The 72,089-nt window shown below is 35.1% G+C and overlaps 4 protein-coding genes and 1 long non-coding RNA gene across 6 annotated transcripts in view; 2 read left to right on the forward strand and 3 right to left on the reverse strand.

The window, feature by feature from the left end:
* Positions 1 to 8,409: 8,409 nt before the first annotated feature.
* Positions 8,410 to 44,563, reverse strand: LOC134234278 (lysosomal acid phosphatase-like). The gene is made up of 8 exons (XM_062716331.1): positions 44,498 to 44,563; positions 42,455 to 42,553; positions 39,693 to 39,779; positions 31,950 to 32,082; positions 31,777 to 31,859; positions 30,430 to 30,628; positions 29,450 to 29,569; positions 8,410 to 8,697 (listed from the first exon to the last, which is right to left on the reverse strand). The coding sequence occupies exons 1-8, from the start codon at positions 44,561 to 44,563 to the stop codon at positions 8,558 to 8,560; spliced, it is 927 nt and encodes a 308-aa protein (XP_062572315.1). The 3' UTR covers positions 8,410 to 8,557.
* Positions 44,564 to 47,949: 3,386 nt separating this feature from the next.
* Positions 47,950 to 53,279, forward strand: LOC134234279 (mucin-17-like). The gene is made up of 15 exons (XM_062716332.1): positions 47,950 to 48,156; positions 48,321 to 48,410; positions 48,765 to 48,938; positions 49,037 to 49,300; positions 49,399 to 49,485; positions 49,571 to 49,663; positions 49,762 to 49,848; positions 49,935 to 50,027; positions 50,126 to 50,212; positions 50,298 to 50,390; positions 50,484 to 50,522; positions 50,902 to 50,927; positions 51,341 to 51,406; positions 52,893 to 53,064; positions 53,176 to 53,279. The coding sequence occupies exons 2-15, from the start codon at positions 48,365 to 48,367 to the stop codon at positions 53,277 to 53,279; spliced, it is 1,431 nt and encodes a 476-aa protein (XP_062572316.1). The 5' UTR covers positions 47,950 to 48,156; positions 48,321 to 48,364.
* Positions 53,280 to 57,425: 4,146 nt separating this feature from the next.
* LOC134234281 (uncharacterized) lies at positions 57,426 to 60,595 on the reverse strand. The gene is made up of 5 exons (XM_062716333.1): positions 60,010 to 60,595; positions 59,637 to 59,888; positions 58,920 to 59,471; positions 58,518 to 58,736; positions 57,426 to 58,301 (listed from the first exon to the last, which is right to left on the reverse strand). The coding sequence occupies exons 1-5, from the start codon at positions 60,553 to 60,555 to the stop codon at positions 57,927 to 57,929; spliced, it is 1,944 nt and encodes a 647-aa protein (XP_062572317.1). The 5' UTR covers positions 60,556 to 60,595; the 3' UTR covers positions 57,426 to 57,926.
* Positions 60,596 to 64,988: 4,393 nt separating this feature from the next.
* LOC134234276 (uncharacterized) lies at positions 64,989 to 69,229 on the reverse strand. Its single transcript, XR_009985147.1, has 3 exons — positions 68,957 to 69,229; positions 65,574 to 65,669; positions 64,989 to 65,086 (listed from the first exon to the last, which is right to left on the reverse strand). It is a non-coding gene; the product is annotated as an uncharacterized LOC134234276 (long non-coding RNA).
* Positions 69,230 to 69,485: 256 nt separating this feature from the next.
* LOC134234274 (esterase OVCA2-like) overlaps positions 69,486 to 72,089 on the forward strand; it is a 44,820-nt gene continuing 42,216 nt past the window's right edge. For both annotated transcript variants that reach the window (XM_062716323.1, XM_062716324.1), the window contains exon 1: positions 69,486 to 69,551. In XM_062716323.1, the coding sequence (XP_062572307.1) occupies positions 69,540 to 69,551 (12 nt within the window). In that variant the 5' untranslated portion in view covers positions 69,486 to 69,539. The remainder of the gene's footprint in view (positions 69,552 to 72,089) is intronic.

Consider the following 72,089-nt stretch of genomic DNA (forward strand, 5'->3'; position numbering starts at 1 on the left):
CATGACCCCCGGGGGTAAGGTGGACTCAAAATGGCAGATCAAAGTTTTACATAGAAATATACAGGAAATCCTTTAAAAATCTTCTTCTCAAGAATAGCAGAGGCATGAATGAACAAATTTATATGGAAGCATCCTCTGGTAGTGTAGATTCAAGTTTGTTTAAATCATTACCCCTAAAAAGCCATTTTCACAATGGCCGACCCAAAGTTTTACATAGAAATATATAGGAAAATTCTTTAAAAATCTTCTTCTCAAGAATAGCATAGTCATAATTGATCATATTTAAATGGAAGCATCCTCAGGTAGTGTAGATTCAAGTTTGTTCAAATCATGACCCCAAGGGGTAGGGCGGGGTCACAATGGCCGACCAAAGTTTTACATAGAAATATATAGGAAAATTCTTTAAAAATCTTCTCAAGAATATATAGATGTATAGATCCTCATGCACATTGATTATAGAACGTGAGTAGCATATATTTAGAAGTTGTATACGTTGTAAACATTGACAGTACGTGAGCACACCTCAGAGTTGATTGTTTTTAGACCAAGGAATAGTCACGTGAAAATGACTTTTCACTGATAGTACAGCGTGGAGAAAGATGTAAACAAACGAAATTGTACAATGGAGTGGAGAAAACCCTTATTTTTATCATTGTTAATCATTTGTATATAAATGTGAGCATGGAATTAGTAGATAATGATGTTCATACTGTATTAAGTGTGTAAAATGCTTGGAAAAATGCATCATGTTTTTCCGAGAGCATTTAAAAAAATTGGCCTTTTAGAAATACATGTGTAGTATTTTTGTAGTAAACCATAATGCAACTCATTGAGCTGATTGTTCGATTTGTCAGTCACGTTGGTTCCTCAATTAACATGTAAATTTATTCCGACGTCACAGAAAATAGTTTCTTCGACCTGTTTAAGTTTTATGTCCCCCGTGTGGCACAGGGTTTAGAGAGCCTGCTCTAGAGTAGTCAAGTAAGGAGTCGATTATTACGTCGCGCCACTCAGGGGTTTGAATCCCACTGTGGGACGTGGAGACCAGTCCTTCGGATGAGACTGCTTAAACCGAGGTGCTGGCATGAAAAAGATCCCTCACTGCTCAATGGCCCTAAGTATAGGACAGAATTTGTATCTCTCGACTGGCAAGAGGTGGCGTCTCTGTATGAGTAAAAAATTCTCGAGAAGAACGTTAAATAACATATATTTACATTTCCAATGTCTTTGTCCGAGATAAAATTACAAATAGTTTATGTACTTTATTATACCCCCCGCAAACGAAGTTTGCGGGGTATATAGGAATCGCCTTGTCCGTCTGTCCGTCCGTCTAGCTTTCCATCTGTCTGTGCAAAAGTGCCCGGTCCATATCTTTCTTACGGAGGAACATTAGAATCTACTACTCCACACACACAAAGACCTTGACCAAGGTCATGACCTAAGGGTGTGTCATGATAAACTTTGATTTCACACAAAGAGATCTAAGGGTGACCTTGACCCTAGGTCAGAAAGTTCAAGGTCACTGGAAGAAAAAAAATTATATTCCCTGTCCTGTCCATATCTTTCTTATGAATAAACTTGGTAGGTTCTAATTTCACACAAAGATTGCCCATGACCCAAGGGTGTGTCATGACCTTGACCCAAGGTCATTTGGGGAAGTTCAAGGTCACTGGAAGAAAATTTTCATAATTCCTGTCCGGTCCATATGTTTCTTATGGATAAACCTGGTAGGTTCTAATTTCACACAAAGATTCCACCTGACCTTAGGGTGTGTCATGACCTTGACCCAAGGTCATTTGAGGAAGTTCAAGGTCACTGGAAGAAAAAAATCATAATTTGTGTCCAGTCCATATCTTTCTTATGGATAAACTTGGTAGGTTCTAATTTCACACAAAGATTGCTTATGGAAGAAAAATCATAATTAGTGTCTGGTCGATTTCTTTCTTATGGATAAAGTACATTCTCATTTCACACAAAGATTGTCCATGACCCCAGAGTGTGTCATGACCTTGACTCAAGGTCATTTGGAGAATTTCAAGGTCACTGGTAGAAAAATTTAATAATTTGTGTCCGGTCGTCGTCATCGGCGTAAACTTTTCACATTTTCATCTTCTTCTCAAGGATAAACTTGGCACAAAGTATCCTTGGGTGAAGGGGATACAAGTTTGTTCAAATGAAGGGCCACGCCCCCTTCCAAGGGGAGATAATTATGATTTTGTGAAAAATTTATGGCATTTTTAAAAAATCTTCTTCTCCAGAACCGCTGGGCCAGGAAAGATGAAACTCACAGGTAGTGTAGAGTTTGTTCAAATCATGACCCCCAGGGCAAGAGTGGGGCCAAAATGGCCGACCCAAGTTTTACATAGGAATATATAGGAAAAATCTTTAAAAATCTTCTTCTCCAGTACCACTGGGCATGACCTTGGAATCACTCAAGGTTATTTGTGGAAGTTTAAGGTCACTGGAAGAAAAATTTCAGGTAGAGCAGATAAGTTTGTGTGTCCAAAATGGTCGATATCAAGTTTTACATAGGAATATATGGAAAAATCTTTAAAAATCTTCTTCTCCAGAACCGCTGGACCAGAAAAGATGAAACTCATTGGAATCATTCAGGTATTTCACACAAAGATTGCTCATAGAAATATATGACCTCAAGAACCAAGGATGTGTCATGTGTAGATTCAAGTTTGTCATTTGGGGAAGTTCAAGGATATATCACTGGAAGATATTTAAAAATTTTATAATTTGTGTGCCGGTAAGCCTGATGTGCTCATCTGTGGCCCCTGGGCCTCTTGTTTTATTATGGAAAAACTACTCCTTCATACAAACATTGCTTATGACCTGAGGTTGTGTCATGACTTTGAATCAAGGTCATTTATGCAAGTTCAAGGTCACTGACAGAAAAAGTTTATAATTCATGTCTGGCCCATATATTTAGTCTACTTTTTAGCTCACCGCGATGAAGTCGAGATGAGCTTATGCTATACCCCCGGAGTCGGCGTCGGAGTCCCAGGTTAAAGTTTTAGGAGCAAGTCCATTCCCAAGTATCTATAAGCCCTACCCGGACCAAACTTGTATGGATGATGCATCTAGGGATGGACACTACCAGACTTGCTTCGAATGCTGGATCTGACCTACATTTTCCAGATGAGTAACCAGGTTAAAGTTTTTGGAGCAGGTCCATTCCCAAGTAACTATAAGCCCTACCTGGACCAAACTTGCATGGATGATGCATCTAGGGATGGACACTACCAAACTTGCTTCGGATGCTAGATCTGACCTACATTTTCCAGATGAGTGACGAGGTTAAAATTTTTGGAGCAGGTCCATTCCCAAGGAACTATAAGCCCTACCCAGACCAAACTTGAATGGATGATGCATCTAGGAATGGACACTACCAGATTTGTTTCGGATGCTGGTTCTGACATACATTTTCATTCTCGAGTAAAGACCTACCTGAACCAAATTTGCATGGATGATGCATCTAGGGATGAACACTACCAGACTTGCTTTGGATGCTGGGTCTGACCTACATTTTCATTCCCAAATAACTATAAGCCCTACCTGAACCAAACCTGCATGGATGATGCATCTAAGGATGGACACTACCAGACTTGCTTCGGATGCTGGATCTGAACTATTTTTTCCAAACAAGAGACCAGGTTAAAGTTTTTAGAACAGATCAATCCCAATTAACTTCTTAGTCTTAGATAATGCAGTATTAACAAAGTTATGAATATTTGTTTAGACTATATGTATGTGTTTTTCATGCTAGACGTGTAGAAATGTGTATAAGCCATATAAGGGGTTAAACAGAACTTGCAAGAATATTGTTATCGGGATAAATACTAACTATTAAGAAAATATGATGCAAGATTTGCATTACTTACACTGATAACATTCGTCGAGGTGAGCTTCGTAATCTTTGATTACCTATGTTTTTATTAGGCTGCACCTTCGTTTCATTTATAAAAAATATAATGAGCAATTACATTTGCACTAAAAATGTTTTAGCATTTCTCTCTTCTCTTAGATCCATAAAATATTCATGATTCAGCACTTCTGAAAAACCCAGCGGGGTACTTTGTCCCGTTTGGACAGTTCTAGTTTCTAAATAAATGTACTGGTTCATCAATAGGCGCGGTTAAAAAAAATCACGTGCAGGGCGGAACAAATAGCTAGACAGAAGCAGGGCTTGTAACACGTGGATTGGTTGAATGAAGAGCATGTAATTATAAGGAATAACCGTCAGATTTTTCAATTTCATGATGATGATCATTGATCACATCATGAAATCGAAAAATAAGACAGTTATTCCTTAAATACAATCAATTTTTGAAAAGTAAAGTATACAAGTCATTTACCCTTTACTTAATGGAACCTGTCATAAGGACACAAGGGAGCGTAAAATCATATAAAATCCACATGTATCATTGAATCCAAACTCTTATATCGATTTTTTAAATCACACCAATCAGTCCAACTAATTCCTAAGTTGACTTAAATAAGAATGATTTTGAAAACTCTGGTACAAGTCATTTACCCCATATAATACTGTTGATTATGTGCAGATACCCGATGGGCGTGATCATAATGACAGCTCGGGAGCTACGCTCCCTCGTGTCATTATGACCACGCCCATCGGGTATCTGCACAGCTCGGGAACTACGCTCCCTCGTGTCATTATGACCACGCCCATCGGGTATCTGCACATAACCAACAGTATTATGTGAGGTAACTACTACGTATATTCCAAAAATAAACATGGAGACCAGTGGTATTGACGTCCAGGCATGATAAGCGTGTACCACTTAAAATGTCAGCATGTTTCAAGTTTCGTGTTCTCTGATCTGAAAGACACGTATATAGCTGCAATATCGATATAGCAGTAGAATCCCTGCGTATATGACAACATGATCGTATTCTCGTACAGAAAGACAATATATTATTACAAGTACTAAGAAGAAATTAATTTTAAGCTCAATGCAAATGAGATTCTTACAATACAGTCACATTGATAGGTACTGTTCTTTGATATAAGACTGTCAAAGCGAGAGAAGGGAGGTGTGGTATAGGGTGTTGTTGTACATGAATAAGTGAATATAAATAAAACGCTACGGCATTTTTTTGCTTTAAAGTCGTTTGCACTAACTCGCATAATATCACCAATAAACTAGAGGGAGGTGTGAAGTGTTGTTGTTGAATTGAATATAAATAAAACGCTGTCAAATAACTAGAATTGAATTGATTGAATAAAACATTAACACAATACATATTTAATGTTTGACTTCATATTTTTGTTTTTAAAATTAAGCCATAAAAGCCATAGGCTAGGCCCTACCTATCCTATAAGTAGCGCATTCACTAGGTCTATATTGTCAAGGAAAATTGAACCATTGACCAAGTTGGACTCTTGATAATAAAAACAATGTTGTAAATAAATGCCCTGCATATAAAAGTGAATTCATTCACACTCTCCCATCTTTCTCTCTTTCGATTGCTTAAATTGTCCTTTCTCTCCATCGATCGAAGTGTCAAACGATGAAAATAATCACTGACTGGTAAAACATGGCAAAAATCTTGCAACTATGCGATGAAATTTATAAAAAAGAAATACTAGCCTGTTTGAAGATCGTATGATTACACAAGGTTTCAGTCATGATTATGATATTTCTTAAAATTAAGCTGCAAAATGACATGACAGTTTGTAAACATTGCATAGCTTTGAACAGGGACTGGGCCTTTCTGACATCATAGGCTATGGGAGATAAGCAACGTAAGTCAAGGCTCATTTTCCCGATTGAGTAATTTTGATCACCTGTGTTGTCGCTATCTTGCATTAAAAAGCTAAATAACATTTTCAATCTTGTATTATCAGCTGAGATAAAGTTATTCCCGTATGTAACTCAATATGTCCAGGTATTTGTTTCTTATGACCTTTAAAACGACTTTCAATTATTTTACGTCAATGATGGATATCAAAATAATCGTTTCATTATGCACAATCTTAATTCTTCAATTGAATTTTTGATACTTTTACTTTGTTTTGATTTAAAAAATCGGTTTTCAAAACCCTAACAAGTTCTGAAAGAACTTCAAAGCCATTGATAATTTACCAGTGACTCGGGGTACAAAGTCATGACACCTATTGTCTTTTTCACTGACCGCTATACCTTGTTTATTTAAATCAATCAAAATGGTTATTAGATACATTCATTTCTGCATTTTTAACTTAAAAAAAAAAAAAATTCCATACAATATCATGTTACATCTGTGCAAAATACTTTAGGTCATAAGCAATCTTTGTGTAAAATGGGAACTCGCCACATTTATCCATAAAAAAGATATGGACCAGACACAAATTATTAACTTTTTCTGTCTATGACATTGAACTTGCATTAATGGCCTTGGTCCAAAGTCAATATATGACACACCCTCAGGTCATAAGCAATCTTTGTAAAACAGGAACCCTCCAAGTTTATCTCTAAGAAAGATATGGACAAGGTACAAATTATGAACCTTTTTCTTTCAGGGACCTTAACTTGCACAAATTACCTTGGGTCAAGGTCATGACACACTCTCAAGACATAAGCAATCTTTGTGTAAAACAGGAACTTACCAAGTTTATCCATAAGAAAGATATGTACCAAACATGAGTTATGAAATTTTTCTTTCAGTGACCATGAACTTGCACAAATGACCTTTGGTCAAGGTCATGACAGTTCATTTGTTGACCCCAGATTCCTTAAACACATAAAAAAGTGTCAAGAATGGACATCTTTGCTTTGTCAGAACCAAGTGAAGCATATCTCATGGTTGTAAAATGTTGGCAAATCAAACACAACTCATAATTGTGCCAGTACATGAAAAACCACAAAAAAATGCAAGTGGAGAATATTTCTTATTGTGTGTTTGATTAGAGAGCTAATGGCTAAGTGAAGAAGCTAGTGTACAATATCTTAGTGTGTACTGCCCTTACATCAAATTTTATGCCTGATCCCACCTCTGATTTTCTAGAGGTCCATGTTTGATCTGCTCCTGATTGGTATTGTTTATTGGACTTTTAAGATTAAATGCTGTTCCTTATCTCCATATCTTTCATGTAATAAGAAAGTTCAACCAATTTCACAAATATTTTTATTGATCAAAACACCATTTATTAAAAAAATAAACAAAATTATCATAATTAATCAGAAATACAGTCTACTTTTTAAACTGAAACAAAACAAAAAGTGTAGAATTGCACAAAGTTTTTTTTTTTTTAGTTGCCATTTCTAAAATGAACAAGAGGCCCACGGGCCTTATAGGTCACCTGAGTATCATGCCCTATCATTTAACCCTGCCCTAGCACTAGAACCCCTGACCCTGGGGCCATGAATTTCACAATTTTGGTAGAGGACTCAAAACTCATTACATTCATACTTACAGTTTGACTGCTTGATATCTAGGAGTAAAGAAGATTTTTAAAGATTTCATTAATTTTAGTGGTTTTGGCCCCACCCCTCAGGCCCCAGGGGGGCGGGGACCATGAAATTCACAATTTTTGTTCCCCTTCACCCATAGATGCTGTATACCAAATTTCGTTGAAATTGGTTCAGTGGTTTCAGAGAAGAAGTTAAAAATTTTCAAATAACACATGTAACACACGACACACGATGCCGGATGAAAACGGATAGCAATAGGTCACCTGAGTGACTCAGGTGACCTAAAAACCGCCTTGTGTTAAGTTTCACTCAATTCAGATCATAACTATTGGAAGATTAGTTTTTGAAAATTGCAATGAAATTTTAATATTCTGTATAATCATGGCAACATGATGCATTGAATCCTAGATCTTCTGTAGTATGTCCAAGGCCTAAAATAAAAAATGGTTTGTTTGCAGTTGCCGACCGACCCACTAAAAATGCACCCGACCCAAACTTTTTCTCAGCCGTTATTTGAGAAATTTTTTTGGAAGTTTCAAATTTTAAGGATGTTGAAACTTGTTGAATTTTTAATTTGTTAAATTTTAGTTTCTGTCAATAAGTGGCATAAAATAACTAGACCTTTATTTACATAAAATAACCCTTTGAAAATCTATGGCTTGTAATCCAACAAAAACTTTATAACTAAAATCTGTTAAAAAAAAAAAAAATCATACCTACCTACTGACCCACTCTAAAAATTATAGGTCGGCAACTGCAAACAAAGAATTTTTTAAGCTTGGCCCAATAAAGCTCTAAATATTGCTTAATATCTAGTAGTCTGGGGTAAGCATTATACTACAGTTTGATCTCTGTCATGTCCACAAACCTTGTGACATAATAACCAATGAGGTCTTCAGCTCCCCAGTAGTCCCCACAGTATCAAACTGTAAAAGGTTCACACGATATTAGTTAGACAATATTTTCAGTAAATCACTTTTTATCAAACTGTGAAAGGTTCACATGATTTTAGTTAGACAATATTTTCTTATGTCCCGAGTAGTTAAAACCTTTGCAATTTGTAAACAATAAATTTGCTGGTCAACGATGGATCCATGAACACTTCCTCAATATTCTTAGTAGTTTGTCCTTCTTCAGGGCTCCTCCGTCAGTGGTATAAGCTGGTATGTAGTATTATTTTTTTGTTTACAGTAAATCCAGTAGGCTCCAACCAAAATAACCAGGAAGAGTCCTGTCAGTGCTCCCAAAACAGCAACCCCCGTAAAGGAGTCCCCTAAAAGTAAGGAAAGTTCCTCTGGATTAACCATAAATAGCTAATATCTTTTTAAAATATTGTTGTAAACAAACAATAGTATCAACTACAGTACCGACCGGACACAACCTAACAGAAAGCGATTTGAGCGCACGGGTTGGCTCTCTGGCTCCGCTTCGGGTTCACTTGGGGTCTGCTAGGGCTGACCCCGAGCGAACCTGGAGCGCACCCAAAGCAAACCCGTAGCGGACCCCGAGCAAACCCAGAGAGCGAACCCCAAACTCAATAGCGGTCTCAGAGAGGGAACAGGCGTTCGGTATTTCTTTACAGAGTTGTCAATCAGGATTAGCGATTAACCAATCAGCGCGTCAACCTATCAAAATAGCATATTGATCCGTCGATTGGGATAAAAGATCGAACGTGTTGATTTAATTCGATATAAATCCAAACACTGTACATACAAGCAAAACGTGTGAATGTGCAGTATAGATCTATTATGATAATTAAACTATTATTTTAAATTTATTTTAATTCTCCGGGTTGTATTTTATATTTATATATATATTGTCTTTTTTTATTCAAGCAATTAATATATAAATTATATATTTTAATTTCCACGTAGAATGATACATGAATATTTACGTATTTATTTTCTTCAGATTTTTTTTATACCATTATTTAAAGTCCATGGGTAAATAAATTGGGTAAATTCATCAGTCAATGCGTAAAAAAGTAAATCAATAACTGGTATTACAATTTTTACTGACAAAAACAGGAGAGAAGAAAAATAGTTACTTTTTTGACAATTATTGTAAAATTTCATCATCTCAAGATACTTACTCTACAAGAATATTTACATGCCCATTATTCAATTATTTTATTTCCATTTCTCAATTTACGTATTCCTTTAATTATTCAAAATTCACATCAAAATTATTGATCTTCTTAACTGGGCATGAAAAAATTACATGCATATCTTCCTGTTTTTTTTTTTTTAAAAACAAGAGGCCCAGGGGCCACAGCGCTCACCTGAGCACATCAGCTAGAAAAAAAGCACATATTAGATCAGCACTGAAAGTTTACTGAGGTGGGGGGGGCTTGAATTTTAACCCCCCAGGGGTTCATGATTTGAACAAACTAGAATCTACACTACCTGAGGATGATTCCATATAAATATCACTAATCATGGCTTTGAAGTACTTGAAAGGAAGATTTCAAAAGGTTTCCCTATATATCCCTATGTAAAACTTGGGTCGGCCATTTGGCCCCACCCTAGTCCCAGGGGTCATGATTTGAACAAACTTGAATCTACACTACCTGAGGGTAATTTTACATGAGTTTCATCTTTTCTGCCCAGTGGTTCTTGGGAAGAAGATTTTTAAAGATTTTTCCTATATATATTCCTATGTAAACTTGGGTCAGACAATTTGGCCCCACCCTAGCCCTGGGGGTCATGATTTGAACAAACTTGAATCGCCACTACCTGAGGATGATTCCACATGAGTTTCATCTTTCCTGGCTGCCCCACTGGGATCCGGGTTAGAATAGGTCCTCAGTACCCCCTTGCTTGTCGTAAAAGGCGACTAAATGGGGCGGTCCATCCGATGAGACCGTATAAACCGAGGCCCCGTGTCACAGCAGGTGTGGCATGATAAAGATCCCTCCCTGCTCAAAGGCCGTAAGTGCCGAGCATATTCCTAAATTTGCAGCCCTTCACCAGCAATGGTGACGTCTCCATATCAGTGCAATATTCTGGAGAGGGACGTTAAACAGTATACAATCAATCAATCAATCAATCTTTCCTGGCTAAGTAGTTCTTGAGAAGAAGATATTTAAAGATTTTTCCAATATCTTCCTATGTAAAACTTGGGTCGGCCATTTTGGCCCAACCCTACCTCCAGGGGTCATGATTTGAAGAAACTTAAATCTACACTACCTTAGGATTATTCCACATGAGTTTCTTCTTTCCTGGTCCAATGGTTCTTGGGAAGAAGATTTTTAAAGATTTTTCCTATATCTTCCTATGTAAAAATTGGGTCGGCCATTTTGGCCCCATCCTAGCCCCGGGGGTCATGATTTGAATAAACTTGAATCTAAACTACTATGCACTAAAGGTCATGATTTGAATAAAGGAATCTAAACCTGAGGATGATTCCACATGAGTTTCATCTTTCCTGGCCCAGTGGTTCTTGAGAAGAAGATTTTTTAAAAATGCCATTATTTTTTTTCTAATTCATAATTATCTCCCCTTGGAAAAGGTTGTGGCCCTTCATCTGAAGAAACTTGAATCCCTTTCACCTAAGGATACTTTGTGGCAAGTTTGGTTGAAATTGGCACAGTGGTTCTTGAGAAGAAGATGAAAATGTGAAAAGTTAATGACAACGACGACAGACAACGATGACAGACAACGGACAAATTTTGATCAGAAAAGCTCACTTGAGCCTTCAGCTCAGGTGAGCTAAACAAGAGGCCCAGGGGCCACAGCGCTCACCTGAGCACATCGGGCTTGAATTTAACCCCCCCCCCTCCAGGCTTTCATCATTTGAACAAACTAGAATCAACACTACCTGAGGATGATTCCATATAAAAATCACTAATCATAGCTTTGAAGTACAGTGGACCTTCAGATATCTGGACGCCGGACGATTTTTCTTTGGAACGAAATTTTTAAATGTTATTCTATCTTGTTTAACTGGTGATTCAGATATCCGGATGCTTCACATATCCGGACAAATTGACTGGGAACCAAAGTGTCCGGATAAATGAGGGTCCACTGTACTTGAAAAGAAGATTTTAAAAGGTCTCCCTATATATCCCTATGTAAAACTTGGGTCGGCCATTTTGGCCCCATCCTAGCCCCGGGGATCATGATTTGAACAAACTTGAATCTACACTACCTGAGGATGATTCCACATGAGTTTCATCTTTCCTGGCCCAGTGGTTCTTGAGAAGGATTTTTAAAGATATTTCCTATATATTCTTATGTAAAACTTGGGTCGGCCATTTTGGACCTGCCCTAGCCCCGGGTCTCATGATTTGAACAAACTTGAATTTACACTACCTGAGGATGATTCCACATGAGTTTCATCTTTCCTGGCCCAGTGGTTCTTGAGAAGAAGATTTTTAAAGATTTTTCCTATATATTCCTATGTAAAACTTGAGTCGGCCATTTTGGCCCCACCCTTGCCCCGGGGGTCATGATTTGATCTACACTACCTGAGGATGATTCCACATGAGTTTCATCTTTCCTGGCCCAGTGGTTCTTGAGAAGAAGATTTTTAAAGATTTTTCCTATATATTCTTATGTAAAACTTGGGTCAGCCATTTTGGCCCCAGCCTTGCCCCGGGGGTCATGATTTGAACAAACTTGAATCTACACTACCTGAGGATGATTCCACATGAGTTTCATCTTTCCTGGCCCAGTGGTTCTTGAGAAGAAGATTTTTAAAGATTTTTCCTATATATTCCTATGTAAAACTTGGGTCGGCCATTTTGGCCCCGCCCTAGCCCTGGGGGTCATGATTTGAACAAACTTGAATCTACACTACCTGAGGATGATTCCACATGAGTTTCATCTTTCCTGGCCCAGTGGTTCTGGAGAAGAATATTTTTTAAAGATTTTTCCTATATATTCCTATGTAAAACTTGGGTCGGCCATTTTGGCCCCAGCCTTGCCCCGGGGGTCATGATTTGAACAAACTTGAATCTACACAACCTGAGGATGCTTCCACATGAGTTTCATCTTTCCTGGCCCAGCAGTTGTTGACAAGAAGATTTTTTAAAAATGCCATTAATTTTTAACAAATTCATGATTATCTCCCCTTGGAAAAGGGCACAGCCCTTCATTTGAACAAACTTGTATCCCCTTCACCCAAGGATACTTTGTGCCAAGTTTGGTTGAAATTGGCCCAGTGGTTCTTGAGAAGAAGATGAAAATGTGAAAAGTTTACGACGACGACAACGACTACAACGACAGACAACGGACAAATTTTGATCAGAAAAGCTCACTTGAGCCTTCGGCTCAGGTGAGCTAAAAAGCTGCAGCTAGCTTATAGAAAACAATTTGAGTACAGGATTGGGAGGATGAATCATAGTAATTTAAGAAAAAATTATCAGGCTTTATTATTAAAATCTAGTCTAATGATGAGAGTTTACAGTTAAGACCTCTCTCTCTCTCTCTCTCTCTCTCTCGATGTTTCTTGTATTTATTTTTAAATACACTGTATTTAGAAATATTTTTTAAAGATAATTTTTAATTCCATTAATGCGTGTCAGTGAAGTTGGGGGATATTAATATATTCTTAGCGGGTGAACGATTATTATTTGTCATTTTATTTTTTTTTCATTCTGATTAAAATCATACTCGCTCCATAATTCTGAGCGTGAAAAAGATCTGATATAATTTTTTTTAAAAAATGTCTGCTAAATATTTATTACGAACTTTTAATGTGTAACTACTATAAATAAAATCTACATATATAATGTGTAAAAGGTTACATGTAATTTATAGATGCGATATCATAATTCACGTGTTTGGCAAAGATTTAAACTAAGATTTAGCAAAACTTAAGGAATAAGAAATATAATTTTAAAATATATAACGCAAAGGAATTTTATTTAGATGCTAACATCAGTTTCACTTATACACCATTCAATACACTGAAAGTCAATTAAAACCTTTATTCTTCCTCTTCTGTTTTTTGTTTTTACCTTATAACTAAAGAAAAATAAATGCCTAATAACCCACTGTTTATTAATAACTTTGAACTTCTCGGGATCGAAAATCCGAGATCGGAGAAATCAAGAAAATAAATTATACATGTAAATCTATGTTGAATGTACAGTTGAATTTTGGAAAATTTATCAATGTTCTCCATAATGTCACTGTTTACAATTTTGATTTGATCGCCGCATAAACAACTTACAATGATCAATCCACAAACCCAGTACTGTATCGGAATATACAAGGGGCGGGGTCTAATGGCGGTGAGATTAAAGCAGGGTTCGCTTCACGCATCAGTGCTTAAAGCGGTTCCAGAAAGTGAACGCCGAGCTCGCTCTAGCGGACCCAGCGCTGACCCCTGAGCCAACCCGGAGTGCACCCAAAGCACACCCAGAGCTGTCCCCAAATTTCTAAAAGCGAACCCGAAGCAGACCCCAAGGGAACCCAGGAAGCGAACCCGGATCCGCTTTGGGTTCTCTCTGGTGTTAGGTTGTGTCCGGTCTGTACTGTATTAACAATCATTCAAAATTGAGTATTTAATTAATATATGTTTCATTATCTTATTTTCCACCTTGCTTAATTGTTCAAATATAATTATGTTAATAAACAACATAAATATTATATTGATTGTATACATTTTTTTATGTCCCATTCAAAAATATTTCACTCCTATAAAGATGTCACCATATACTGGTGATGGCCCTCAAATCTAGGCCTTTACTCGGTACTCAGGGCCATTGAGCTTTGAGGGATCTTGATGGCGCTAATGCCTTTCATGTCACAAGATCTTTTTTTTGCACTCATAGCAGAAGATGTTGCATCTGCAGTCCTATGGATGCAATACCGTATAATCCCTATTAACCGCCCCTGCTCGTATAAGCGCCCCCTAGGTCTTTTTTCAATTATCAGAAAATAAGGGCCCCCTGTACAGTGATTAAAATCATCTAGAATCGTATCAAAAGTCTGCCAAAATTTGAAGAAAATGAAAATGTAACTTGTCTATTTTTATACGCCCGTCTTAAGACGGGACGTATTATGTTATAGGCTTCGTGTCCGTCCCTCTGTCCATCTGTTAGCTTTTCTCGTGTCCGGCTCATAACTTTAATACTATAAGGCCTAGAGTTATCAAACTTTGTCAGCTGATACATCTTGGGTAGAAGGTGTGTCGCGCACAAAAAGTAGGTCGCTCTGACCTATAATTAAAACATTATAGCCAAATATGGAAAAATCCTGTCCGGTCCATAACTAGAAAACTATTAGACTTAGAATCATCAAACTTGGCCAGTTTATGCATCTTAGGTGGAAGGTGTGTCGCGGCCTATTTCAAGGTCACTGTGACCTTTAATTTATGTGAAATTTTTTAAAAAATGTGTCTTTTTTTTCTTTTCATTTACACACTCCAAAAAATGTAAGAGTATTGCACTATCCCTATTTAAAAAATGTTAAATCAAGAAAATACTTATTTTTTTTTAGCATGCTTGACAGCAATCTATAACAAATATAATGTATGTTAGAGAAATTCCACCACTCCCATGAGTGTAGTTATCAAGCACTGGGCAAGAAGAATTTTGATAACAGAAAATTGCACGTCAAATTAGAGAGAGAAATTAATGAGTTTAGTGTGAGGAGTAGCTGGTAGAGCATCAGTGCTATCTATATCCCACTGGGTATAAGGCAAATGGGGTTAGTCTGTTGGATTAAAAATAGCTCTTGTTGGCTAGCTTAAGTTTTAAAATGAATTTGATGAAAAGTGATTAAAACTAATTTGATATTGCATTTTAAACTATTTTGATATATTACATAATATTATGCACTTAAAAACTAATTTTATTGGGTGGGGGTGGAATCAGCTTGTCCATATGAATTGCATATTAAAACCTGTTTGACATTAAATCTAAAAAAAAGAATTGATGTTTTAGATGTTTTAAAATTGTTTTATGGTAGATAGTGCAGATCCAATAATCTCTTGGGAGTAATGAGTAGACAAGCATCCAGTTAAAGATTAATTAATGTGTTCAATGTAGGAAAGCTATATTCAGTGCATTGTCTTATCTGTATCCTTTGGGAATTAGACAGAAGAACTGCTGGTCAGTTTATATTTGATGGCCAGCCTTTTATTTTCAAAATTAATAAGGTATAGATTAAGTTGTTAAGACTAATTTGATATTTTTTAATATGATGGGCATTTGGCAAGGTCTAACACAACCAGTATAGAAATCTATGAATGATACAATATTTGTTATAATCAAAGCCTACACCACAGGAGATGGATAAACAAATATTTTAAGGAGTGGAAAAATCATGGAAAATCTTAAAATCAAGGTTGACATAAGATTTTCTTGCACTTTAAACTGTTTAAGATAATTGTAATTTTTTGACGGGCGTATCATGCTGTGGCGTGGCACTTTATTCAATTCTGTTACGTCATCATACCAAGGGAATCACGTGAGATAGCATTACGTCTGCGTAATAGGGTCAGTGCGTTGCTTCTGCTCGAAGTAATAGGGCGCAATTTTTTTAGAAGAGCTCATTACCGTTGTGAACGGTGTATCATACAAGAGTTCAACTTTTTTCACCAAATTTGTTGTAGACAAATATATATATTTTTTGGGTGAAGTATCTTTATCTGTCGTAGACAGATTTCATTTGTGATTTTTTGGATTTTCATCACACGTGGTGTTATCAACTTATCATGGCATCCGCCATGTTGAAAAAATCAGATCGGGGGAAAAGCACAGATCGGGAGACAATATCAGTGCCAGTTAAAATTCCCCTGAATAACATTTCAAGTGAAAATGTTTTTGAACGGATACGTTCGGCAACTGTTACAAAAAATTCTACCTGTGCACAAGAAAAACAGGATACGCCAAATGCTAGTAGTAGTACTGCTAAGAATATCACTTCTCCACGAAACGAGGTTAGTGATTTGAATGAGAACATTCTTGTCGAAAAGAGAAATTCTACTCAAAACATGGATAACTTAGCTAAGTGTTTTGATATGTTAACAAACACTATAACAGCAGGATTTCGAGGGCTAAGATCAGACATAGTCGAACTGATTTCCGATCAGAACAATCCTGAATCGGAAGGATACTCGGATTATGATTCTGAGATTGACAATAATGTAAAATCAAGGTTGACATAAGATTTTCTTGCACTTTAAACTGTTTAAGATAATTGTATCATGCTGTGGCGTGGCACTTTATTCAATTTATTGGTGGAAAATTACTCATATAGCATAATTTGGGTGGATTATCTTCACTTAAAGTAAAGTTCAACATTATTATACCCCCCCGCAAACGAAGTTTGGGGGGGTATATAGGAATCACCTTGTCCGTCTGTCTGTCTGTCTGTCTAGCTGTCTAGCTGTCCGTACGTCCGTCTGTCTGTGCAAACGTGTCTGGTCCATATCTTTCTTAAAGAGAAACATTAGAATCTACAACTCCACACAAAGATTGCCCATGACCTAAGGGTGTGTCATAACCTTGACCCAAGGTCATTTGGGGAAGTTCAAAGTCACTGGAAGAAAAATTTCATAATTCGTGTCCGGTCCATATCTTTCTTATGGATAAACTTGGTAGGTTCTCATTTCACACAAAGATTGCCCATAGCCCAAGGTTGTGTCATGACCTTGACCCAAGGTCATTTGGGGAAGTTCAAGGTCACTGGAAGTAAAATTTCATAATTTGTGTCCGGTCCATATCTTTCTTATGGATAAACTTGGTAGGTTCTCATTTCACACAAAGATTGCCCATAGCCCACGGGTGTGTCATAACCTTGACCCAAGGTCATTTGGGGAAGTTCAAGGTCACTGGAAGAAAAATTTCATAATTCATGTCCGGTCTATTTCTTTCTTATGGATAAACTTGGTAGGTTCTCATTTCACATAAAGATTGCCTATAACTTAAGGGTGTGTCATGACCTTGACCCAAGGTCATTTGGGGAAGTTCACTGGAAGAAAAATTTCATAGTTCGTGTACGGTCAATATCTTTCTTATGGAAAAACTTACTTCTGAAAAACCCAGCGGGGGATATTTTGTCCCGTTTGGACAGTTCTAGTTTTAGTGGTTCTTTGAATTTTTTAAAGTTAGAAGATGACATTAAATATTATAAAGAGAATACCAAAATAACCGCCCCCTTTTTGCAATTTTCTAAGTGCCCAGGGCAGTTAATAGGGATTATATGGTAGATGTAATAAATGCAAGTGGGAGAAAACGGAGAATATGCATATTATCCCATGTTTACCCCTTTATCCCATTGATATGACTAATTGGATATTTTTTTTTATATCCTACAGTTAATTGTGATATCACAATGGGCTTTGCGTAAGAGTGATCATGTAAAGTGAAGCAGAGTTTTATATAAACTTTAAGATAGTGTAAAACTTTGATAGTGATGTATAAAACATGGGGTAAAAAGAATCTCCCATGATTTGTAGTTGGATAATATGATTTTTATCCAACCCGCCAAGGCTCGGGGATAAAATCACACAACTCGTTAGATAAAAATATTTCTCAAGTTGATGTGTGCTGCTTTACTTCTATGATTATTACTGAGATCAAAGAAATGCCACAGACATTATTCTCAAATAAATCAGGAAAAGCATAAAAAAATTATCAGATCAGAAACATGTACTAAACCCATGCAGTTGAAATAAATATTTGACTCTAGAATGAAATACTTAATATTTAGATTTTGTCTTTCACTGTCTAAACACATCTTCACTAGCCAAGGGTTTCTGATATGCTACTCTCCTCATGAACCCTTGGCATAGGGTGAAGTCTAAAGACAGTGTTTTCATCACATGATCTCGAATCTATTAGGTATGCACAGATTGCGTTATCGACAGAAATAAAGACACGTGTTTAAAAAAAATTATATCAAAGTTTTTTCAAGAATTATTAACAAGAAATAATTGAGTTATGTTTATTTATTATTTATAGTACAAATTGGAAGCTTCAATATAGATTCTTAATCACATATTTAGAAGATATTGGATGACACCATAGCTATTCAGAGAATTGCATGTTCTCTTACAGATCGTTGTTTACTTGCGTTTTTCATTTCCGAGATTAAAGAGTCAAGAAGTATCCCGAACGCAAATATAGTCATTTACAAAAAACAATTGCTGATTGGTTGACCGGTGTCGCATAATATTCGTTCCGGGTATTTCACGTTCCGGCCGGAACCTTAAAATCATAATATTGGTTCCGGATTTTACTGTAATATAGGTTCCGGCCATGAGTTCGATCTTCGAATCGCGGTATCTGTCCAGATTTCATTCCACATTGAGTCATGGAATTAGTGGGGGGTTTTCTTGAGGTTTTAGCATCACGCAGCGACATTCTATTTTCGTGCGTCGCGCAATGTTTTGTACTTAGCAATTTTAAAAAATAGCTGAATAAATAGCCTGATGATACTCTTTCTGATACACATGACTTTGGTCGCATTATAAGGCTTTGTTTATCTTATGTATACAAATCGGTTATCTACAACTCAATTCCTTTTGTTTATTTAGTGCATGCCAGGTGTGAATCTCTCGCTTCAATGCACGCAAACCCGTAAAGACAGGTTAAGAGCATGGTTAGGAGATAAACAATTTAAGACCGGGTTTACGAAAGACTAACATTTAAAGAAACACAATGTCAAAGAATTAATTAATTGATAAATTTTTTATTTCAGAATTCGATAAAAGTAAAGAACAAATATTGATAATTATATATTTACGGAATTAAATTCTCTGTTTAAATGATATTACACGTGTTGACAAGTCGAGGCTCAAACAGGGCTTCCATTCCTCATAATTAAAGATTTTTTTTCATAATTAGATATTATTGATGAAATGGCATGATATATGTTTATGATTCACTGTTGAAGAATGTTACGTATGGTTTATTTTCTTCTAAATTAATCTTCATACTACTTGTAGGTACAGTACATGTATTTCATGATGATGTGATTTATTCTGTAATGAAATAAACATGAAAACATAAGAATACGAGTATGGTTTATTCCCTTTAATACCAAAAAGCCAAGCACGTGTAGTTAATGAAAATGATAATTTTTTTAATCGTCGGAAGAAAAAAAATAGTAATAATTGAGATATGAAAAGTAAAGACAATATATGTTGACTGGCTCGGCTTTTTATTTAATACGATCAAGTTTTCTAAAAAAAAAAAAAATTATTTTTTTTTCTTTTCTTTTCTTTCCTCTTTTTTTTTTTTTTTTTTTTGCTATTTCTTTGTTTTAAAGGAATTAAAATGCACGTTAGTGTTACCTCGAGGAATGTCCTAACCACCAACCGCTTAAGATATGTGGTAAAAATAATTATTTCTGCATGGGTGTTTGAATACATAAAACACGATGAAGTTGGTAAAAATATGATCGTTTTATACATGCCATTCATAGGCGTCGGAACCGGAGGGGGTGGGAGTAGGGAGGCTTAGCCCCCACTTTTTTTTTGCAAAAATAGGCATAATATAGACATCGTACATTGGGGCGTAGGTTTAACCCCCCCCCCCCCCCCCCACACACACACACACTTTTTCAACCGACACGTTGCAGTTGAGTTTAAAAAAGGGTAAATGGTAGTGTTTGGAAAAAATACTGGCACTGGAAGAAGTTCTATCATAACCCCAACCCCAACCCCAACCCCCACGAAATAGAATTTTCGTGTTTAGACAATTGACACATTTTCCTTTTTTGCTTGTCAAGAATTTTTTTTGTAGGTTTGATTTTTTTCTTTCACTTAAGCCGCCCCCCCTCTTTCAATTTGCTTCTGACGCCAATGTCATTATATTGAAATAATCTCAACTGCTTCGGAGAAAAAAAATATTAAATAAATACATGAAGGTTAAAAAAAATGTACATTTACACAGGTACATGTAGGTTAAAGGTAAACTGCAATAATGTTCATGTAGCTGCGCTAGTGTTACCCCTTCTCCAATTGGATAAGTATTTTAGAAAAGATATAAGGCATCATGTAACATCTTTTCTTGTTCTTTGTCCAAGTTGATCAACAAACTCTCTCTCTCTCTCTCTTCCACGAAGAGGAAGTCACCTCTATAAACTTTCTTTAATTTTTTGAATATGTGTTGTTTCTCTGCTGTTTTTATTATTTACATCGGCTTAAACCAATAAATGCAGCAGATTGGTTTAGATCTTTTGAATGTATCCCCCCTATCCCTCCGTTTTTGTCCCAATAAAAAACAATAAATTGTATATTTTTATCTACTTGGAAAGGGCTTGAATAAATCTTTTTTGATGTTTTAATCTTTAAATGCATACATGTCAATGAGCGCATTCTTATTAACTGTTCTCTCCATTTCTATTTGTACAGGTATATACATATATTCACACGGTATGATGTTCATAAATGGATTTAGTTCATTAAAGAAATCATTAATTTACAGTAAATAGTTGATTTATTTATACAAAAAACATTCTTAATTGTTGTCCGCAGTCATCTTAAAGTTAGGACTAAGATTAGGAGGTCTCCTAAGATAGGATAGCTTCGATGGCCTCAGATATGTCGTAAGTTCGTCTTAAGAGATGTCTTAGTCCTAAGATAGCTTCATAAGCATGCCTGCAGGTTTTCATTTTAAATTAAGATTTTACATTCCCATCGAGTTCTAGAGCGGAAATCTATTATATCTATAGGATTAGTCATTCAAAGATGTCTTTTGAAAAATCAGGTAGGCGATAGAACAAACGTTCGCGGTTGCCTTCCCCACTAAGACTCCTTTGTTTGTTGAACACATTCAACAAATTGTTAATTAAAATATAGAAAATTTTATACCAAGCAAATCAAGTTTTTTGTCTACTGTTTACTGCAGGGGAAGGGGTGTGTGTGTGTGTGTGTGAGGGGGGGGGGGTGAGTGAGCAGACTTCACAATGCTATTCATATAATTAGTAAAATACAGATCTGTGTCTGTAATACATTTCTTCTTCAGTGTTATTTTTACTAATGAATACAAATGTTCTTGTACTTACGTGCATAAATAAAAATGAGTTGAATTTTATTCAAACGTTTTCAGCCGTGTCATTGAAACATTTCCAAGTTGATCATGTGCATGTTTTGTTGACATATAACATTAAAATTAAAAAAAAAAAAAACAAAAAACTTCACCTGTCGAAGAAAAATAATCAACAAACGGGAAACACTTTTCCTTCTTATTAAATGCTTAAATTATAAATTCCCTTTTTAGATCCGGCATGCACTCATTTCCCATTATGTTCTTGTATTTTAATTTATTTTATATTTGGTTTAAAAAAACGCAACTACATGTATGGATGTTTAAAAAATTGTAAGGAAATTAAAATATTATACCTAATAATTAAAGTATTTTATGGTAAATATGATTAATCTATCACCATTATCATCTGATCAGGGTGATCATGTGTGCTTACGGCGATTCGCAAGACTGAGCAATTATTCGTATCGATAGAAGTCAAGTCTATCGTAAAACAGCACGATGGGGGGTATATCAATGTAAACAAGTTTCACACCTTCTTTTGTTTACAAAGAATCAAAATAATCAACTGGAATTTCATGGATTAATATAATATTTAAATCAGAGACATCAATAAATATATAATGTCTCTGGTAAAAAGACCGCATATTCCGACTTGAAATGTAAACACATAATTATGTATGTCTTACGATTAAATCCTGCTGTATCATATACGAAAGTATAAAAGAAAGAAGAAAATTAAAATTAACAGCCAATATTAAATATAAATAGAGAGTTTAATAGGGTGCTTGGTTGCCCGGAACGTTTTTTACGGCCGAAACCAATCTTACGCGGGCCGGAACGTTTATTATGGCCCGGAACCAATATTATAGGTATTTAGCGTTCCGGCCGGAACGCCAAGTTACCCGGAACGTATATTATGCGACACCGGGCGTACCAAATCCTAATCAGAACTCGATAAAAAAAACCCAACTTCTATCAACACCATATGCCAAGGGTTCATGAGGAAAGTAGCGTATCAGAATTTATGCTACAAACAAATTTATGATAATATGAAAGGCTAAAGCACTCATCATCTGCCTTCCATATGCAGTTAGAACATAACCTACTTATTCAGCCAATCAAATGCTTCCATTCCTCGCGAAGAATTCTTCTATTTCTGAAAAATTCAACGGTGTCTGATTGGTTCACTTGACAGTTAAATGGGTATGTCTTCATTGGTCTTTGTTCAACAAACTATTCAAAACCTACGTGCTGTTTACAATGATATTTAAACTTTCTAAACCTTGCTACACTTTTTTCCCCACTGTAATCTTTTGTCGCCTTTCTGAATATTATTTTTTTCACATTTAGGTACATACAGAAAATACAACCATCGTCATGTATATCAGAGAAGAACATTGTCTTTGAAGACAGATTTTAATCACAATTTTCAACAATTTTTTATTTGATACTATACACCGATACCCACTCCTGCTGACTAGGACCTTGTCATCTTAACACAATCAATTTTCATAAATATAGATATTACGATTCTTGTTACATTGTTGTATTCATTTAGTTCCAGTAACTTTAATATCTTCACCTTACCATTTCCCCAGTAAATCAAGCTATTTCATATAATCTCGTGCTAACCTGACTGGGTTGGGAGTCCATTCTGAAACCGTGTGTGTTCGATATTGATTGCGTGCTCGATATGTACAACGAGCAGTCAAGTTGAGCCTTATATATGACACAGCCGTGGGAGGAGTTTATTTTTAATCCAATCATTTGATTGGCTGAGGTTCTGTTCTAAGTCAGTAAGATCATATGAAGAGAAATCTTCGTCATGAAGAATGGGCGGAGCGAGGCTCCGCCCATTCTTCATGACGAAGATTTCTCTTCATATGATCTTACTATTACGTAAACAAACAAATTTATCTTCTGGTGTAAAATTGAACAGAGTAATCGAGACATGGTGACCTACATTTCTCTATAAAGGAAAAGATCAGTTATATTTAAGGACAGATGATACAATTTTTTTCTTTGAAAAAGATTTAATATCATGTCACAAGTTTAGAAAAGTGGATAGTTCTTATAATTTTTTCTCCGAAGAAATGGAAAATGAAATAGACTTGGAAAATATTAGTAATATTTCAATAAAAAAAAAACAAATTTAGACAAATCACATTCAGTAAAGGTTTACAGGTGAAAACAAATTTCAGAATATGTTATCTTGGCGCTAAAAGTGTAATATAAACTTTAGAAAAATATACCAAGCCAGGTGAATTTTAAGAGGAAGATCAAAATGACAAAAAATTAGCAATATCACATAGGCTGATTTTTACCATTTAGCTTTTCCTAATGAAATTCACCTGGCTTGGTATATTTTTCTTAAGTTTATATTACACTTTTAGCACCATGTTAACATATTCTGAAATTTGTTTTCACCTGTAAACCTTTACTGAATGTGATTTGTCTATATTTGTTTTTTCATTGAAATATTACTAATATTTTCCCAGTCTTTTTCATAATCCAGTTCTTAGGAGAAAAAATTCTAAGAACCATCCACATTTCTAAACTTGTAACATGATATTAAATCTTTTTCAAAGAAAAAATTTGTTTATATCATCTGTCCATAATAGCTGTAAATTAGTAGAATAGAAATAAAGTCCTTGTTGTGAATGATGCAGGATAACCTCCTCTGTCTTGAAATATTGTTTGAAAGATAAAATTCAAACAACATTTCAAGACAGAGGAGGTTATCCTGCAACTTTCATGAAAAGGCGGACCTTATTTTTTAAGTATGTAATAAACAACATAATACATACCCTTTCCACATCACAATCTGTAACAGGATGTGATATGGAAAAGGGTATGTATTAATCTCTATATATTTCTGTGAATAATAAAAAAGAATCTTTTCTGAAAATGGCCAAGTTTACTGCTAGGCGAATCATGTTAGAATTGTAACCAATGATCCTCTTGTTAATGATTTATAACAGCTAAACTCAAATAAACATACAATTTTTTTTTATTACAAAAAAGGAAATCAGTCAATATAAATTCATTCTGAACTGGTAAAGTGAAAAAAAAAAAAATTATTACAGGTTTGAGAAATTCAACGGCATAACAATGTCAATGACATAACCACAACAAATATTATTGATAACACAATAGGACCTAGCTCTTTGTAGTCTATCTCTGAAAATGAAGTTAAAAAATTCTGTTGTTTACATGTGCTTGGAGGTTTTGAATGAATTTAATGAAAAAAAAAGAAAAAAAGGATTACATGCAGAATTAAAACATTAGATGTGTTTGTGAAACACTGATGCCCTCATTTGGCAGCTTTTCACGAGGATTGAAATCTGTACCAAAAGTGAAGATAATTTTATTTTTTCCTTACATATTTCATTGAAAACATTTTGTAAAATCACTGACAAATGGTCAATTTTTGTCCAAATTCATTATTTATTTCATTACTTAAACCAGAAAATGTATAGTTATCTTTTTTAAGGTACATTGATACTCTGATAAGAGAGATAACCCTAAATGACACAAATGTCTATTATTCCCTTATAAATTTGTCAAGTTGAAGTGCCTTTTCTGTCAAATTCTGCCCCGAAAGCCATGCTATAATAGTTTGTATTTTAAGAAGCATATACATTTCCTTTGGAAAATCATAAAAGTTAAAGAAAAATTTAATATAAGCAAGCAAAGGGTTTATGAACCCTAAAAGATCATTACATATTCAGTTTTAGTATTAAAACAAGATGTGCTTGTGAAACACTGTGCCCCCGGCGGCAACAAAATTCGAAAAAGCTATTCTTAGCATAAAGGTTACAGTCAAGGTCACAAGGTCATTGACCTCTGTGTCGTTTGAAAGCACTTAATTAGTGAAGTAGGCATACTAAATATAAAGTATCTATCTCCTATGGTTCAAAAGTTATACCGAAAGTTCGAAAAATCTATTTTTAGCATATAGGTCACAGTCAAGGTCAAAAGGTCATTGTCCTTGGTGTCAGTTGAAAGTGCTTATTTAGTGGAGTATGCATTTTAAATATGAAGTCTCTATCTCGATCTGTTCAAAAGTTATGGCGAAGGTTAAAGTTGATAACAAATAGAATAAAAGTAGGTCAAACTCCAAGGTCAAGGTCAAGAGGTCAAATTTGGTGGTACCCAAAGAAAGGTCATGTCACAAGTAACACACCTACGAATTATGAAAGCCATAGCCCCAACCACTCAATAAATATGGGCTAGGTTAAAGTTGGGGGACAAACAAACAAACAAACAAACAAACAAACAGACAGACAGACAGACAGACAGACAGACAGGACAAAAACAATATACCCCCGATCTTTCGATCCGGGGGCATAAAGATGATTCCTCACTTAACATCAGTTCTAAAATTCAAGATCAATGTTGATTATATAATTCATTGTGAGTATGTGACTTAAAGGCCGAGGTTTTCAACCGTATGGTTTTCCTCAGGTAAGTTTAGTGTGGGGTGGAGCTTAATCAAAGTGGCTGAGAAGCCCCGAGGGAATGACGCTAGCTTGTGTATACTACCTATATACACAGGATGTTACCTGAGCCCTAGAGTGTATTACCTGTATGCGCTTTCCTACGACTTTGTAAACCGAGGTCGTTTTTTTATGTTTAGCTCATGAATTGAAATGCGAAATAAAGCATTTTTTGTAACAGACAGAATCCTTCTCAATTTCTTTCTTTTAAAATAATTGATATTTTTAATAATTCGGCATTTTTTATATACAGTGTGTTTCTTAATGAAGTGTTATAACAAAAATACATTTAGCACCAAAATCTGACGTTGTAATCTGGTGACAAAAAGGGAAGTAATTCAAATTACACATCGTCTACGCAAAACGAAAGAAGAAAGTGAATCATAAAACAGTCTCTCGGTAAATAACAATGAAACTTAAAAACAATGTTTTGAGAATAAAATGTTGAAATAGAAATATTACTGTCTAAATAAATATCTTTCTAAGATAAACCCTACTTGATTTTTCCATAACACATGGTCTGTAAAAATGGCCGGGGCTTCGGACCGGGGTTGATTCCCCGACACCTATGAAATGGGAATTAAACATCTGCATCATTTTTTTTCTTTCAGGATTCATTATTAATTTCAAACATTAAATAAAAAGCAAGATGCTATATTCCGAGTAATTTCTCTTCTAAAACTTATTATTATACCGTAACTTCGTCACCATGTCTCGAATGAAAGCGACACATACAGGTTTGTCTTATAAATATAAATTCGCTTGACTCATGAACAATGTTACAATGTTGTCATACTTGTTTTAAAAAATAATATTATTTAATTCCATGATACTAGCTTCAAACGTAGGTCGCTTTATTTTGTTAATGAAAGAAAAAGTGAGCAAGCTCACATACCCCACGCTCCCCCAAAACTCAAAGTGCTGAAAATCCCGGAAAAAATGAAAGAATTGGAATTTCCTGGTAATATGCACATCTACAAATTGTGTCCTAAATATCTGCAAAGTTTGATGAAATTCTGTGCAGCGGTTTATGAGGAGTTGCGCTGACAAACTGTTCATCACTATATTCAAGATATCCCCAAAAATCTAAGTTGTAAAGTGCCGAAATTCACAGAAAAATAAAGGAATCGGAATTTCCTGGTAAAATGCACATCTATACATTGTGTCCTAAATGTCTGCAAAGTCTGACGAAATTCTGTGCAGCGGTTTATGAGGGGTCGCGCTGACAAAATGTTCATCTGTATATTCAAGGTATGGCCAAAAATCTAATTTGAAAAGTGCCAAAATTCCCAGAAAAATAAAGGAATCAGAATTTCCTGGTAATATGCACATCTACACACTGTGTCCAAAATATCTCCAAAGTTTGACAAAAATCTGTGCAGCGGTTTATGAGAAATTGCGTTGACAAAATGTTCATCTCTATATTTAAGGTATGGCCAAAAATCTAATTTGAAAAGTGCCAAAATTCCCAGAAAAATAAAGGAATCGGAATTTCCTGGTAATACGCACATCTACACACTGTGTCTTAAATATCTCCAAAGTTTGACAAAAATCTGTGCAGCGGTTTATGAGGAGTTGTGCTGACAAAATGCTCATCTCTATATTTAAGGTATGGCCAAAAATCTAAGTTGAAAAGTGTGGAAATTCTAAGAAAAAATAAAGGAATCGGAATTTCCTGGTAATATGCACATCTACACACTGTGTCCTAAATATCTGCAAAGTTTGACAAAATTCTGTGCAGTGGTTTATGAGGAGTTGCGCTGACAAACTATTCATCTCTATATAAAAGGTATGGCCAAAAATCTAAGTTAAAAAGTGTGGAAATTCCCGGAAAAAATAACGGAATCGGAATTTCCTGGTAATATGCACATCTACACATTGTGTCCTAAATACCTGCAAAGTTTGACGAAATTCTGTGCAGCGGTTTATGAGGAGTTGCGCTGACAAACTGTTCATCTCTATATTCAAGGTATGGCCAAATGCCTAAGTTAAAAAGTGTGGAAATTCCCGGAAAAAATAATGAAATCGGAATTTCCTGGTAATATGCACATCTACACATTGTGTGTCCTAAATACCTGCAAAGTTTGACGAAATTCTGTGCAGCGGTTTATGAGGAGTTGCGCTGACAAACTGTTCATCTCTATATTCAAGGTATGGCCAAATGCCTAAGTTAAAAAGTGCGGAAATTCCCGGAAAAAATAATGGAATCGGAATTTCCTGGTAATATGCACATCTACACATTGTGTGTCCTAAATATCTGCAAAGTTTGACGAAATTCTGTACAGCGGTTTATTAGGAGTTGCGCTGACAAAAAAAAAGGACTGACTGACACTCTGACCGACACTCTGACACACTGACAGACTGGTCAAAAACATTATACCTCAAGCAACTAGTTGCGTGGGGTATAATTAATGGAGGAATAAATGTACGTTAACTCATTTTTTTACACGGAAATTAAAATTATCAATTGTAATCGTGATATGAAATCCTCCCGTTTAAAATTAAATTTATAATAGCCATGATTTTCTTGTCATTTATTTAATTATTTGATAGATTGATTATATTTATGGCATATTCTTATGAATTAAAAAAAGAAAAGAACGATTTGATTGCTTCTTTATCACGTTGGCATAAGCGGTAGGCATCAAAAGCCTGAAAGTTAATTCGATGGCCGGTACGATCTCCAGACAAGGTACACAAGATATACACAACAGAAGCCAACTAAATGTCAATCAATTCAAAGTATCCAATCCCAGGCTTAAATTCAGATGATTGACAGAGGTTCCAAGACTAGGTAAATTTGAAGGAGGTGCTTATTTCCTCCCCCTTTAAATTTTCATGTCGCACTTTAATTACAATATTTTTAAAATATTGATGCTGATCAGATAAAAACTTGTTTTTATCGACTACAACAATTTCTTGGATTATCATTGGTACAATGGTAAAATCTGTAAAGAATTGTTGTCATACCAGTGATTTTACAAAATGTTGTTTTCAATGAAATATACAGGGAAAAAATAAATTTATCTTCACTTTTAGCACACATCTGTATAGTGTATATATAGACCAAACTCTATAAGGTCAAGGTAAAATATTTTTATACCCAATGAAAGGTTTCCTCACAAGGAATAAACCTGTCAAGTATGAAAACCCTAGCACCAACTATTCAGAAATTATAGCTATTATTAATGTTCAGAAATTTTTGGTTAAAGTGGGTCAACCTCCAAGATCAAGGTCACAAGGTCAAATTTGGTTGTACCAAAAGAAAGTTCTTGTCTAAAGAAATACACCTGTGAAATATGAAAGCCATATCCCTACCCACTCAAAAGTTATGGGCTAAAGTGGCATGTATATTCCTACGCCAGATACATGAAGGTCTTGGTTTGAGTACTATATTATTTGGCGCATGAAGAAAGCGGTGAACAGTCAGAGATTTCATCATAGCGATATGTGCGCCGAGCTAAAGCTCGACGCCATAAAAAGTACTGGTAATTTCTGATCACATGGAAAATAGTCTTATTTACGTTAAACATGCTCCAATGTTTTGCTCTGCTTAAAGTGTCTGTTTAACTCACCTGAAGCCTGTCTTTCTTTGGACCTAGGCTTTGCTAATTGGCATTCTGTTTCGATATCTTTGACCAACATGTCCAATAGTAAACTGGTAAAGAGAGAAGAGGGGCAGCTATCTTTGCATCCTGAATATAAAATAGCATACTTTAAATCACTCTTTATTTGCAAGAACTTTATTTTTGCATTATTACTTGGGACATGCATAATTTTCACAAGAAAGTGTGCATGCGAAAATTTGATTCTCGTGAATATGATTATTCCTTAAGATTATGTAGAACAATGAATTTATTTCATTGTTGAAGTTGGGTCAGTGGTTCCAGAGATGAGGCTGAAAATGTTTAAACGTTAATGCATGACAGATGATGATGGAAGAAAACAGATAGCAATAGGTCACCTGAGTAAATTCTATTAAATGATATCCAAATTGACCAAAAAATATCAATTTTCATTTCTTAAGAATAAGTTGGTTATTTGTTGAAATATTGTATCTCACTTTGACTACTGTAAATTCCTAGTTATATGCAAGGAATTTATTACCGTGTAATTTCGCAAGAAGCATCACTTACAAAATAAAACTAATCACTTATATTTTAATGGTGCTGAAATCAATATATTTTCTTGATCAACTGTCCATTCAAGAATATTTATTCTCGCAAATTGAAGTTAAAAAGCCATTTGACGAAAGTAAGTACTCCCGAAAAATAAGGAATCTACAGTATTTTGTGTATCGGAAGCTTCTGCTTCCATGCTGCTTGGCTTTTTGTTTATTTTTCTTCTGTGCTATTTATAGTAAGCCTGGCAATTGGCCAATATGATTAAAATCAGATCTTTGTTACAATCTGAAATTCTGATGGTGTTTGTACAGCAACAATAAGAATTTTAAACAGATTGGGCAATTGGCATGCCTAAGTCAGGGCCCTGCCTAACAGTGATGTCAACGAGTATGAATGGTTATGCTTGCTGATTGTTTTTATCTTTATCTCACCTTTAATGGGGACAGGAAAGAGACGAAGATTTGGAGAGTTGGTTTCATTTCTGAGGTAAACATTTACAACAAAGTTAGAAGGGCCTTTTTCATGGAGTTCTATGGCAATGGACGTTGAATACTGAGGCTGTACGGCAGGGAATTCTGGGTACCTGAAGTACTTCAAAGCCGATAACAACCCAACTATTGTGTCATCATGCTGCAATGAATACAAGGAATTTAGCCAAGCCTCATTTATCAAAGCTACATTGTACTGAAAAAAAAAATTATTGCCTCAAAAACTTTAAATCTCAGCTATGATTCCACCCTACACACAAGATGTCATGATTTTAACAAACTTTAATGTACAATTCATATGAATTAATGCATGTAACTCAGTAAGACTCATTCCTGTAAAGAAGATTCCTAATGTAATACTAATAAAAAGAAAAACAATCCCTTATCCATCATCCCCAAGTCATTGAGGCAACTCCAGAAAATTGCTAGTTGGCATATGATTTATGGTCATAAGAACAATGTTACACTTATTGAGGAACATGATTTCCCTTAGAGCTATAAACTAAACAAACTTATCTAAATCTTTCTTAACACTTTAATCTTTCAACACAATAAGGACTTTCCTCTCTAGCACAGTGGTTCTAGAAAAGCTGATGCCATCAAATTTTTACTGTTTCATACTGTTCTTTTGGAAGAAATCTGCATTTCATTTGCTAAAGAGGAAAAGTCACTTAGGGCCTTAATTGGCCCTGAGAATTTCTGAAAAATCAAATCTGCTCAGTTTAGCTAGTTGCAAATGCAGTACTGTGTAAGTGGAAATTTTAGCGAGATGCAAAATTAGAGATTTGTCTTTAAAATCTGGTAATTTGTTTTTAGCAAGATGTCAATTTAGCGATTTTAAAATGCACATTAAAGTAGCTATTAGAAATAAAACGCAATTGATTTTTAGCAATATCTAATTTTAGCGATATCAGCACCCTTGCTGATAATGCCAAAATTAAATCCTTGCTAAAAATTCTACTTATACGGTATTTATCACTTGGAGTGTTGGTGCAGACCACATATCTAAATCTAATTTTCCCTCTATTCAATGCATTATGACGTCATAAAATGCATCAGTTTCCTCATATCCTGTAAATTTCTTTAAAAATGACCTAAAGTTGAAGTGTTTTTTCAATTTTTCATATAGAGCACAACTTCTGATCCAAAATATGCAAATACTTAATGAAAGATTTGTTTCTGAACAAACCCTTATTAAATTAAACCTCACTTCCAATTATCAATAAAGCTTTGTGTTAAATTATTCTGTGTAACTTATACATGTAAAGTTTTAACTCAAATTATACTCACAGCAGAATAAAGAACTAAATCTGTGTCCAGTGATTTATTTATTTTGGCTTTCATATTGGACACAATCTCTGTAAGAAGAACACCTGTAAAAGTTTAAGTTACAACCTATATATCACACTGCTTTGTATATATTTTATTATCATTAGGAAACACATAAAGTAGTAAGTATATACCAGACCGTAGTCGCGCCATTTGAGGGGTAGGATATAGCAGGCTGTTTGGCAAATCTCTCAGTGCCATGATGTCATGGAATGTTCCATTAACAGCCAACCAACCAGATGTAGTATTGATCATGTTGTGTTGGCTCTAAAGAAGATGATTAAAACACATTAAACTGTACTCACACTAAAATGACTAGAACTGTCCAAACGAGACAAAATACACCCCCCCCCCCCCCCCCCCGGTTTTTTCAGAAGTGTTAAATCATGAATATTTTATGGATCTAAGAGAAGAGAGAAATGCTAAAACATTTTTAGTGCAAATGTAATTGCTCATTATATTTTTTATAAATGAAACGAAGGCGCAGCCAAATAAAAAAATTAGACTAAATATATGGACAAGACACAAATTATGAACTTTTTCTGTCAGTGACCTTGAACTTGCATAAATGACCTTGGTTCAAAGTCATGACACAACCTCAGGTCGTAAGCAATGTTTGTGTGAAGTAGTAGATTCAAGGTTTTGCATAAGAAAGATATGGACTGGACACAAATTATAAAATTTTTCTTCCAGTGACCTTGAACTTCCCCAAATGACCTTGACCCAAGATCATGACACATCCAAAGGTAGTGAGCAATCATTATGTGAAATGAGAACTTACCAAGTTTGTCCATAAGAAAGATATGGACCAGATACGAATTATAAAATTTTTCTTCCAGTGACCTTGAACTTCCCCAAATGACCTTGGGTCAAGGTCATGACACACCCTTTGGTCATGTGCAATCTTTGTGTGAAATTACAACCTACCAGGTTTATCCATAAGAAAGATATGGAACGGACACGAATTATGAAATTTTTCTTCCAGTGACCTTGAACTTCCCCAAATGACCTTGACCCAAGGTCATGACACACACTTTGGTCATGTGCAATCTTTGTGTGAAATTAGAACCTACCAGGTTTATCCATAAGAAAGATATGGAACGGGCAGGAATTATGAAATTTTTCTTCCAGTGACCTTGAACTTCCCCAAATGACCTTGACCCAAGGTCATGACACACCTTAAGGTGATAAACAATCTTTGTGTGAAATTAGAACCTACCAAGTTTATCCATTAGAAAGATATGGACCAGACACGAATTATGAAATTTTCTTCCAGTGACCTTGAACTTCCCCAAATGACCTTGGGTCAAGGTCATGACACACCCTTAGGTCATGTGCAATCTTTGTGTGAAATTAGAACCTACCAAGTTTATCCATAAGAAAGATATGGACCAGACATGAATTATGAAATTTTTCTTCCAGTGACCTTGAACTTCCCCAAATGACTTTCAGTCAAGGTCATGACACACCCTTAGGTCATAAGCAATCTTTGTTTGAAATTAGAACCTACCAAGTTTATCCATAAGTAAGATATGGACCGGACACGAATTATGAAATTTTTCTTCCAGTGACCTTGAATCTCCAAATGACCTTGAGTCAAGGTCATGACACCCCCTTAGGTGATGGGCAATCTTTGTGTGGAGTAGTAGATTCTAATGTTCCTCCGTAAGAAAGATATGAACCGGACATGTTTGTACAGCTAGACAGACGGCTAGACAGACGGATGGACGGACAGACGGACAAGGTGATTCCTATGTACCCCCCCAAACTTCGTTTGCGGGGGGTATAATTATCTAAATTTATCAATGATCAAGTGTCATTAGTTGAACACTTTCAAACTAATCTTCACTTCTTACAGGTTTTACTTTTTGAGATATCATTAGAATACATCAGATTGACTAGACATGTATAAAATAAAAGAAATATTAGCAAGGTCATAGACTTAATTGAAAAGCTCTCACAGATATATATTGATGTTTGAATATTCATTAAAATATCTTGAATAATTTCTTTTAAGGGGGGACCTATGTCCAAAAAGTCTTTGTGTGAAATTTTCAAAACTTTGACATTTCTTTCCTTACCACTTACTCTTAATCTTAAGGTATTAAAAACAATACCTTTATATGCTTATTTTTACACAGGAGCACGTGCAAAAACAGTGTGAAATGCTAAAAATAGATTATTTTCAGACATTATTGCTCTACCCCAAATATGCGCTTAAAAGAACCAAAAATGTCAAATCCCATTTAAAATCAACAGGCATTTATTTTATATGACTTTTATCTTTAAAATGAAGCCAAATACATTGTAATTCATCTCGCATGAAAAATTATATTGGAGCACAATGTAAGTATCACCCCGTTTTTCTTGTCGTATTTTTTACAATTCCGACATGCATAACAGGTAATATCTTAAAAAATCTTTGTGTGAAAATGTTCTAATTCATATTTTTTGAAAGAAATGATTCATCTCTTTGTTTTAACAAAGAAAAAAGTATACCTTTATGATAAAATAAACGAGAAATATGACGTTTTCTTTTATTGTAGTACTCTTGTGTCATAAATATTGACCTCTCTGCACTAAAAAAAGGGTAAGTAAGCACTGTCAAACATCTGCATTTAAAATCATTTTGCGAAAACGAGCATTTTGTTTCGATTAGAAATAATTTAATTTAGATTAATTCTTTTCTTCTTCATTCCAATCAATCTCTCTCAACCCCCCCCCCCCCATTTCCCCGTCAAAAACCAGTACCTAGGAATGACTTTATACAATGAAATCTATATGTACTACAATTAAATAAACAAATATAGGTACTAGTACATTTCTTATTTTTTTTCCTTAGTTTTATCCAGAAAATGCAATTAATGGTAAACATAAAATTAAACACATTTTCCTGATTTAAGCCGCTTTCTTTGCTGAATTTTATCTTAACTTTTTGCACTTATATATCAGCATATCATGGACGTAATTCTTTACAACTATAATTGCTATGAATTATTAACCAAAGGAAGAGAAGTCTAATATTAACAAACTCCTTAAATCAAATAAAACTGTTATTAATGATGAATAAATTTTCTTTTTGTAAATTGTGTACGTTATTGATTATTAACAATGTTATGCCTATATCACAGTTGCAAAAATCAACAGGTAAAAACAAACGTCGCTATTGTGACGTCACATAACACTGCCTTGACGTAGAACGACATAGGTCCCCCCTTAAACCGAGCTATACAAACAATAATGAACAGTATGGACAAAATTACGATAAAGTTACGATACCGTAAATGTTAAGGAAAATGATGTGACAATTGATTAAATCTCACTAATATTATACCAATCTTGTACTGACTTGTGCCGTCTAGGACAGTTTCTTTGAAAAAGAGCTGAATGTAAAGTTTGATGAATGTACAGAGGGAAGGATGTAAAGATGAAAATAATGAAGACGGACATTACAAGTACTGAAGACCGACATTACATGCACTGAAGACGGACATTACAAGCACTGAAGACCGACATTACAAGCACTGAAGATGGACATTACAAGCACTGAAGACCGACATTACAAGCACTGAAGACCGACATTACAAGCACTTAAGACCGACTGACATGGATCATCCATAGCAGCCCCACCCTACTCCTGGGGTCATGATTTCAACAAACTTGAATCTACACCACCTGAGGATGAAGATATGACCAATCATGCATTGTTGTTCTTGAGAAGATTTTTCCTAAAAATTCCTATGTAAAACTTTGATCATCCATTGCAGCTCCACTCTACGAACTCAGTGAAATGCGGCGGTGACACAAACCACTTTAAAAAAATATATGATTAAATTACAATTTTTAAACATTTAACTTTGTTTAACTCTTTTTACCACATTATAACATGAACACAAAAAGTTATGTACGCGATTTACAAATCAAAATATAAATCGGGATCGATAATCGAACGCATTTCAAAATGGCGCCATAACACTGTGGGGGAAGACGTAATTTTTTACATAAAAAATAAAGTTCAATCCAGTGAATAGCACATCGTAAATAATTGTCCATTCATGTTTATACAATGAATGAGCTCTTTGACATGCGAAACCCTGTCCGCTTGATATATACGAGTAGTAGGCCTAAACAATGCGTGCCTGTAGATTTTGATTTAGCTAACATTTCACCCGACTTTCAAACTTCGTAAGAAAATACAGTAAGTCATGTGAGACTATTTTATAATTTCTAGACTCCAAAATATTGAATGATTTCATAATTTAATTTCATTTTATATTATGTATATGATGTACTCGAAATAAACAACGAAATTTTCAAAATTAATATTTTCCTGCATTTTTCCTGCACTCCGGATTCTGTCTAAACCGGCCAAATTTTATGGAACCGGCGATAGCCGGTTTGGACAAATTATACTGTACTTTCATATAAATATGACAAATCATAGCATTGCTGTTCTTCACAGAAGACCATTTTTGAAGATTTTCCAAATATATTCCTATGTAAACTTTGATCGTCCATTGTGGCCCAACCCTACTCCTTGGGGTTATGTTTTGAACAAAAATTTGAATCTTCACTACCTGACACTGATTCCACATGAGTTTCATCTTTCCTGGCCCATTGGTTCTCGAGAATAAGATTTTTCAATGATGTCATGAAATTTTTGCTATTTGGTAAATACCTCCCCTTGGAGGAGTGTGTGGCCCTTTATTTGAAGAAACTTAAATCCCATTCACCCAAGGATACTCTGTGCCAAGTTCAGTTCAATTGGCTCAGTAGTTCTGGAGAAGAAGATGAAAATGTAAAAAGTTTACAACTACAATTGAGAGATATAAACCTTGTATGCAGGTGATGAAGGTATATTGCTGCACAAGTTAGGGAAGCTGACAATTGGAAAGTTAAAGTCATAATGTTTATCATAGAGCTTGGTTGTTAGATCACTATTAACATCTTTTCAAGTAAAATATCCAAATATGAAACAGATGTTTCAGACTCCGTGGTATCTTTTATCTCAAGCTCATAAGAATGGAAATAACCAATGTTAACTGACAATGCATCGTTGATATATTCAAATGTCCAGTTGAAGGCCACAGCAAGTGTTTTCTTCTTTTCATGTATATAAGATTTTAGACAAATTCTGCTTCATATGAATACAAAAATTGTAACGGGCGCAATTGGTACCCATGTGAATTCCAATAGATTGTTGGAAGACCTGGTCTCCAAAAATCACATAGCTATTGTCAATCAAAATTCAAACATCTTTCTAATGCCAACTTCAGAATACTTGTGTGTACAATCAGCATGTTTTTAACAAACTAATTTTGCAAATGACCAATGACAAGGTAAGTGAATTAACAAGTTCCATTTTACTGAAAAAGCAGCTGTCATTGATATGCAAAATGCCTAGACTTTAATTCATCTGGGGGAATGGTTGTGTATAAAGTTGAAAAGTTTTGAGTTCATAAGCTGTTGATTTTGGTAAAATATTGTGATTGTAATTTTCCAAAAGTTCACTGGAATTTTTAAGTAGTTAAGAAAATAAGACAACAGTTGTCAAAAGCTGAAATTGCTGAAAAGAAATTGCCAGATTTCTTCGCTAACCAAGGGTTTCTGATACGCTTCTCTCCTCATAATCCCTTGGCATACGGTGAAGTCAAAAGACAGGATTGTTTTCGTCACGTGATCTTGAATCTATCAGGTACATGCAGATTGCGTCATCGACAGAAATAAAGACGCCTGTTTAAAATCAAAAGCCTGAAAGGCTTCAATGGCGTCGAACAAGATAAACAATTTCAAAAAATCTGAGATAGGTCAAGTGAGTGACTAGGGATGTGCGATTTTATCGGTATACCGGTATATCGCGATTTTTGTTGTGTTATACTTATCGTGATACGGACACCTAAATACCAGTATTTAGGTACATATTATGAAGTCCAGAAATTATTCATTTATTTGTTCAATCTTTCAAATTACAATTATAGAAAGTCTAAAAAATGTTGAAAAAGGTGAAAAGAATGGCATCTTACCATCCAAACATGATTTATTTTACTGTACCGACCAGACCCAACCTGACACAAAGCAGTCCCAGAGCAGTCCCGGGGACTGCTTTCTGGGACTGCTAAAGCAGTCTCACAGCAGTCCCAGCAGTCCCAGAAGGCAGTCCCAGTGGGCAGGGTTTATTAATTAAGTGGGAGGAGCTAACTCAGGAGATTTCCAATAAACAATGGAACTATAAAAGGCAGCTGAAATTAATTTATTCTGAGGAGTATGCCAGGAATTCTTACTATATATTTTGATAGCATTTCACACAAAATAAATTAATATAGCAGTTCAAGATTGCCACTTTTCCTAAGGATTAAGAATAAAGTTAAAATTTGTGAAAGTGCAAGGATGTGTAAATCAAACCCGCCAAAAAATTTGAAGTTTTAATAACTTTTAAACGAAATAAGATTTTAATTAATTTTTGTGTGAAATGCTATCAAAATATATAAGTTGTGATATTATACAGAAAATAGTAACTTCAAATCTGTGTCCAAGTACTTTTAAGGTTGTTTGTATTACAGTAATCCATCCCAAAATGTTATTCATGTCATTCGACACAACCTCTCTGTAGAAATTCATTCGCAACAGCCATAAGGTTTTTCTTGCCTAAAAATTAAACATAATATCATTCTTTTGTAGTAGAATTAATTGAAGATACAATTGACGTAATTCCATATTCAAGCTATTATTCATTGTGAACGTTTTAAAAGAAATTGGTTTACAGCTGTTGCTATTTTCTATCGCGGATGCATCCACTGAAACATTCGGTCACGTAAATCTGACTGATCAATAGATGACGATCGAGCTTCGCTCCACGCCATAAAAAATTAAAGTTTTTTTCAAGAATAATTAAGAAACAATAATTGAGTAATTATGTTTATTTATTATTTATAGTACAAATCTGAAGCTTCAATATAGATTCTTAATCACATAATTTATTTAGAAGATACTGGATGACACCACAGCTATATTCATTGAATTGCATGTTATCCTACGAATCGTTGTTTACTTGCCCTTTTCATTTCCAATATTAAAGAGTCAAGAAGTATCCCGAATGCAAATAGTCATTTACAAATCAAAGTACTCAGAAGTACAGAGAGCCGGGCTCATTTACAGAGTAGAATGGATTTCTTACATGAATCACGTTTATATTCTGATGAAAAAAATATTTTAAAACTATCAATATAAATGATAAGACACTGACAGTGAGTTTTTCAATCCTAATACCACGGTCTGATTTTGTCAGAATCAGAATTAATCTGGTACCGCAGCTGAATGTAAACAAACTGGCCAGTCTGGTTCCCTCTCCTGATTTACCTCGTATGTGTAGAGAACTACGGTAACACTGATTATCAAAAATCCTAACGCTAATGAACTATGTTCTTTGACTTATGAAGTTTTCAAAGTCATTACTTCTTATGTTTATTATTATATAGATAAAACTTCGTTTTATTTTTGTTGCTTTATTTAGCGTTTGTATCATCTCAAAAGCGGTTGAGAGTAAGAACTATATTTTTGAACGTAACTTTAAAATGGCGACTATGGGGTCAACATCCTGCCTTGAACAGGATCACATAAGCCGGCAATTGCTCTTTGAGCAATAAGCCCGGCTAAAAACAATTGCTGATTGGTCGACCGGGTGTACGGAATCCCAATCAGAACTCGAGAAAAAAAAACAACTTCTCTCAACACTGTATACCAAGGGATTATGAGGAGAGTAGCTATCAGAAACCCTTGGCTAGCGAAGATGGATTTCACATGATAATTCATTATCGTCCATCAATTTTTTTTTATTTGAATACATATTTTAAGTTTTACTGCATCATTAGATGAGTTACCTCACAAAACAGAGGATCCTGCACTTCAAAGAGGCTATCTATAGTGGGAGGAAGCCCGGTATGGGTGGCTACATGATGAATTAACCACTGAAAAAAATAGTTCACAGGTTAACATAATCAATTCAACTGACACCCCACTTAAGGAAAAAATGAAGAGCACTTGCACTGATCTAGAGGGGAGCTGGAGGGGATACGCTTTAAGAGGGGTGGGTGGGGACATAGGGAGTTATGGTAAAAAATTTGATTAAAAAACCTCAAAAGCTTCTTGATATATCACTTGGAAATGTTTTACACAGAAATATAATGTTTGATTTTATGACCTTGACTATTTGACCTCAAAAGCATTAGGGGTCTTCGCCATAGGGAGTTGTGGTATAGAATTTCATTACAAAAGATCAAAGGCTTCTCAAGATATAATATGGCACAGAAATGAGTTTAAAAACAGACAGAATGTATGAATTTATGACCTTGACCTTTGGACTTCAAAACCAATAGGGGTCTTTCTTTGACTACAGGGTATTGTTATGTAAAAATTTCCTTACAAGAGCTAGCTCAAAAGCTTCTTGAGATATCTTATGGAAATGAAAGTGTTACAGAAAGACAGACAGACCAGAATTAATATCCCCTTACTTTCTCCCCCATTTTCAGTGAAGAAAGAGGGGAACACAAATTTCTGAATGTACAAAATCTAATAAAATTTAGCCCGAACAGAATAACAGGAGGCCAATTGCCTCATCATTTTTCATCTATCATTAATCTACCTATAATCATTAAAAACTGTGCGAGTACTTTAAAATTTAATAAATTGATATAAGAAATACAGTATTTACAGTGATTAATTATGAATGGTGAAAGCAAAGGGAAATAACTAATGAAGAAAAATAAAGTCAAAGGAAGGTCAAAGTAAAGAAATGTTGATGAAGTTGAAATGAAATCTCATCAATGTCAAATGGCACGTAAGGTTTGATAAAAAACTTTTTTTTTGAGTTTCTTTTCAACTAAAGTAAACATAAATTAAAAACATCAAGCAAAGATCAAAGGAAAGGGTCAAGGCTAAAAATAGGGAAAAAATACATTCCATGGTATACAAAATGTTATTTCTCTTCATGCCTTGACAACAACAAAATATATTCCCGCATGAAAATTAGTTATTTAAGGAATGAAGCTTATTTTAACTTATGTCATACGACATAACATAACTTACGGCAGCTAATGCTTTATAAACCACAAAGCAGTTTATAAACAAGAGGCCCATGGGCCTTATAGGTCACCTGAGTATCATGTAACGACTTTCCAACAAATGAATTTGGTTCGTGTTTTAAACCAGAGACCATGAAATTCACAATTTTGAAAGAGGCACCATTGCTCATAACAACTTTACACTTTGCATGCTTACTTTGATTACTTAATACCCAGAGACAGAGCAGAGGAACAAAGAAAATATGCATTTCCACTTTATGATCAGAAATGCCCCACCCCACAAGAACCCCTGGCCACACATTTCACCACAATTTTGGAAAAGGCACCCTTGCTCGTTATGAATGGTCGATCAATACCAAGGAGCAGATTTCAAAGCATTAATTCATTTTCAGTATAAAATCATGAGAGCCCCCAACCCCATCCAGGTACCCCTGCCCAAGGGCCTTGAAATTCACAATTCTGGAAGAAGCAAACTTAAGCTTGCTCACCATAACTAAGTACTTAAATCATCAGCATAATACCCAGTAACAAAGGAGATTTTCAAAGCATTAATGCATTTTGACTATATACTCAATAGAGCCCAACCTAAAAACCAGAAACCCTGACCCAGGGTCCATGAAATTCAATATTGGAAGAGGCACCTTTCTTCATCATTCCTATGTACATAGTTCATTGGATTAATACCCAGGAGCAGAGACGACTTAAAAGAATTAATGCATTTTCACTTTATAATCAATGGAGCCCACCCTAACACCAGAACCCCTGATCCAGAGGCCATGAAATTCACAATTGTGGAAGACACGACCTTCCTCAACATAACTATGCATTTAGTTTGTTTTCATAAAACCCAGGAACAGAGAAGATGTTCAAAGAATTCATGCATTTTCACTATATACTTATTTAGCCCTGCCCTAGCACTAGAACCCCTGACCCAAGGGCCATGAAATTCACAATTTTGGTAGAGGGCTCAATGCTGATTACAATCATACTAACAGTTTGGCTGCTTAATGTTCAGGAGTAAAGAAGAAGATTAAGATTGAATTAATTTTAGTGGTTTTTGCCCCACCCCTCCCCCCTACTCAGGGAGGCAGGGGCCATGAAATTCATAATATTTACTTCCCTTCACCCATAGATGCTATATGCCAAAATTGTTTAGTGGTTTCATGGAAGAAGCTGAAAATGTTTAAATAATAACACATGACAGACGACGCATGACAGATAGCAATAACCCTGAGTTATTCAGGTGACCTAAAAAGCGTAAACTGCCCAAAGTTATGTTATATCATATAACATAGGTTAAAATCAGCTTCATTGCTTATAATTCAATTTCAGTGTAGACAATAAAACAATTTTTCCTCAAAAAATGGCTTTAAAATTGAGCATATTTTAAAAGCAACGTCAAGCGGAGTAATACGTTTGACATAACTCATTGTGATGCAGCAACTTATGTTATACAATATAAAATAAATCTTTCATTCAATCAAATGACATGTTACAACTAAAATTAAATTATTTCACTGTATAATGTGTGCATATCTATGGATGTAACATATAACATATACCTGTTTTTGTTTGATAAGATCTTTAAGCTGTTGATTCTTTGAAATGAATTCCTGATGGAGATATTCCAATAATGGACAAGTGGCATGGGAACTCAGCAACTGAGGAAATCAAAAATGTCATTTAATGTCAATACTGGAAATGATTCAAACGAATCTAAACTTATGCGTAATTTTAAACAAGAATGACATTTACAAACTAGATAAATAAAATAACTTTTCTGTCACATAATAACAGGAACAAACTCCATATTAAATTTCAAATGTACATGGAATTTACAAGTGAAATACTTGTTGTTTTGCCTTACACTATGGCACATGAATGATAACGTCGTCTAAAGCAGCGTCACTTTTCCTTTTTGCTAAAAAGAATTGGATAAGTTCCACTTAAATTAAGGAATTTCATTGATGCATATACTTGAGTGAATGTACCATCTTATGTTGACAATATTAATTTGTACGAAGTGAAAATGTCAATACCATATCTGCTAAAATTTTAATCATCTGCAATATTAAGTAGCTGCTGAGAAAACTGTGATGGAAATTTGGTATGGACAGAATTTTATGCATGGATAAACAAGTAGTTGACATTTGAACAAAAAAATATTGAATCCCACAATATGGCTTGCCTAAACACTGGGTGTGCTGAAATTTCAATCATCTGTGATGAGTATTTGCTGAGAAAACTGCCAAGAAAATTTGTAATGGACAGGAAAGACACATGGACACACAGCTGGACACACAAGGGTAAAACAGTATACCCCCTCTCCTTCAGAGTGGGGCTAAAAATACTGTAAAACAAGAAAATTTGGCACATAAGTATTTTAGCGCAAACGCAATTGGGAATACATTGGCGCAAATAAATTTTAGTGCTTGCACTTGTCATTAAACTATATAAATGTGATATTTTTATTTTTTTCATCCACGCCCGTATTTGACTTTTTGGTTAGTCAAGCACCGAAACACAATAGCACTCCTGTATATAAGTAAACATTCGTCAACTTTACCATGGTGTTGCAATTGTGGCGGTCAGCTGGATTCGATCGCCGGTGGCCAGATAGCTCAGTTGGTAGAGCACCTGACCGGAGTTTCAGGGGGCCCGGTCTGGTCCGCTGCATTTTCTCCTCTCCCGTTACATTTGGTGCCGTGCCATGCCCTGGAATTGACAGGTGAAAGACCTGCCAGGGATGAGCCTGGGTTGGGGTCTTTGGAGGGCCAAAGACCTTTAAGGAGGGAGGAATGTGGCGGTCAGCCGGATTCGATCGCCGGTGGCCAGATAGCTCAGTTGGTAGAGCACCTGACCGGAGTTTCAGGGGGCCCGGGTTCGAATCCCGGTCTGGTCCGCTGCATTTTCTCTCTCCCGTTACACAATCATACGTGACACAATGTTAAATTTTATTTTAATTTTATTTTAAATAAAAGAAATGCAGTATTTATGCATATTATTCATATTAAAACAAGTCATGCATTGAAAGAATGTTACTTGGATAAACAGTAATCATAATCAGGTATTGGATAAACAGTAATCATAATCAGGTATTGTCTGCAAGCTCAATTGCCATGCTTGATTGCATTGTTTATCTTGAGGCGATAGAAGCCAAACTTTGAAGGTGCTAATGATAAATAACGGGTAACATCTAACAATAGTTTAATTAAATTATGGTTTGGCAGAACTTTATCGATCAATCCTACCTACAGTGCTAGTGTGCATATAAAATCCAATGACCGTTCGACATTACGTAATTGCGCATTCTGGTTTACATGTACTTATGTGATTTTAAGTCTTTGAACACACATAAAAAATAATATTTAGAAATCCATTAGAGCACTAGTGATGGGACATCGGTTAATTTTCACAATCGATCATCGGTTGGAATCGGTTACTGCTTCCGATGCGATTATACCAATTATAATCGGATGTCATAGTTTGGTATATAAAAAGCAGGCTGTTGCATTTATTTCATATTATTTCTTTCACATGAATATATAAAATATGTAATTTATTGTTTTCTTTGTTGTTTTGCTTATTTCACAATTTCTACATACATGCGTGGTATAAACTTTACTAAAACTTCTACTAGCCACGAGGGATCCTAAAGTTTTAATAGCCATTCTCTGTAACCACTTAAACTTCGTTGCCACACATGGTCACCGATTTTGATGAAACTTCACCCATGCATACATGTGACAGAACTGAACAATCACAACTGGAGATTTGAAATTTTTCAGTTGGAGTTTGGGTCTCAAAGCTGGAGATTTTTTATCGACATTTTTTCAAATCGTGAATGACCATCCAACTCCCTAGAAAATGCCATCTCTCTCTATATTACTTAAAATAATTTTTATTTCATAAAGGTTAGCTTTGAAATGATATGTTTAAATTTTTAGTCAAATGCTCAGTAGTGAAATTAAAGTAAATCCTGTAGGCCCAGGAGAAGTCAAGGTATCCTGGGATTTTCCTGAGATATCTTGACATTTCTCGTTCTCAATTTTTAGCTCACCTGAGCCGAAGGCTCAAGTGAGCTTTTCTGATCACATTTTGTCCGTCGTCCGTCCGTCCGTCCGTCTGTCCGTCTGTCTGTCTGTCCGTCTGTAAACTTTTCACATTTTCGACTTCTTCTCAAGAACCACTGGGCCAATTTTGACCAAACTTGGTACAAAGCATCCTTGGGTAAAGGGGAATTTAAATTGTTAAAATGAAGGGACATATCCCCTCGCAAGGGGAGATAATCAAGAAAAGACAAAAATAGGGTGGGGTCATTAAAAAATCTTCTTCTCAAGAACCACTGGGCCAGTAAAGCTGAAACTTATGTGGAAGCATCCTGGGGTAGTGTAGATTCTAAATTGTTCAAATCATGACCCCCGGGGGAAGGACGGGGCCACAATGGGGAATCGAAGTTTTACATAGAAATACATAGGGAAATTTTTGAAAATCTTCTTCTCAAGAATCACTGGGCCAGAAAAGCTGAAACTTATGTGGAAGCATTCTGGGGTAGTGTAGATTCTAAATTGTTCAAATCATGACCCCCAGGGGAAGGGCGGGGCCACAATGGGGAATCAAAGTTTTATATAGAAATATATAGGAAAAATCATTGAAAATCTTCTTCTCAAGAACCACTGGGCCAGAAAAGCTGAAACTTATATAGAAGCATTCTGGTATAGTGTAGATTCTAAATTGTTCAAATCATGACCCCCGGGGGAAGGGCGGGGCCACAATGGGGTATCAAAGTTTTACATAGAAATATGTAGGAAAAATCTTTGAATATCTTCTTCTCAAGAACCACTGGGCCAGAAAAGCTGAAACTTATGTTAAAGCATCCTGGGGTAGTGTAGATTCTAAATTTTCAAATCGTGACCCCCGGGGGATGGGTGGGGCCACAATGGGGAATCAAAGTTTTACATAGAAAGATATAGGAAAAATCTTTGAAAATCTTCTTCTCAAGAACCACTGGGCCAGAAAAGCTGAAACTTATGTGGAAGCATCCTGGTATAGTGTAGATTCTAAATTGTTCAAATCATGACCCCCGGGGGAAGGGCGGGGCCACAATGGGGTATCAAAGTTTTACATAGAAATATATAGGAAAAATCTTTGAAAATCTTCTTCTCAAGAACCACTGGGCCAGAAAAGCTAAAACTTATGTGGAAGCATCCTGGTATAGTGTAGATTCTAAATTGTTCAAATCATGACCCCCGGGGGAAGGGCGGGGCCACAATGGGGTATCAAAGTTTTACATAGAAATACACTGTATATAGGAAAAATCTTTGAAAATCTTCTTCTCAAGAACCACTGGGCCAGAAAAGCTGAAACTTATATGGAAGCATTCTGGTATAGTGTAGATTCTAAATTGTTCAAATCATGACCCCCAGGGGAAGGGCGGGGCCACAATGGGGTATCAAAGTTTTACATAGAAATATGTAGGAAAAATCTTTGAAAATCTTCTTCTCAAGAATCACTGGGCCAGAAAAGCTGAAACTTATGTGGAAGCATCCTGGGGTAGTGTAGATTCTAAATTGTTCAAATCGTGACCCCCGGGGGATGGGTGGGGCCACAATGGGGAATCAAAGTTTTATATAGAAATATATAGGAAAAATCTTTGAAAATCTTCTTCTCAAGAACCACTGGGCCAGAAAAGCTGAAACTTATGTGGAAGCATCCTGGTATAGTGTAGATTCTAAATTGTTCAAATCATTACCCCCAGGGGAAGGGCGGGGCCACAATGGGGTATCAAAGTTTTACATAGAAATATATAGGAAAAATCTTTGAAAATCTTCTTCTCAAGAACCACTGGGCCAGAAAAGCTGAAACTTATGTGGAAGCATCCTGGTATAGTGTAGATTCTAAATTGTTCAATTAATGACCCCAGGGGGAAGGGCGGGGCCACAATGGTGAATCAAAGTTTTACATAGAAATATATTGGAAAAATCTTTGAAAATTTTCTTCTCAAGAACCACTGGGCCAGAAAAAGTGAAGCTTATGTGGAAGCATTCTGGGGTAGTGTAAATTCTAAATTGTAGGAATCATGACCCCCGGGGGAAGGGCAGGGCCATTATAGGGAATCAAAGTTTTACTTAGAAATGTATAGGAAATATCTTTGAAAATCTTCTTCTCAGGAACCACTGGGCCAAAAAAGCTGAAACATATGTGCCCATGGAAGGATCATGGGGTAGTGTAGATTTCAAAATGTCTAAATTATGATCAGTGGGGTAGGGTGGGGATGCATTATGTATAACAAGGGTGAAATCTGGTAAAGAACAGAATGGTCAAAGTTTCTCAGGTGAGCGATGTGGCCCATGGGCCTCTTGTTTTTGTTCCTGGCAATTATCAAATCCTGAGATATCGTGACATCAGGCACAGGATTTTGTCAGGAAACATCAGGACTCTATGTTCACTCTTCAGAAATAAGCTTAATTCCTTATAATTTAATTTCAGTATATACGATGATACAATTTTTCCTCCGAAAAAAGGCTTCAAATATAGCATATTTTTAAAGTAACGTCAAGCGGAGTAATAGGTTTTTGACGTAACTCATTGTGACGTAGGCAAGTTATGTTATACAAAATATTATAGGTTCCTCTGAATGATTCAGCCAATTAAATTGCTTGATACAAGTGAAATTAAATTATTAAGAGTTAACATCATCATTAAAAAATTGAATAAAATTTTATTTTTGGTTTGGTATTGATACATCAACCAGTAAGTGAAGTAAAACATGCATAGATCTTATGTAACATATTTTATGTCAGTAATTTGTTTTTAGGCCTTAAATTATAGAATATGAAGAGATAAAATTAACTTCTCTAAAAATACAACAAAGTAGAGCGAAGTAAATTTTTTAGCAGTAAGTGAAGTAAAACATATATAGATCTTAATTGTAACATATTTTATGTCAGTAATTTTTTTTAAAAATAAAATGTAAGAGATAAAATTAATTTCTCTAAAAATACAACAAAGTGAAAGTAGAGTCAGGTATATTTTTTAGCAACACCCTGTTAAAAAAATCATGACATGTCGGGCCTTTGGTATGTGATCTTAATTAAAGGACAATTAAGACATATTCTTTGTTGATTTCAAGGTTCATTATAAGTGGAATATACAAATCATTATAACAAAAAAATTTTTAATTTAGATGCAGATACCAGTGAGACATTGACACCTGTTCTAGCAGTGTCGGAAGAAAACACACTAGCAAAATCAAACAGCAATGGTAGGGTTTCTTAGAACATACAAGTATGTCATTGGAAAAATTAAGTAACTTTTATACCTGCATTTGAAAAATTTTTCATACCCATAAATACCCCATTATAACATTATAAGGTAGGATGTAAAAATTAATACATATACATATTTGTGTGAAAATATGTCTTTTAGTGGGTACAAAACAGAAAGGAAAAAGAAAAAGGACAGAAAAGGAGATGGAGGAGATGAAAAGAAAACGAGAGGAAAATAAAGTTCAAAAGGGTAAAATTTAGAACTTGTATATAGAAACTGAGAGACCAATTAAGCAATCACAGATTTAGTGGAGTGAAAAATTCAATGTGCCCGTTTAATGATTTAATGCACTCCTTTAAATTATAAGAGTTTATACATTGATCTAGACTACGAAATTGATTTGAAGTTTCTTTTTTCACAATAGGGTACAGGATCTTTATAATGTGCAGTTAGATCTCACAGAATCCTAAAAAGCTTGCAAGAAAAATATTCTTTGCGCTTATGTCTTTCAAATAAACTAGCAGAGTCATAAAGAAGCTTGGTTTTTATGACTGTATTAACTATTAAGTGTTCTTTCATGTTCAATGGTTTTTCATGTTATAGAATTAGAATCTTCTGCACAGAAGGCAGCATCAGAAAATATCTTGGAGTTGAGAAAGATCAGTAGGTGTAAGTCTAAAAATGAAACTGAAACAAGTTCGACTTCAAGTGCACAAACTACTGGGACCAGCAATCTGTCATCAAATGAAATTTTGACCCCATTGTCAACATACACAGGTACTATTACTGTAAAAATTATGAGAAGTCTGCTTCACTTAAAATTTGATCGTCTTAGTAAAAGTGATATTAATAATCAGTCTTTTTTCTCTTTACAGATGGAACATGTTTTCCCCAAAGCACCAGCTTAAGCATGAGCAATATTGCAACACCCATTGCAAGTTTAACAATGTCACCATGCAAAGGTACCATTAGGCACCATGAGTCTGTCTCACTTAATCTTAGGCCATCTTTTCAGTTATTAATAATGAATGCTTTTTCTGTTTGCAAAGAAGCAAGTTTTTCATCTTCCACCGGCTCAAGCACAAGCATTGCGACATTTACACCCAGTGCAAGTTTGACCCCATTGTCAACATACACAGGTACTATTACTGTAAAAATTATGAGAAGTCTGCTTCACTTAAAATTTGATCGTCTTAGTAAAAGTGATATTAGTAATCAGTCATCTTTCTCTTTACAGATGGAACATGTTTTCTCCGAAGCACCAGCTTAAGTACAAGCAATATTGCAACACCCATTGCAAGTTTTACAATGTCACCATACAAAGGTACCATAAGGCACCATGAGTCTGTCTCACTTAATCTTAGACCATCTTTTCAGTTATTAATAATGAATACTTTTTCTGTTTACAGATGAAACAGGTTTTTCATCTTCCACCGGCTCAAGCACAAGCATTGCGACATTTACACCCAGTGCAAGTTTGACCCCGTTGTCAACATACACAGGTACTATTACTGTAAAAATTATGAAAAGTCTGCTTCACTTAAAATTTGATCCTCTTAGTAAAAGTGATATTAATAATCAGTCCTTTTTCTCTTTACAGATGGAACATGTTTTCCCCGAAGCACCAGCTTAAGCACGAGCAATATTGCAACACCCATTGCAAGTTTAACAATGTCACCATACAAAGGTACCATTAGGCACCATGAGTCTGTCTCACTTAATCTTAGACCATCTTTTCAGTTATTGATAATGAATGCTTTTTCCTGTTTGCAGAGGAAGCAAGTTTTTTATCTTCCACTGGCTCAAGCACAAGCATTGCGACATTTACACCCAGTGCAAGTTTGACCCCGTTGTCAACATACACAGGTACTATTGCTGTAAAAATTATGAGAAGTCTGCTTCACTTAAAATTTGATCGTCTTAGTAAAAGTGATATTAATAATCAGTCTTTTTTCTCTTTACAGATGGAACATGTTTTCCCCGAAGCACTAGCTTTAACACGAGCAATATTGCAACACCCATTGCAAGTTTAACAATGTCACCATGCAAAGGTACCATTAGGCACCATGAGTCTGTCTCACTTAATCTTAGACCATCTTTTCAGTAATTAATAATGAATGCTTTTTCTGTTTGCAGAGGAAGCAAGTTTTTTATCCTCCACCGGCTCAAGCACAAGCATTGCGACATTTACACCCAGTGCAAGTTTGACCCCATTGTCAACATACACAGGTACTATTACTGTAAAAATAATTAGAATGCTTCATTTTATCTTTGACCATTTTGTTAGTTAATACATATCTGCAATTCAATTTCTTTTTACAGATGAAACATTCCCTACCATGAGTAGGCCAGGGATGAAAGGTAAGAAACCTTTAATTTGAACTTTGTTAATCAGTTTTAGTGTCTGCCTGTCCCTTATATCTTGAGAAATGTAAGGTTCATTTATTTGATATTTTGCACACAGACCTCATGACACCTAACCTTTGATTTTCATAGAAATAATAGGAATTACAGACATTGAAAAAAAATTTTAGGATCTGCACATTTTTATAGGTTAGGTCGGGTTACCCAAAACACACAATTTTTTTTTTTTAGGCATGATCAACTTTTGGAAATGTCTCTAATGTTTGTTTTTCTTTTACTGAAACCTATGGTGTTTTCCATGTCATATTATTATCCTTAGTCCATATTCAACAATAATAATCATGGCTACAATTATAATATAATCTTTGTTCAACAGGCAGTGTGCAAGAGTCGTACTTAGAAGTATTTTAGATCGTGTTGCACCAGGATATGGACGTAATTCGGCGTCAACCTCTTCACCATGCACGTTCGCCACTTTGTTTACCGCTGATTAGAGTGACGTCCCTTTGGTGAATATATAAGTTAAACCTGCTCGGCTTGAAAAATACGGCTGGAAATATATAGCTATCTATTGATGATAATATTTACACTCGATTGTCACCGATCTGGGCCTTTAAACAGCAATTTTTCGATAGTCGGCGACTATTGTAACAACACTAGTTGATGCACAAGCTAAGATAATAGTTTAAACTTTATCTTATGAACTTTTGAAAATTTTTGTCCTCATGCTCAACACACTTTTAAAATATTTTATTATTTAAAGTGAATAGTTTGTCAAATGATTATTTCCATTCTTAATGATTTTTTGCCTTCAGAAACATAGTAAAGGCAATGAAAAGAACCATGAAGAGGAGACCTCAAGTCCATATGGACTTAACATGGTATTTTTATCCCCTATATCTATTTGACTTTTTTAGCTCACCTGAGCCGAAGGCTCAGGTGAGCTTTTCTGATCACATTTTGTCCATAGTCCGCCCATCCGTCTGTCCGTCCGTCGGTAAACTTTTTGCATTTTCAACTTCTTCTCAAGAACCACTAGGCCAATTTTAACCAAACTTGGTACAAAGCATCCTTGGGGGATGAGGAGTTAATATTGTTAAAATAAAGGGCTAGGTCATAGAAAAGGCCAGAAAAGCTGAAACTTATGAACAAGCATCCTGGGATAGTGAGGAATCTAAATTGTAGAAATGATGACCCCGGGGTAGGGCGGGGTCACAATAGGAAATCCAAGTTTTACGTACAATATATATATATAGAAAAAAGCTTTAAAAATCCTCTTATCAAGATCCATTGGGCCAGAAAAGCTGAAACTTTTGTGAAATCATCCTGGGATAGTGTAAATTTTAAATTGTTAAAATCATGACCTCTGGGTAGGGCGGAGCCAAAACAGGGAATTTTTATATAAAAATATATATAGGAAAAATCTTCTCAAGAACCAGTGGGCCAGGAAAGCTGAAACTAAGGTACAAGCATCCTTCAGGTAGTGTAGATTATAAATTATTAAAATCAAGACGGAGAGGGGGTAAGCGGCCACAATGATATAAGAAGAGGGGGAAATTTGGTAAAGAACTGCATCACAAAAGTTACTCAGGTGAGCGATGTGGCCCATGGGCCTCTTGTTTTAAGAATAAGTCATGTGAAAATGTGGAAGATATTTTTTAAGGAACTAGAAGATTAATAATGCAATGCTGCAGTGAGTTAAGGCTACATATGGAGGTTTCTATGCAAAGTATCTAGTTAAATTCCATAATTGTCCTACCATAGCCGCACAGAAAATTTTAGACTTGTTTTCTAATACATTCTTGGTTTTAAGAATACTCTCCTTAATATTATACATTGTTTATTTTAAATTAGACAGGATATGCCCTTGTGCCGATGTGATTTTTTTTTAATGTGATTTATTGCCTTGAATGGGAGAGAACAATGATGTCATATTATGACGTCATAATTTGCACTTGAATTAACAAACTGTGAATACTAAATATGTATAACAAAATCAATTTGAACTTTCTCTGAACATAAAATACACAACTTATGATTTTTTATTAGCTCATTTGCATAGAAATATCCATATTTAGCCTTAACTCACTTGCGAAGTTGTTATCACACATACTGTAGATTCCTTACTTTATGCAAATACTAGTATTTTATATCATAAATCCTTGATATTGCATTTTATCAGTATAAAAATGAAATTTATTTTGTTTCACCATTTATTATTATTATTATTAATTCCTTGGATATTTCTAGGAATTTACAGTACTATTTATCTTAGTGTGAACATTATCAACCAAGTTACATACCATATTAACTATCAGTTTCTGAAGTGTATTAAAGTCAACTCAATACTCTTAATTAATAATACAGGAGGAGCTGAAATCAAATCTCAAATTAAAAAAGAACTGCAGTGAAGGAATTAACTATTTGCTGTTGAAGTTCTTCTCCATTGAGGAACTCACGACTTCAAGTGTAATGGGTGTCAGCACCAAGAAAGGACAAAAGAAAGGTCTTAATGAAGATAAAAGGAGTTTGATTGAAGGTAATTTTATTTTGTAAGTCTACATATTTTTGGGGTTTTTTTTCTTGCGTTGGGGTCTAAATGAATATTCAACAGAGTATATAAGATTATTTATCTCTTTTAATTTTACAGGTTTGATAGCAGAAAGTTTTCAAGGCGTTACTGTGACAGCGATACATAACATTATGAGAGACAGGTTAAAGTTGCTAAGAAAGAGGCACTTGATACAGGAATAAATTGCTTAACAATTCTTTATTATTGTTTTTTTTTTTAGTGAGTAAAGAATGGGACACTTTCAACCCTGTTACCTTAATGTGGTTCAAAATGACAGAAGTCAGGAGTCAGTGACTGGTGATTTGTTGATTTCAGGAATATTTCAAGATAATTCTGAGGATTTTTATACTTCCATGAAATATTCCTGAGGTCAGGATAATGCTTGAAATTATGATCTCAGGAACGTCTCAAGATATCCCAGGATTTTAACACTTTCAAGTCACGTTCATGAGGCCAGGATTATGACAGGATTCTGGTCCCAGGAAATTTCAGGATTTCTATACTACTGTGAAATATTCCTGAAGTCAGGACAAGGACAGGAATTCTGTGGTCCCAGGAATTCTCAAGTACTTCTCAGGATATTTTGGTTTACCAGGATGTCCAGAGAAATCATGAGAAATCCTTGTTCCAATACCATCCTGACAATTCCTGGGGCCAGGAACCAGGATTTACCTGAGATTTCCTGGGATTTTTCACCAAGAAATCTTGAGAAGTTCCCAGGAAATCTTGTGATATCCTGGTCTTTTTTCGCAAGGGCAGTTTGATCTATTTTTTAACTAAAGTTTGACCCATATTAGGCCTAGAAAAAAAATATGTTTGTTTCCGCTTTCAGGCTGAAAAAATATAGGGTAGGTAGGTAGGCAATTTTTTTTTTTTTGAAAAATTTTTTTTGCTTCTTTAATCAAAACGTGTGTAGAAGTAACATTAATGACAAAAGAAATGGTGTTTTCAAGCATTACTGTGACTTAACTTATAATAGAAAGGTGACCCAAACTTCTTTCTGTCTTGAAAAGCTTGCAAAGTTGGAGGCCATAATTCCCTGGTTGAAATCTTGCACATCATGGGACAAAAGCATTAAAAAAATATTTAGGGTCGGCACTATAAATTAGGGTCGGTCGGGAAAGCGGAAACAAATATATTTTTTTTCTAGGCCTTATAACTGTATATTTTAATGACCACCGCAGCATTAGAAGATGGCAATTGAGTATTTTAGTAACTAATTACAATGTTCTGCATTCAGCAATCCAGCAATAAAACATCGATGGTCATTTATCATGTGATATAACACTAATTTTTACAACCGAATTATACGACCTCATGTTGATTACTATGAAGCCTACTGCTGTGAATTTATTGCAATGCCGTTGTTATCTCAATGTATTGTCATTCTAAGCAATTATAAGAAACTTGATAAAAAGTAATGCAAAATATATTTAATTTGAAGAATTATTCTAAACACGGAAGATTTAAAACTTAATCGGGAGGGGCGGAAGGGGGGTTAAAAATCGGGAGATTTTGCCACCCGCCGGAAGAATCACATGTATGCCCATGCTTAGTACTTGACACCAGAAACAAATATCAAACAAAATTTCATTGCTATGTGTCTCGGTTGCTATGGCAACAGCCGGAAAAGTTTGAAAAATCGAGATTTTCAGCCACTTTGAATCTTGACTATGGCTTAATAAAAACTAGAAAAAGCAAACAAACCATTATCACAGAAACATGACACCTTGATGTCACTTCTACTGTAAAGAAACTGTTTAGAATATATCTCTAAGTAAGTAATAACCAAGGGTACATTTGGAATACATTTAAAATGCTGAAATATGCTAAAAAACACTCTGTATTCACTAATGGTAGGTGTTACATGCTCAAACTCAATCAACGACTTAAGAAAAACAATGAAAATGTTTGACCTTAAGTATATAAGTATAACCAATATTATTCTATAAATAACTTTTATGGTTGCCATGGTAACACAGTGTAACCATGCAAAACCAGTAACTAAGATTGGGTTAACATGGTTAATGCTACTGTCTTGAGGAAAAACATGAAAATTCAAGACTGGCAAATATGCATCCTTAGGACTTTGCAACACCAAAACCATAAGAAAGATTGGGTATAATTGCTACTTTGCAGTGTTACCATGGAAACAAAGTACCAGTGCTTAAGAGTGAATTATTTTTCGTTGCATTAAGAATTAAATTGCCATTTAATCAAGAAACAAATTAAAGGACTCAGCTTGAATAGTACTTATCTGTTAGAACTGAAGTTGAATATCATATATTGATAAAATTTGATGAATAAAACAACACTGTTGCTATGGTTACCAAGAAGGGAAAATGTTCGATTTTGTGAACTTTATATCAATATTAAACCCTGTGTGCCAACTTCTTGCATCCACTTGGAGATTGGATGATTGTCAAAATTAAAATTCAAGTTAGCTGTTAATCAATATCAATCATAAAAGTTTTGGGAATCTACATTTAAGGGTACGTATCCAAGGAGAGAAAATATTTTTCAGGTTTTTAAGCATATATTTTCTGCTTATTTCCATAGCAATGCTCTATTTAAAGAATCTTATCTGAATTTTTTCAAATGGGAAAACTTGGAGCACACCAACATCTTATAAAATTGATCAGTAGTTATGAGGAAATGTGCTTTTTTAACAGATAGGATCAGATTTAAACATATAGAGTGTTACTTTGAAGGCTCTCTGTGGTATAAAAACCTTGGCAACCATTGCCAACCAAAATGAAATATCATGTTTTGTTCTTGGTTAGTTGGTATATGTTTCAAGGCTCTTTTTTTCTATTATTTGCTCACATTTCCTCCTATAATTGATTTTTATTTTTACGCGTATGACTTTATAAAATTCAATGAATATTTTTTTTACTTTTGAATATTTTGTTACCATAGTAACGTATGTAATAGTTGATTTACCAAACAAGTTTATCATGCATTTGAGACATCTGACCTTCAACTTTTGGAAACAGTCATTGCCAGTTGTTTGCTTTGTCGCAAATGTTAACTATGGGGCTCTAAACATGTTAAAAAATGCCATTTTTCGAACTTTGAGACATGTTGCCATGGTAACTATAAAGCATAGCAGCCTGATTTCAGAGAAGAAAGTACAGTTTGGGCAAAAATATGCCCGGTCCAGGAAATCAACTAAAATACAATATAAACTATTACAGTATATCTTATTTATAAAAATAGTAATTTTAAATTGATATCTTTTAAAACGCCTGAAATATAATTCTTCAAAGTACAGTACTGATATTTTGACGTCGCCCTTTTAAAAGCGAAATCAGACACCTAAGGATTTCACTTCATACTAATTATTTACCAAAATGAATGTTTGCGTGACGTGCTTTAGTGTACCATTAAGTAAAATGTTATAAGAATTAATTATAAATATGTTATGATTATTATTAAACCACCAACTTGATCTAACCAATGGAAATCAAAGGTCAAAGGTCAATTAAGTGCCTAACTTTAACCATGTTTTGGACGTTTTTAATTTTTTTGATGAGTTTTACTGCAATGGATGTTTGAAATGGTAATTATTAAATTATTCACTGAAGCTAGGTTATTATAATGAACTACATTCAGTTGACAAAAATCTTTTTCAGATATGTATACATATAAGTTCTGGGTTGCTAAGCAATAAAAAAAAGTTAACCTCGCTGTTGTTCAATCATCATTAACACAATTTCTCTTTCCAAGATTTACTAAGTTATGTAAGACATGGCATCATAATAATGCAGTGAACTTAAATATATATTGCCAATGAGCATTAAATTATACATTTATACATTTTTTTAAATCAATCACTATTCGTAATCTTCACTTTTTATGGGGCTTATATTTTTTTGTCCTGTCTGCTTATCTGTTTGTCTGTTTACCCGTTTTTCTGTCTGCCTTTTGTCAACTTTAACCTTCGCCATAACTTTTGAACCATGATAGATAGAGACTTCTTATTTGGTATGCATACACCACTAATTAAACTCTTTCACATGACACCAAGGTTAATGACCATGTGACCTAGACTGTGACCTATTTAACTATGTGCTAAAAATAGCTTTTTTGACGTTTGCCATATTTTTTTAACCATAGAAGATAGAGACTTCATATTTGGTATGCATACTCAACTGATTAAGTTCTTTCACATGTGAATGACCTTAACTGTGACCTGTATGTTAAAAAATAACTTTTTCGAACTTTGTTGATGCTGGTGGCATAGTGTTTTACAAACACATCTTGTTTTCATTTATATTTTAGTAAGTCATTGCCAGGGTAACTCAAAATTATTTTATTGTTAATGAACACGTACACTGGTATAGTAAACCATATACTTGTAGGAATATTGCTTTATGGCTGATGTAAAACACATAAATAATTTTTTGACAAATATAGAAATAGTATATTCACAATTCATTCGTCAATTTCATCTTTCAGAATGATAATCATTTAAAAAATAATTATTCATTTTAGCTGCTTGGTAATACATGTAAGTTAACAAAGTGACTCGATGAGGAAGTATCAACAAACTGAGAAACAACATTGTATCATTATGCAAGAATGAAATGTAATTGTAGATATAAAGAAGTCTGTCTCTTTCGAGCTCAGGCATAACCGTACAGTTTCATGTAACTGATCTCTTTCTATCTGTAATGCTTCTTCGTTCTTTATCACTCTTCCAAACCATTGTCATCACCATCACTATCCGATTCATCTATAATGTCCTGGATGTCAGAGGCGTCCTCCAGTGATGTAGTCCAGTTACGAACCCCTTTCACCAACTCCTGATGACGCCCGAAAGAGAGCTACCATACAACACTGGTTACATGACCACACATTCCAACGACTCTAGTCCCAGCTTTACATTTGCAGTACCACCCATCCACCACTCCATCACTGAAACTAACCCAGCATCTGTACTGTTTAGCAGCTATATGTCTGCTTTGAATCTTAGCACTAACCAACCCAGGAATGTCATCACTAATGCAGATTTCAAATCCACCATCTTCATCAATGTGCTCTTTAGCATAGGAATGGGCCATGCGAAGTTGATATACTCCAAGAGTAAGTTGGCGCAATTCAGTCTCTTCATAGCATGGGAAATCTGGGGCAACATTCTCTGCATCAACTTTAGTCCAACGCAGCCCTCTTCTGTCAAGTCCCTCAGTTTCCACGCGTTCCTGTAAATGCAAAAAGGTTATTGTGCAAGTTAAAGTCTTTTACTAATTCAGAGTAATAGGAAATAGAAACATTCAACTCTTTTTTTATTTCATCAACTAGATATAACTATTTTAATGTTTAGTTCAGAGTAAGTTTTGTCCTTGACCTAAAGAAAACAATGAACATGCCACATACAGTGTATGCATCATTATAAAACTACGAAAATATATATTTACCTGTAATGTGTTGACTCTTTCTGAAAGGTGAAGCATTTTTGCAGCAAGTTGTTTGTCCTCATCGGATGACACACTTAGTGGTGGCCTGTACTTATTGCACAGTGCTGCCACTATTCTCACATAGTCACCAATAAATGGGATTTGCGAGTTTGGTAACGTTTTAGCTAAATACTGCCACTGTTTCAGTCGCCCATTTGTTGCTTCTACAATCCAACGAACCTGAAAAATAAAAAATAGCATGCTTAATAAAACGTACAACAGTTTTCTTCTATTTCTGCTCAATCTATAATTACATTATTTTATTTCATATGCAAAGTAATAATTATGTTATAGCTAATTGGTAAAGATATTACTCTAAATACAATGTAAATATATTTACATTAAAAGAAAATACTATAATACCTTTGTCACGACTCGAGACAAGTTAGAATCAGATGTGGAGAGCTGCTTGGATCCCCTTTTCATGAAAGCAGGCATCTCCATCCTGATTCCAATGTCTTCCAACAAATCCTGGGCGTCCCTGAAACCACGGTCGACAACAAAGACATCATCTTCCTGTATCCAGCTCCTGATCTCCTCAGCATTACTATAAATCATGTGTTTTAGGATGTTGGCGTCATTATTCTTTGTGTCAGCCAGATAGGGCCCAAGAACCGATACAATGTATCCACTGGTTGTTACAACGATCATTGGTTTTACCAGGGGCCTATGTTTGTATAAACTGTATGATCGTCGTGCAAAAGCAAAATTCGAACTTTTCTGTATGTAGACATACGTTCCATCCAAAACCAAGATTGCAGGGTTTGTCGTGATGTCGTGGGTCAAAAGATCCCTAGCTAGCTCACGAGTGTGGTTGTGAATGACTTCTTCACGTGTAACATGCTGAAATCCAAGATTGGATGGCACGAAGTCTTTCATAAGAGCTTCTCTGGCAGATGCAATAGCTCGTCGAACCTGAAAAATGAGATACTTCTAAGTTAAAAAAATACTAGTAGATACATGTAAAAGATGTCCTGTTTCAAAATGTGAGATAGAAATATACATAAATATACATGTACATACATGTATATACAATGTTTACTAGTATACAATTTTTATAACATTACTTAAAAGTCTTACTTGAAATTTAGTCATGCCAAATAAAACGGCAAGCATTTTGTTTGAAAGCGCTGATCTGAGCTTCATCAATAGGATGGCTACACAAGTCCTCTTGCTTCGATTTTTGGAGGAGTTGATACTGGTAATTGTTGAGATAATGTCATGAAATTCAAGACGAGAAAATCCTGTCAGCACTTGATAGTCACTGTCGTCTAGGCTGCCTTCATCATCAAAGTCAAGCCTCGATTGCTGAAACGCTTTATCTCGCAATTCCTAAAATATTTTAAAATATTTTCATCATAAATGCTTTATTGTCATCGTTAATATTATTAGTAATCCAATATATCCGGTATAATATATTGTGTATGACCAAGTTGGAAATAATAAATGATACCTTGATTAGATTGGTGATGGAAGTTTTGTTCAGTGTCGTGCTCTCACTCGTCTTAATCTGCTCCATAGCTTCATCAGTCATTTTCCCATTTTCCAAGTGTCGAGTACAACACCTTGCACCAGACGGGATAATTATCCCTCGACTGATGAATACAAACATACGAACATGATGGGAAACTGTAACAAGTTTGGGTCCCGGTTTCTTGCAAACAAGGCAGTAACCATGGCTTTGGGATGTTGATGGAATTGGCAGGGGAACGGAAGGAGGACTATGAAATGAGAGTCTGGTTTTCTTTGGATTTGGTGATGCATAAGTTGGATCCTCTTTTTCCTCCTGGGGAGCTGGCCTTGACAATGTGAGTCCTGTGGCTATAGATTTACTCTTTTTCCTACACTTATGACGACACTTATTACACAAAACGTCTGTGTCTTCCACATTTACAGAAAAATGTTTCTGTAAAACATTAAGAAATAAAGTAGCTGGCCGTCGTTCATCCTGGGGGATCTTCTTGTTGCACAGAGCACACTTATATCGTCTCTCATCCATCCTTTTAAAAAATAATTAAATCAATAAGTCAAAGGTCCACGTCATCATGGTCATCTTCATCGATTAAATTTTGAAAATGATCGTAATACATCATGATTTACAGACATACACAATAAGCTGAATTTTAGTTATTATATGTACCCTCATTTGTAATGATCAGACAATTAAAAGAAAAAATTATAAGCCTGAAAATAAATATGGTTTATCAAAGAAAATCGACCCCATTTTAACACTTTTCAGCTTAACACACTTTTTTTAATTTAGAATTTTTTCTGGGTTAGCATCGTAAGGTTTGATTATTATTTTTTTTTTATTGTTATTAAATTTCTATCGAGTTTATTTATTTGAATTTATATTGATCCACCTGGCCTCAATCCCCAACACAAATCCGATGTAAGACCCAACAAATGGAAAAAAGTATGCATTTTTACTTTTTTCTTGGTTTACCTATTTATTTACTTATTTTATAGTGTGTTGACCCCCCCCCCCTCCCCCCCCTCCTCACTATATCCCCAGAATTTGCATTTGCCTATGGTAAAAGTCTGTCATATGATCAATCAAATACTAGTTGATAATTTCAATTGAATCATCATGCAGATCATTGCCTCTTTTAAAGAATAGTATTATACATTTTAATTTCAATATTTCAGTATATTATATTTTATTTATACTTAGGCCCCAAATCAAACCATATATACAAAAAAAATAAAATAAAATAAATAAAATAAAATAAATTTATATTTCCCAGAGAAAGAGAATATATGCTTGTTGTATAAAATCGGCAAAAATTTTGAGCTACCCTGTACCTTCCAAAAATTGGAATTCCCCTTCTTGACATTTAGTGTAGAGTGGATGTTTTTATTTACAACATATCACGGTAAAACTGTATCGTCCTCGCCTATTATGGTTTTACGTTTTCAATACACAAGAAATATAACACCATAAAAATGCAGATGCAGGAATTGCATTGCTTTAATTATAATAAAAAGATATTCCCTTAGCCACAGGTGTCATATACATGTAGATGATCTATACTGAAAGCTAGGATGGAACAGTCCCGTCTTAAAACTAGCCTATACTTTACTATAAGCATCTTGCAAGCACTTTAAGCTGAAATACATGTTCATTTTATCATTTACTTGCAATTTTCAAGGATTCCTTTAATCATAAACAAACATACACAAAAATATCAAGCATACTGCAGATCTAACGCACACGGCACAGCGTCGTCTGCAACTTGCAAGCTGCATAGCTTGCATAGGTGACTGCACTCTTTACTATCTTTGTTTAAACGTCTAAGTATGTGAAAAAAATTTTTGAATGCTTCGTAATATATAATGATTTTCTATTGATTTGTATGTTTCTTAATTGGCTTACCTGGTCCCCAGGATTATGCAGGAAGAATCTGTTAAACGTTGGCCCTATCTTTACACTGCTCTGTTTACACTAACCATAACAACCAAAATGTCAGCGTTCCGTACTTATGGATCAAATTTATCCGGATTTTTAAAAATAAGAAATTGTAACAAATCAAAGCATTCTAAAATTATGAAATAAACTAAAAAAGATGTTTTTAATTAAATGGTAGCCTTGGTTATCGTCGTCTCCTCTTCAATGAACTGAATATGCGCGGTGGTTTTAACACGGTGACCGTAGTTAAAAAATGTTCTCATTAATATTTCAACCCTTCTGCCACTGTCGCCCGGAATGAAACTTTTAGAAATTATGCATTTTATAATAATCTTTCAATATACCAAATATAGTTCCGGGCGACGATGGCAGAGATATTGAATTTATCTAATATATATGTACAAGGACACTGAAAAATACGAAAAAAGGGTTATCGCCCTTACTTTGATTCATTGTAACTTACGCATGCGCAAAGATAAGTTCATTTGAACATTATTTTTAAATAACCTTCTTGTTAGTCTATAATTTCATAAAGAAGAAATTGTTGAAACTTCAGATTAATTTTTCCTCAAAACGCCGTGCAGAATTATAAAGGAAACCGTATGTCTTAATTAAATATGCCAATGTTTTCAACTGAATCGGAAGGAACTTCTAAGAAGGATGCTTTGATACCATGGTTAACAACACATAACCTTGAATTTGACCTTTAAACATTAATTGAACTACTTTCAAAATAGTTCAAAGTACCAATAAACAGATTTTTTTTTACTCTTAAAGAGGCTGGGTGGTCGTGGCCATTTTTAGACTATTTTGAATTTTGATCTTCTTTAGAAGAAGAGCTCCATATAAAGATATAATAAAATGATCAAATTTTAAAACTAAAATTTATGAATTTTTTCTTTCCCAAATGATAGTTGACAGCTCAAGATATCTTATCTAAAAAAATAAATTATATTTGGTGGTTAATTAAAAAAAATAATCTGTTGACCCCTAGCCTCCTTAAAAGGGCAAGTCTATGCTATTTACCATTGAAAAGTGTTACAAAATATTAGCAAAAGGAATACCGTGTAGCAGGTATTTTAGCAGGGTGCTGAGTTTCACTTAGTTTAGTGGATTTAGAGTGAGCCACTAAAATTTTCATTGCCAGATTTGCACCCTTCATTATCACCACTGAGTATAAGGAATATCACATAAATAACTTAATCTGTTGTATAAGCAATATAACTTTCACCTAGTACATCAGTGGCGGATCCAGGAATTTTGTTACGGGGGGGGGGGGGGGGGGGGAGGGGGGGCAGTAGATTGGCAGAAGGTCAGCTGACAATATCTTACAAATAAGAGTTGTTTTTCCTTTATTTTAGGATAATTGACATTATAAATTTAACATAAAAAAATATCAAACGGGGGGGGGGGGGGGGGGGGCAAGCCCGACACGCCGGCCCTGGATCCGCCTTTGTACATATTTTGTATTTATTCAAACTTTTATATAAGAGGAATTTCTTCTCTTTTACTATGTCATGGAACTCTGTGTATGCCAAAAAAATCTCTGCCAAAATTATTGGCATACCTTTGAGCAAGCAAAATGCCAAGTTTTACGACCGTTAGAGAAACACGCTGAACGGTAGTTTTACAGTTTGCATGACCTTGATCTTTGATATATTTGTGCACAGATTATTTATTGTTTAATAGTTAAGGAAGTCAGTTGAGGCCAGTTCAGAGAAAGAAATATACTTTATTGTGTTTGAACACAAAAAGTATTGCATTTAATCGCAAATATCATTCCATTTATTGCAATTTATTATTAGCCGGGCTTATTGCTCAAAGAGCAATTGCCGGCTTATGTGATCCTGTTCAAGGCAGGATGTTGACCCCATAGTCGCCATTTTAAAGTTACCTGCAAAAATATAGTTCTTACTCTCAACCGCTTTTGAGATAATACAAACGCTAAATAAAGCAACAAAAATAAAACGAAGTTTTATCGATATAAAGTAAACATTAGTAGTTATGACTTTGAAAACTTCATAAGTCAAAGAACATAGTTCATTAGCGTAAGGATTTTTGATAATCAGTGTTACCGTAGTTCTCTACACATACGAGGTAAAGCAGGAGAGGGAACCAGACTGGCCTGTTTGTTTACATTCAGCTGCGGTACCAGATTAATTCTGATTCTGACAAAATCGGACCGTGGTATTAGGATTGAAAAACTCACTGTCACTGTCTTATCATTTACATTGATAGTTTTAAAATAATTTTTTCATCAGAATATAAACGTGATTCATGTAAGAAATCCATTCTACTCTGTAAATGAGCCCGGCTCTCTGTACTTCTGAGTACTTTGATTTTTTCTATTGTTGCCAGCTATCTGATTGGCTCAAACTAGATCACATTATTAAGTATAAAAAGTGTTTTTGACTGGATGTTTCTATTTTAAAAATTTATAAAACTGCTCTTTCTAAAATTTGAAACGTTCTTCCATGAAGCAACAATAGTGCTGAGTACTGCTGATGTCACAATGTAGTCTTTATAAACCAGATGTTTCTAAAAACAGATACTGCAGCTGGTATTCATTTCTGTGGCGTCATAATGCAAATGACATAACTATGCCTTAAATGAGAAGGTACTGAATATTAGAAAGAAGGATTTTAAGACACATTTTATTAACTGATAGAAAAAAAATAATAAAACAATTGTAGGCTTTTGATTCGATACAATCCCTAGATATATAGACCTTAGAGAAAGCATATCGACCTCAAACTTCATGCCCAGTCGATTTGCTTTCTCTAAGGTCTATATATCTAGGGATTGACCTCATCAAAATTGTATCAATCTATAATTGTGTAGTAAATTGCATTTAAATGCTTCACACCATCCCATCCCCAAACCCTGCCAAAATTAGCCCAAAAAAGAAAAAAAACCACACACACAGTTTGACTTCTCTTACATATTGAAACTGCTTTACACCACACACACTTCAGACATCCCATGACCTACAGCTCACCCTAATAGTATCCAATTCATTACTTACCTTACTTCTATTGTAGTTAGTTGACAAGAAGCCAATTTTTTTTATGTACAAGTCTCTCACAGATTGTCCAAGTCGGTATTCTTGATCCATCCCAAGCTGGAAAAACGTAAGGGCTTATCAAAATCTACATTGAGATAATGATGATGGTCTCTGACCAGTAGAGCTAAAAATTGGAGGGTATATAGTGATAGGGATGTCTGTCTGTCTGTCCATTCATCTATACATTCTGTCCATCAGTATGAGCACTGAGCTCACTAAATCTCCCCGCCTCCCATATAATTATAATGACAATGTCCATGTTTTGCCAGGGGAAATCCAAAATATGTGTTCAATCAAAATGTAAAATAGGAGGTCATAATGGCACTATGTAACAAAGATTCTGTGAATGTCTCATTAAATTTCATTCAGTGGAGTTGAGGATAAGAGATGGGTATCCCTAAGCATAACAGATGGACAGCTAGATGGACAGATGGACATAGAGATGGATGGATAGACAGATGAATGTACATAATTATGGACGGACATCCTGATCACTATATACCCTCCAACTTTTCAAGTCGGGGGTATAATAATCACATGATACTTTTGTTAACTGTCCGTATCCTTGTGACCAGTTATATTCTTTAATGGGATCCAAAGGATATCCACGCATGGCACTCCTATCTCCATGTCTGTATACCTACAAAGAATTCATATCTCATTGAGTACAAAGCTAACCAGCCTGTGTATTAAAGTCTAGACCACCAATATTTTAACAAAAAATTATATAAAATCACAAACAAGGGGCGCCTGGGCACATTTGCTAGGAAAAAAGACAGAAATCAATTCAGTAATTGAAAACTTTAAATATGTTGTCCAAAATTATCCCTCCTTAAAAAGAGGTGAAAGGGGGGTGGGGGGTCATGATTTGAAACCAGAAGTCTCTGTAGAGACTGTAGCTCTACTGGTTTGTACTTATAACAGAGGATGAGAAAAGAAGTCATTGCCATCAGACCAAAACTGTAGAAGAATTAGCGTTTTAAATAGTGTTGGCAAATCGGACGGTTTTTAGTAACCGGTTACTCGCTCAATCTTCCGATCGAGTACCCGGTTACTCGCATGATTTATTCATATTCATATATTAATATCATTTATCTCATCCTTTACTCATTACTAATAAAACACAACTATATTGTGAACTTTATTTATAAACTGAAATATACACAGGCACGCACTATATTGAAAGAATTTTGATATTATAATACAAAACATTAATTAAATCATAAGAAGAAAAATAGATATTCAAGTGTACATTGGCGTTCATCACCTTTGACTTTTCGACCCACGATATATGTCACGATTAAGGAGAATAATTATTTTTAAAAATTGTGGTCACAACCTTACAGGATAACTCCAATTCTCATAAATAACATTTTACAGGTATCGAATCAGCTATTCTTTTTAAAATACTTTCAAACTACATGTATATATGTCTTTTGCGGTATCTTGTTAAATTATTTAATAAGGTAATTATAACTCAGGTCTTCAAAACTTGTATAACCTGCTGGCAATCAAAGCTATTCAATAATGAACTGTTAAAACTAATCAAAACAAATTGACCGTATTAGTGAAACACTGGATAATTAAGTCTAACAGTAAAGAAAATTAGAGGAATGTTTAATGTATACGGTTATAAACAAAATAACATTTTATTTTTTTATTTACTATATAAGATGCATTTTTATCCGAGTAACCGAATATCAGTTTTACTAACCGATACTCGCATCATTCGACGGTTAACCGGTTAACCGGGTACTCGTTGCCAACACTAGTTTTAAAGGAATTTCACGGACATTTCTATCTTTAGTAACAAAAGCAACACCGTTCATCAAAATCAAAAACCGATGCACTATTTTACGTATCTTAGTGTAGTCTACTTGTCTGCCAAATTATATTGAAATCAGACCAAAATTGTAGGAGGAGTAGCGTTTTAAAGGAATTTCACAGAAAATTCTATTTTCAGTAACCTTGGCAATACTGTTCATCGAAATCAAAAACCGATGCACTATTCTATGTATCTTAGTGTAGTCTACTTGTGTGCCAAATTATATTGAAATCAGACCAAAACTGTAGAAGGAGTAGCGTTTTAAAGTTATTTCATAGAAAATTCTATTTTAGTAACCATGGCAACGCCGTTCATCGAAATCAAAAACCAATGCACTATTCTATGTATCTTATTGTAGTCTACTTGTGTGCCAAGTAATACTGAAATCAGACCAAAACTGTAGAGGAGTAGCTTTTCAAAGTTATTTCACATAAATTTCTATTTTTAGTAACCATGGCAACACCGTTCATCGAAATCAAAATTCGATGCACTATTTTATGTATCTTAGTGTAGTCTACTTGTGTGCCAAGTAATACTGAAATCAGACCAAAACTGTAGGAGAAGTAGCGTTTTAAAGGAATTTCACAGAAAATTCTATTTTTAGTAACCATGGCAACATTGTTCATCAAAATCAAAAAGCGATGCACCATTCTATGTATCTTAGTGTAGTCTACTTGTCTGCCAAGTAATATTGAAATCAGACCAAAACTGTAGGAGAAGTAGCATTTTAAAGGAATTTCACAGAAATTTCTATTTTTAGTAACCATGGCAACATCGTTCATCGAAATCAAAAACCGATGCACTATTTTATGTATCTTAGTGTTGATTACTTGTTTGCCAATTTATAATAAAATCAGACCACAACTGTAGGAGGAGTAGCATTTTGAAAAATTGTTTACAGACAGACGGACAGACAGACGGATGGACGACGGACACCTTACTATCACATAAGCTCTTCTGGTCTCTGACCAGTAGAGCTAAAAACAAAAACAAACTTGAATCTGCACAAACTGCTTCCATATTTTTTTGACTAACCATGGCTTTTGAAGTTATACAAGATATTTTTTTTTCTTACATGTCTGAACTTCATCCCCAGGGGTAAAAGTTTGAACAAATTGAAATCTACACCACCTGAGGATACCTCTGAATTAATATGAATAATAATGATTTTCGCTGTTTAGACATGATAGGGGAAGCTTCTGGATAATTTTTCCTATATATTCATCATTTGTATATAACTTTGATCACTTGCTGTGGCCCTTTTTTATGGTGGCATATATCTGCCCCATAAATGCAAAATAAATTACGTTAACATGCAAGAAACTTATTCGATTTAAATATGGGTAAAATTATGGGTAAAATCCCTTATTAACATGCAGGATGCAACATAATTATGTAAACATGTTACTTATTTATGTCAACATACAAGTGAATTATGCAGACATGTGACTTATATTTATGTTAGCATTCAACATGTGACATATTTATATGAAAGGTAGTATATGTGTAAATACAAGTTTGTTCACATCATAAACAAGTTGAACGTTCACGTGATCATATCATCAATATATTTTGATTAGTGGCCTTAGTTTTTTCTGGGGATCACTAAAGTGACTGGTTCTGTCGAAAAAAAGAGCTTTAAAGCTTATGTTCTTTGTTGTATGTATATAGTCTGACTATGAATAAAATTTACTTACTTACCAAACTTTCATCTAATTGTCTAATTGTTGTTTTATGCATAAAATTATCACCCAAGCCAATCGATTGATCATCATCAAACCAAAAAAACTGACAGTTATTTATTAATTATGCTCTTGATTCTGCAAATTCACATGCTAGCCCCGCTTAGTCTCTATTTGTCTTACCACCCCATGATTTTTTTTAAACTGTGCCTATCAATGTATGGATCAACCAGCAGATTTATGCAGAAATAAATTATTTTCACTATTAGTAATTTTATTTCAGATGAAGACATTGGAAATGTAAATACTACATTTTGAATTCCCCAATGTCAGCCTAAGCCAGGTCGGATGATACAAACTTAAATCATTATCACTACAACCCCAACCAAAATAAAATCAGTGAAATAGGCTATTTCTTACTATGTGTACGAGACGTAGTGAACGTGTAGAAAGTTCTCCATTTGTTTGATGTCTTGCTTGGAAAAGACAAAGTATAAAAATGGCAGAAACTTCCAGACTAAGAAATGTGGGAAAGTGTTTCATTTCATTTCAAGTTGCTTGTTAAAATATCTTTCTGGAGTTGAATCTTCAACTGAACATCAGCTTATAATTTAAGTGTAATATTATCTATCACAATACATCGTGTTATAAACAACTGTAAACTGATCAATAATAGGCCTACTCTACAGTCACAGTGTCACTACACATCATCATCATGCCATCGTTGAGGTATGTATTAATTAAACCGGAAAATTAAAACTTAGACCCGGAATTTTTACAAAAACATTACAGAAAAAAACTATTTAAAAAATTATAAAGATGGAGTGAATATTTTTTCTTATTTAAAATGACAATGTTCGTAACAGCCTATATTAACATGTTTAACTTTGCTGTGATTACCGCTTGCCGGAAATATGAACGTTTTCATTCAGAAATGTAGGATATATTCTACTTTCTGTTTCACGTAAACAAAATCGTAATCATTCAAACATTTGCAGAAACGATGTCATTGAAGGTATGTCTCAAGAGTTTTAGTCCAATTACTTTCTTAAATAGAGATTTATGAGAACCACAAATGATTAAGTGTATTGTAAGCTAAAGTCATTACTGGGAACAGAAAAACACAACACGTTTTTTTGTAAAGCCTGGCCCTATAATGCTATTTATCTCATACGTGTGGGGGTTACAGCCCATTGGATAAACATGCTTTATGGAAGTTTATCAACGGGTGCTTTATCAATAGCACTTCCGGTTTTGATACGATCCCTCACTTCAAGATTTTATTTTATGGAAACTTTTTAGCTTACCTGAGCCGTAGGCTCAAGTGAGGTTTTCTGATCACATTTTGTCCGTCGTCCGTCCGTCTGTCTGTCTGTCCGTCCGTCCGTCTGTAAACTTTTCACATTTTCGACTTCTTCTGAAGAACCACTGAGCCAATTTTGACCAAACTTGGTACAAAGCATCCTTGGGTAAAGGGGAATTTAAATTGTTAAAATGAAGGGCCAAGTCCCCTCACAAGGGGAGATAATCAAGAAAAGGCAAAAATAGGGTGGGGTCATTAAAAAATTTTCTTCTCAAGAACCACTGGGCCAGAAAAGCTGAAACTTATGTGGAAGCATCCTGAGGTAGTGTAGATTCTAAATTGTTCAAATCATGACCCCTGGGGGTAGGGTGGGGCTACAATGGGGAATCAAATTTTTACATAGAAATATATAGGAAAAATCTTTAAAAATCTTCTTCTCAAGAACCACTGGGCCAGAAAAGCTGAAACTTATGTGGAAGCATCCTGGGGTAGTGTAGATTCTAAATTGTTCAAATCATGACCCCCGGGTTTAGGGCGGGGCCACAATGGGGAAGCAAAGTTTTACATAGAAATATATAGGAAAAATCTTTAAAGATCTTCTTCTCAAGAACCACTGGGCCAGAAAAGCTGAAACTTAGGTGGAAGCATCCTGGGGTAGTGTAGATTCTAAATTGTTCAAATCATGACCCCCAGGGGTAGGGCGGGGCCACAATGGGGAAGCAAAGTTTTACATAGAAATATATAGGAAAAATCTTTAAAAATCTTCTCAAGAACCAGTAGGCCAGAAAAGCTGAAACTTATGTGGAAGCATCCTTGGGTAGTGTAGATTCTAAATTGTTCAAATCATGACCCCCGGGTTTAGGGAGGGGCCACAATGGGGAATCAAAGTTTTACATAGAATTTTATAAGAAAAATCATAAAAAATCTTCTTAAGAACCAGTAGGCCAGAATAGCTGAAACTTATGTGGAGGCATCCTGGGTTAGTGTAGGTTTTAAATTATTCAAATCATGACCCCGGGGTTTTGGGGGGGGGGGGGCACAATAAGGTCTCAAAGTTTTTCATAGAAATATATAGAAAAAATCTTTTAAAAATCTTCTCCTCAAGACCCACTGGGCCAGAAAAGCTGAAACTTATGTGGAAGCTTCCTGGGATAGTGTAGATTTCAAATTGTTCAAATCGTGAACCCTTTGGGTGGGGTGGGGTCACAATTTGTATTACAAGGGGGAAATCTAGGAAAGAACAGCATGGGCAAGGCTTCTCAGGTGAGCGATGTGGCCCATGGGCCTCTTGTTTTGTGAAAATTATTGCCCTTATAAATAAACGGAGCAATACTATCGTTTAAAGCCAGAAGAAGACTCGTATTTGTCAAAGAAATGTCTTATTTTATAAAGGAACCTGTATGGCTACTTAAAGACATGTTTTAATCGTTTTCGGAGATAGTAAAGGCTAGCAATTAAGTTGTTGTTATCAGATTCCTAAAACATTTTCAATAATGCTTTCTCATATTATGCTACGTATGCCTACCTAGTAATGTAGGTGCAACTTACCATGGATCAACAATGAATTATACATGTAACGGGAGAGGAGAAAATGCAGCGGACCAGACCGGGATTCGAACCCAGGCCCCCTGAAATTCCGGTCGGGTGCTCTACCAACTGAGCTATCTGGCCACCGGCGATCGAACCCGGCTCACCGCCACATTCCTCCCTCCTTAAAGGTCTTTGGCCCTCCAAAGACCCCAACCCAGGCTCATCCCTGGCAGGTCTTTCACCTGTCAATTCCAGGGCATGGCACGGCACCAAATGTAATGGGAGAGGAGAAAATGCAGGGGACCAGACCGGGATTCGAACCCAGGCCCCCTGAAACTCCGGTCAGGTGCTCTACCTACTGAGCTATCTGGCCACCGGCGATCGAACCCGGCTGACCGCCACATACACAAGTAGGCCTAGCATTGCCTAGCATGTTTTGTACTGCCACCATACAAAGAGTTAATTTTACAATCCCATGATCTTTACAACTTTCAGTCAGGAGTTCGTTTGATGTAAAGCTCCAGCAATTGTCACATAATGTTTTCATTCAAAGACGCAGATACCAAAAATTCTAAATTTTGAACACGATCTACTTTCTTTCGAAGCATGTCAACATCAACGGTGCTACGTCATCAAGTTATACGTCATCAGTTTGAATTAGCAGTCATTCATGTAGTTTGCAAGGGGAAGTCTAAAAATTTTGTTAAAACGAAAGTCGTA

This window comes from Saccostrea cucullata, unplaced genomic scaffold (genome assembly GCF_032062105.1).
Source record: "Saccostrea cucullata isolate Sc308-1 unplaced genomic scaffold, CSIRO_AGI_Scuc_v1 ctg165, whole genome shotgun sequence".
In the NCBI taxonomy this organism is placed as follows: domain Eukaryota; kingdom Metazoa; phylum Mollusca; class Bivalvia; order Ostreida; family Ostreidae; genus Saccostrea; species Saccostrea cuccullata.

Coding starts and splice junctions, on each gene's coding strand:
- LOC134234278 (XM_062716331.1), bottom strand. CDS start 44,563: ATGGCTATTAAAACTTTAGGATCCCTCGTGGCTAGTAGAAGTTTTAGT. Junction 42,554..44,497: donor GTAAAGTTTATACCACGCAT/GTATGTAGAAAT, acceptor TGATTTCCTCAG/TTGCTGAGTTCCCATGCCAC. Junction 29,570..30,429: donor CTTTCCTGTCCCCATTAAAG/GTGAGATAAAGA, acceptor TTTTATATTCAG/GATGCAAAGATAGCTGCCCC.
- LOC134234279 (XM_062716332.1), top strand. CDS start 48,365: ATGGAGGAGATGAAAAGAAAACGAGAGGAAAATAAAGTTCAAAAGG. Junction 50,028..50,125: donor CCCGTTGTCAACATACACAG/GTACTATTGCTG, acceptor TTCTCTTTACAG/ATGGAACATGTTTTCCCCGA. Junction 53,065..53,175: donor TAAAAGGAGTTTGATTGAAG/GTAATTTTATTT, acceptor TTAATTTTACAG/GTTTGATAGCAGAAAGTTTT.
- LOC134234281 (XM_062716333.1), bottom strand. CDS start 60,555: ATGGATGAGAGACGATATAAGTGTGCTCTGTGCAACAAGAAGATCCCC. Junction 58,737..58,919: donor TGTCTCGAGTCGTGACAAAG/GTATTATAGTAT, acceptor TTTATTTTTCAG/GTTCGTTGGATTGTAGAAGC. Junction 58,302..58,517: donor AAAGAGTCAACACATTACAG/GTAAATATATAT, acceptor TTGCATTTACAG/GAACGCGTGGAAACTGAGGG.